Here is a 68482-nt window from a genome sequence, read left to right as displayed (position 1 = left end):
GGAGGACAAGTGAGCCAGATGTTCGGGAGGACCGGCAAACCATGTCCACATGTTCTGGGCATGTCCAAAACTCAGGGGGTACTGGCAGGGATTCGCGGACGTTATGTCCTGGGCACTGAAAACAAGGGTGGTGATGAGTCCAGAGGTGGCTATTTTTGGGGTTTCGGAGGACCCGGGAGTCCAGGAGGAGAGAGACGTTTTGACCTTTGCTTCCCTGGTAGCCCGGCGACGTATTCTGTTGGCATGGAGGGACTCAAAGCCCCCAATGTCGGAGGCCTGACTATCGGATATGGCGAGCTTCCTCGGTCTGGAGAAAGTTAAGTTTGCTTTTAGAGGGTCACTGTCGGAGTTCGCCTGGAGGTGGCAACCATTTATCGACTTCTTCGGGGTAAATTAATCGTCAGCGGGGGAGGGGGGGGGGGTGGCGGTAACGTAGATTAGGGGGGTAGTAGGCTGGTCCTTGTAGGAGAGGAGCTGGTTTTCTTGCGCTATGTTGATTGTTCTTTGCACACTGTTTTCTATTGTTGTTGTTTACTATGCCAAAATGTCTTCATAAAATTGTTTATCAAAAAAAAAAGTCTCCAAACACATCAATATTCTGTCGATCAAATCCTCTAATTTTTCGATAACATTACAAGGAATACAGTCCCATCGTATAAAATATGCAATCTTCTACTGAGGGGGGAAGCAAATATACAAATACAGTAATGTTTTTTTTAATATTCAAAGTTCAAACATTCATATAAAACATATAAGAAACATAAGATTATGAAGGGAATAGATAGGATAGATGCGGGCAGGTTGTTTCCACTGGCGGGTGAAAGCAGAACTAGGGGGCATAGCCTCAAAATAAGGGGAAGTAGATTTAGGACTGAGTTTAGGAGGAACTTGTTCACCCAAAGGGTTGTGAATCTATGGAATTCCTTGCCCAGTGAAGCAGTAGAGGCTCCTTCATTAAATGTTTTTAAGATAAAGATAGATAGTTTTTTGAAGAATAAAGGGATTAAGGGTTATGGTGTTCGGGCCGGAAAGTGGAGCTGAGTCCACAAAAGATCAGCCATGATCTCATTGAATGGTGGAGCAGGCTCGAGGGGCCAGATGGCCTACTCCTGCTCCTAGTTCTTATGTTCTTGATGCACTCCAGATTTGTTCACATCAACATTTCAAATATACACACGCAAATTAAGTGCACTTCATTTCATAAAATAAATAAATAAATAAATACTCTTCCTATTGTCACAAGTAGACTTACATTAACACTGCAATTAAGTTACTCTGAAAAGCCCCTAGTTGCCACAGGAACTGAACCCGCGCTGCTGGCTTTGTTCTGCATTACAAACCAGCTTTTTATTCCTGAATATGCACTAGGTTGGGTAATCTGGAATGTAGGTGCACAATCTCAGAATAAGGGGCCTATCATGAGAAGAAATGTCTTTATTCAAAGAGTTGTGAGTCCTTGGAATTCCACATCCCTGAGAGTGTGGATGCTCCATTGTTGAATATACTTAAGGCCATGACAGACAGATATTTGGTTTCTTAAGGAATTAAGAGATATGGGAGTTGAAGCTAAAGGTCAGGCATGATCATATTGAATGGCAGAGCAGGGTCAAGGACCTTATGGTCCAGCCCAGTCCAATTTATATGTTCTTAATTATGAGGGATCTAGATCAGCGGTTCCCAACCTTTTCCTTTCAGTGGGCCTTATTTGTCATCAAAAGCTTTTTCGGCTCACAACAACCGCAAGCCGATTTAAACATTAGTTTTTACATAGCCTATGGCTGACGAGTCAAACATACATGTCAAAAGATATTTAAAAAAACAGATAATTCTAATAGTTTATGAGGCACGCTCATAGATACATTGCAGATTATATTATGCAAGGATGTTTGTGAAGCAAATTACATTGTGAATAACGGTGCCGGACACCAATGGGACCAGGGGTGCGGAGGGTATGGTGCCGGCGGAACGGTCGTGGGTGGGTGTGGGGATGGAGGAGGAGAAAGGGGGAGGGGGACATGGAGGGCAGGCTCTGCAGTGTAGACTGGGGCCCACCATGCCAACATGTCTGCCTTTCACGTCCTGCAGACGATGGCTATCGGAATCCAACCAAGAATCCAACCTTCATCCAGGCTGCCGCAGGCCTGGGATGCACTGAAGTTGTACGAGCAGGAACTGCTCGAGGACGCCCCTCCAGTGATGGAGCCTGCCCCAGAGGAACATGAGGCAGCCGGAGAGGATAGAGAGCCAGCCACCCAACAGGCCGAGGAAGAGGTGGGAAGGAGGGCCCGCATCAGGCCTCATGTGTACTGGCAGCAAATGTAGTTCGAGGACCTACAGGACCGGGCATGCCGTCGAAGACTCCGGCTGAGCAGGCGGACAGTATTACAGACCCGCTCCTGGTGGCTGTCAAAGTGACTGTCGGGAAGAACATTTATGCCATGGGGTCCTTCCAGGCACCAAGTGGAGACCTGTCTGGGATCTCGCAGACCGTGGTGCACAGGTGCATCCGTGCCATCAAGGAGGCAGTATGTGCCCACTTGGCACAATACATCAAATTCAATGTGACCAAGCCCACTAGGATGCCCGGACAGTGGGGTTCATCATCATCGCCGAGATGCCCCAGGTCCAGGGGTGATTGACAGAATGCATGACCCCTTAGGAGCATCGACCAATTACGGGCAGGTTTTCACAAACCAAAAGGAGTTCCACTCGATGAATGTGAAACTGATGTGTGACCATGAGATGCACATCATTCACGCCTGAGTCCGATATCAGGGCAGTGTTCACAGCGCTTTCATCCTGGCTCACTCAACGATTCCTGACATCTTCGCGGCGCACCCCTGGTTGAGGGATTGGCTCCTGGGTGACAGGAGTTATCCGCTGGGGTTGTGGCCGCAGACTGACGCGGAGGTCCACTACAACGATGTCCATGCAGCGACAGGGGCCTTGATCGAGCGGTGCATTGGCACGCTGGAGATACAGTTCAGGTGTCTGGACTGCTCTGGAGCGGCCCCTCCAGTATAGCGCTGGGAGGGTCTCCCACACTGTGGTGGCCTGCTGCGTCCTCCACAATATCGCGCAGCAGAGGGATGACATACTGGAAGAGGAGGCATCGTCCGGCGAGGAGGACGCGGGGGAGGGCGAGGGTGGGCAGGACGTGGGGCCCTGGCAGACATTCGGGAACCTGCCCAGTGGCACAAAATTCCCATACCACCCCCCCAACCCCTCTGGCCAACTTTCCTCTCCCATGAAAACCCTCCCTGTGCTATCTACCCGCCCACCCACCCCCACCCTGCCTATTTGTAACCACCTCCGTGTTTCCTACCTGCCTCACTACGGGGTGCAGGCCCTGGGTTGGCAGTAACAGTGGTGTCATGATATTCAAACACACACATCATGATGGACACACTAACAGGCAAATCAGAGTACACAACACCACAACCAATCACAGACAAGAACACCAACCACATAAAAAGCACGAGCACGACACCTGGTGGTCAGTAGGTCTGGGGAGAAGGGAACAAGAAAGGGCTGTTAAAACACCACAAGCAGGGAGCCCCCCACGTGCAGAGTGCAAAGACCAAACTGTAAATAGTAAGTTTAAATAAAGAAGCGTTGTACCATATGCAACTGTGTTGGCTCATCTGTGTGTCAGAACACCCAACACCACATGGTACAGGAGTGGATCGATACCTGCCTACTAACCTGCCATTCTGGACATGGACCACACCGGCAAACCGCAGCCGATGCAAGTCACGGGGAACCTAGGCACCAACTGGAAGCTCTACAGGCAGCGATTTGACCTGTACATCCGTGCCACCGAAAAACAGAATGTCTCGGATGACTCGAAGATTGCAATGCTCCTCTTCTACGCAGGCCCGCACGCAACCGATGTCTTTAACTCACTGGTGTTCGAAGAAGGCGAAAACCAGGCCAAATATGACACGGTCATCCTCAAACTGGACCAGCACTTTCAAGTTGAAGTAAATGAAAGTTTTGAAAGATACATCTTTCAGCAACGCCTGCAAGGTAAGGAGGAGCTTTTTCAACCCTTTTTGACGCACCTCCGGATTCTAGCGCAGTCCTGCGGTTACGGCACCACTACAGAGTCCATGATCAGGGACCAGATTGTTTTTGGCGTTGCCTCTAGTGGCCTACGCCAGCAGCTTCTTAAAATGAAAACCCTCACCTTAGCGTCTGCTGTGGAAGCCTGTGTCCTCCATGAAAATGCTACCTGCCGTTTTGCCCGATTTCAGGCGTCCGAGTTGGCACGGAGGGGGTCCCCAGCCGTTGAATCGGCAAGCCAGGCTGCCCACGACGTCGAATGCATCCAGGCCGTCGATTACTTCCCGACCCACGGCCCGGACGACAGCGGCCGCTTCCCGCGCTTTTCGCGGTCTCCCGCGCAGGTGCGCGCCAAAAATAACGGCCACAACGAGGGACGCACTGCGCAGGCGCGCCCACCGCAAGATCGCACTGCGCATGCGCAGTGGCGCAACGAACGCCGTGACGTCATGACGTGCAGCAATTGTGGAGGTCTACACTTAAAAGGGCAATGTCCTGCAAAAAACCGACAGTGCCACAGATGTGCCACGATGGGCCACTACGCAGCCCGCTGTCGTGCGGCTCAACCCATGGATCCGGCGCATCCTCGACAACCTCGCAGACGAGTCAGGACCGTCCAGCCCACGCATCAAGACTTCCAGTTAAGTGATGCAGATGACCAGGATGCCTTCCGAGTTTCCGTCATTGATGTCAACAAGGTCAATGCCATCAATCCAGCCGATGAGTGGTGTGCCACCCTGACGGTCAACCGATCGCGCGTCGCCTTCCGTCTGGACACTGGCGCATCCGCCAACCTGATTGCTTACTCTGCAGTCCAGGCCATGAAGGTCAAACCACCCATCACACCATCCCGGCTTAAGATGGTTGACTATAACGGGAACGTCATCCCGTCCATAGGATCTTGCCAGCTACAGGTGACTCACAAGAGGTACACGGCCACACTCCCCTTCGAAGTTGTTGGCTCATCAAAAGACTCGTTACTGGGCGCACAGGCGTGTAAGGTCCTTCACCTGGTACAGCGCATTATGTCTCTCTCTCCAGATGAGATATCCGACTTCCCGGATGCTGAGTTCCACGCAAATCTCCATTCCCTCCTCGCTCACAACCAGGAGGTTTTTGAAGGCATGGGGACATTGCCACACACGTACAAGATTCGACTCAGACCGGACGCCATCCCTGTCGTTCACGCACCTCGCAGGGTTCCTGCGCCTCTCAAAGACCGCCTCAAGGCACAACTGCAGATTCTTCAGGACCAAGGGGTCCTATCCAAGGTCACGGAGCCCACGCCATGGGTCAGCTCCATGGTCTGTGTAAAGAAGCCCTCTGGCGAGCTCCGTATATGTATAGATCCAAAAGATCTGAATAACAACATCATGCGGGAACACTATCCCATCCCGAAACGAGAAGACCTCACCAGCGAGATGGCGCGAGCCAAGATATTCACTAAATTGGATGCGTCCAAAGGATTCTGGCAGATCCAACTGGACCCGGCCAGCCGAAGACTATGCACATTCAACACCCCTTTTGGCAGATTCTGCTACAACCGGATGCCATTCGGCATCATTTCGGCATCTGAGGTATTCCACCGCATTATGGAGCAGATGATGGAAGGCATCGAAGGGGTACGTGTATATGTGGACGATATCATCATTTGGTCCACCACTCCGCAGGAACACATGCATCGTCTACGACGTGTCTTTACCCGCATACGACAAAATGGCCTGCGTCTCAACCGTGCGAAGTGTGCCTTCGACCAGACGGAGCTGAAATTCCTCGGGGACCACATCTCAAGGTCCGGGGTCCGTCCCGATGCAGACAAGGTTAGCGCCATCACAGCCATGCCACGACCGGCTGACAAGAAGGCTGTCTTAAGATTCCTGGGCATGGTCAACTTCCTTGGGAAGTTCATTCCCAACCTGGCTTCTCATACAACAAATATGCGCCATCTCGTAAAAAAATCGACGGAATTCAACTGGCACCAATCGCATCAGCGGGAATGGGAGGAGCTCAAGCACAAACTGGTCACGGCACCAGTGCTGGCCTTCTTTGACACGACTCGCCCTACAAAGATCTCAACAGACGCCAGCCAATCTGGTATTGGAGCGGTACTCCTGCAAAAAGACAGCACGTCATCATGGGCCCCGGTTGCGTATGCCTCACGAGCCATGACCCCTACCGAACAGCGCTACGCGCAAATCGAAAAAGAATGCCTGGGCTTGTTAACTGGACTGGACAAGTTCCACGACTATGTGTATGGCCTGCCACGATTCACGGTCGAAACTGACCACCGCCCCCTGGTCAACATCATTAACAAAGACCTGAACGACATGACTCCTCGCCTCCAGCGCATCTTACTTAAACTCAGGAGGTACGATTTTGAACTGATCTACACCCCGGGGAAGGAACTCATCGTGGCGGACACTCTTTCCCGAGCAGTGAGCACACCACCAGATGCAGAGGGGTTCGTGCGCCAAATTGAGGCACACGTGACTCTGACAGCAGCAAATCTGCCAGCTGATGATCCTAGTCTGGCCCACATACGCGCAGAGACGGCGACTGACCCCCTTCTGCAGCGAGTGATGCGCCACATGACGGAAGGGTGGCTAAAAGGGCAGTGCCCCCAGTTTTATAATGTGCGAGATGATCTCACCAATATAGACGGGGTCCTTATGAAATCGCACAGGATCGTTATTCCGCACAGCGTGCGCCAGATGATTCTTCATCAACTACACGAAGGCCACTTGGGCGTCGAAAAATGCAGACGAAGGGCCCGGGAGGCGGTATATTGGCCGGGTATTAATGAAGACATAGCCAACATGGTGCTCAACTGCACAACCTGTCAGAGGTTTCAGCCGGCGCAACCTCCGGAAACACTTCTACCACACGAGATGGTGACGTCCCCCTGGGCGAAGGTGGGTGTTGACCTATTTCACGCGCTCGGCAGAGATTACATTGTTACTATAGACTACTTCTCAAACTACCCGGAAGTCATGCCTCTCCATGATCTGACGTCGTCCGCAGTCATTGGGGCCTGCAAGGAAACGTTTGCTCGCCATGGCATTCCAAGGACTGTCATGTCAGACAATGGACCTTGTTTTGCCAGCCGTGAATGGTCGTCCTTTGCCGCAGCATATGGTTTCACTCATGTGACATCCAGCCCTCTGCATCCACAATCGAACGGGAAGGCTGAAAAGGGTGTCCACATCGCCAAGCGGCTCCTGTGCAAGGCGGCTGATGCCGGATCGGACTTTAACCTTGCCTTGCTGGCCTATCGATCGGCCCCGTTATCCACGGGCCTCTCGCCAGCGCAGCTACTAATGGGTCGCTCCCTCAGGACGACGGTACCTTCCGTCCTGGCACCGACAACAGACCATGAGGCGGTTCTTCGGAACATGCAACTGCAGCGTGATCGCCAGAAAGGTCGGTACGACACACGAGCGACGGACCTGCCCCCCCTGTCCTCCGGAGACAAAGTACGCGTCCATCAACCGTATGGTGGCTGGTCAGCACCGGCCGAAGTCCTCCGACAAGTGGCTCCCCGCTCGTTCCTGGTTCGCATGCCGGATGGTTCCGTGCGTCGCCGCAATCGGCGCGCCCTTCGCCGACTTCCACGCTCACAGCCACACAGCACGCCAGATCCTCAACAGGCTTCCGAGGATGACTTTGTGGAGCTGCCGCACATCACGCCCTTTCCATCGCCACCCATGGCCATGCCTGCACAGCAGCCGGTGGTTCTTGATCCACCCTTGAGGCGGTCAACCCGAATTCGTCGCAAGCCCATTAGACTGGACTTATAATACAGTTCATATGTTTAACAAGTTGCACAATTTTACATGATAACCTGTTGTTGTTTATCGTTCCAGATGTCGTCTGACTGGACAACTGTTCAAGTTTTTTTCTTCTTCTCTCGTTCGCATTTCTGTTATGTTGTGGTACAACTTGATTCATGTGACGCACCCGACATCGCCCCATGTACATAGTTCCGTCATATGCACATGCTGCACACGGCACACACACACACACACACTCTTAGATGCACTCACGTCACGATCATATTTATTACCACGTAGGCACATATCTTTGTAAAAAGGGGGGATGTCATGATATTCAAACACACACATCATGATGGACACACTAACAGGCAAATCAGAGTACACAACACCACAACCAATCACAGACAAGAACACCAACCACATAAAAAGCACGAGCACGACACCTGGTGGTCAGTAGGTCTGGGGAGAAGGGAACAAGAAAGGGCTGTTAAAACACCACAAGCAGGGAGCCCCCCACGTGCAGAGTGCAAAGACCAAACTGTAAATAGTAAGTTTAAATAAAGAAGCGTTGTACCATATGCAACTGTGTTGGCTCATCTGTGTGTCAGAACACCCAACACCACAAGTGGGTCTGGTCAATGAGCTGGAGGAAGCTGACAACCCGCACTGCGATGAGCTCTGGTGCTCCGCACCATTTGATAATGTCTGACTCCTCCCCATGGTAGCACTTTCCAGTGTTCACCTGGGTGATTTCTGCATGCAAGCTGACCATTCTATCATGGTACCTCCGAACCCTTGGGGTGGCGAAGGTAGGGATAGTGGGGTGGAGGGGGGCGGGGGGGGGGGGGGGGGGGGGGGAGGTGCCGATGGGTATGGGGTAGAGAGGTATGGGGATGGGGCACCGATGCAGTGATCGTTGGCTGAACGGCTCCCAGGCCCAAACCCATCCCCAACGTCTGTCCATCTCCTTCCTGCCGCTCAGCGCGCCCTCTGCAGACAGCCCAGCCCAGACTATCCTTCGGACAGAGCACTGAGGTAGATTGAAACATTTTATTGATGTTATTTGGTGCTTATTGATAAACGGTGAACATATCTGGATAGGTTTGTGCCCTAGCCCCTAACATTATACTGTGTGCTGCACCTGTGCCAACTTAACTGTGTCTTCCTTTCTGACCTTACGGGCCTTAACACTCCCCAATCGATGGGACCACCCTTCCCAGAAGCCTGAAGCCCGTCCAGATGGCAGCTAGTCGTTGGGGTTGGGCCGCCCAAAGACCGTCCGCCCCCTCGGGGGCTCCTACCTCCATCTGCTTTACCGTGCATCAGATAGTGCCCGATGAGCCTCTTCACTAACATGCCCAACCGATGTGAGTGCCTCTGGGATGGTGGAGGGTGCTGGTGACAGCCGTGTCAGGAAGTCAGCGTTGCCGCCAGACTGGTTCTCCGGGGTGTCCTGTGTCCTGAGCTCTCGTGGCTCTCCGTTTCCTCTTCTCCTCTTCCTCGCTGCTATCTGCTCGGGGTTGGGGTCAGGGGCGGGGGACACCAGAAGGCCCACCTCGTTGCCAGGAAATCCTGCAATGCACGAGACATGGCACATGATTGGATTGCGGGTTGAAGTGGTAGGTGCGGGGGGGGGGGGTTGGTGGAGTGGGGTGTGGGTGTGGGGGAGGGAGAGTGTGGGGGGCTGGTGGTGGTGGTGGCGACACACGTGCCATGGCGCGGCGTCACTTGCTCTCCCGATGCCGTCCTCCGCTTTAGCAACTGCCCTCTCGCTGGGCCCACCAACCAGGCCCAGTACCCGCCACTCTGCTGTGTTGAGGGGCTGCAGGTCCAATGCCCGCTACTCTGCTGTGTTGAGGGGCTGCAGGTCCAATGCCCGCTACTCTGCTGTGTTGAGGGGCTGCAGGTCCAGCGCCCGCTACTCTGCTGCGGTGAGTGGCTGCAGGTCCAGCGATCCCCCTCTGGTCCTTTCCCTCTCCCGGCAGTTGTGAGCCTACTCCTTGGGGAGGGGAGGAGAATGAAAGCACACAGTGTTAGACAGTCGGATACATGCAGCACAGGGGTGGGTAGCTGGTGGCCGTCATGGCCAGGACACATGGCCATGGTTGCTGGTATGGGTGCTGGTATGTGGTGCAGGATGGGGTGCGCGGACACTGCGGCGGATGGGGTCCGGTCACTGTCAGGGTGGGGGGGCAGGGTTACGGGTGTGTGGAACGAGTTTTGATGCCAAGGGCACGCTGCCTACTCACCTTGGCTGTGCTGAGGAGGTTGTGCAGTTTTTTGTGGCACTGCTGGCCGGTACTGGTGGCAGAGCCCATGGCAGGGCCTTTGGCACCTGAACCCAGGCATGATGCACGGAGGAGGGTGGCAGCCTCCTTCCCACCCTGGGGTACATGGCAGCCCACCTCTCCTCCACGACGTCCAGCAGGATTTCGAGCCGGGGTACTTCTTTCGGTGCTGCCATCTTGTTGGCTGAGATGAGTGTGTGGGGGGAGCGGAGTGCTAATATGCGGCTGCTTCGTGTCAGCCTTTCGAATGTCATTCCCGACTCTGGCAAATCTGACACCGTTTCCCATTGCAATCGCTCGTGCTCTACATGGCTAGGCCATTAACGGTTGTTGAATTGCTCCGGGAGCAGCGCCAATATTGCCATTGATTCAGCTGCGCCGTCAGCAGCTTTGAAGAATCGTCCCTTTACTCTGAGACTGTGTCCCCTGTTTCTAGTTTTTCCTACAAGTGGAAACATCCTCTCCACGTCCACTCTATCCAGGCCTCGCAGTATCCTGTAAGTTTAAATAAGATCCCCCCTCATCCTTGTAAATTCCAACGAGTACAGACCCAGAGTCCTCAACTGTTCCTCATATGACAAGCTGTTCATTCCAGGGATCATTCTTGTGAACCTCCTCTGGACCCTCTCCAAGGCCAGCACATCCTTCCTTAGATACGGGGTCCAAAACTGCTCACAATACTCCAAATGGGGTCTGACCAGAGCCTTTTGCATCCTCAGAAGTAGATCCCTGGTCTTATATCCTAGCCCTCTTGACATGAATGCTAACATTGCATTTGCCTTGCTAGCTGCTGACTGAACCTGCACGTTAACCTTAAGAGAATCGTGAACAAGGACTCCCAAGGTTCCTCCAAAGGGCACAGGGGACACCCAAAGGAGACAGGCCCTCCCACCCCTATCACTAGTCCATGCCATAAAAGCTGCTGGGCTACCCGTTTAGTGTGGGCTTCCCTCTTCCATGGGTGCAATAACAGCAGAGGCAAAATGAAGTATGTAAATGGCCATTAATTAGCCACTTAAGACTCTCAAAATGTCCATGAGCGGGTGGGCTGCCTGACATTTTTCCCACCTACTGTAAAGTGGGAGACAGGTTGGGGATAGGTGAGTAGGCAGTAGAAGGCCACACACTGTATTTTAGGAGCCCCCCTCCACCATCAAATACACTGAGGGGGTGAGGGAACGAGGGAGGCATAAATTCAGCCCATTAACTTGGCTTCTCCGTCCAAATACGCTGCCTATCTGCCGAGTGCTTCCAGCATTTTCTGTTTTTATTTCCCTTTTCCAGCATCTGCAGTATTTTGCTTTTGTCAAGACAATATTGCTTTGTATTTCAATGACTCTTTCAAATGTCTCCATGTGGTTCACCATGAGTAAAGCAAACCTAGTTCAAGAAACTTAAAACATGACCACGATCAATCATAGCTACTTGAGCCAAGAAACAATGAACTCACTGGAGGCCCTTTCAAGGAAAACGTATGAGCCAACTTTCTGAACAGCTAAAGATATTCTCAGTATTGAATCTCTGCAAACAAAATGTCAAATGCTCCTTTTTTTAAACCCACACATGTGTGTAAAATTGTTACACTCAAGCGGAGCATGGGTTGTGACTGTGCATTTGGAAATAAACTAGTTTAGATAGAAGGCAAATGATGAACACCTGAAATAAAAGTTTTAAAATATCAGAAATAAATGAGACCTCAACAGTCTGGTAAAGGGTCTCTACCCAAAATATTCTTCTTCAGGTACTATGTCCTAAGAGGACATTGGCAACCATGGACTTACATTGGATTGGTCCATGATAATGGCTTGGCATACATAGGACCATAAGGCATAGGAGCAAAATTATGCCACTCTGCCCAACAAGTCTGCTCTGCCATTCAACCATGGCTGATATGTTTCCCCATTCTTCTGCCTTCTCCCCATAACTCCTGATCTCCTTATTAATCAAGAACCTATCTATCTCTGTCTTAGGGTTAGGGTTCCATAGATTGAAGAAGTTCCTCCTCATCTCTGTTTTAAAGTATTGTCCCTTCTGTCTGAGGCTGTGCCCTCGGGTTCTAATTTCTCTTACTCGTGGAAACATCCTCTCCATGTTCACTCTATCTAGGCTTCTCAATATTCTGTATGTTTCAGTGAGATCCCACCTCCTCCTTCTAAATTCCATCGAGTACCGACCCAGAGACCTCAACCGCTCGTCATGTGACAAGTCCGTCATTCCGGGGATCATTCTTGAGAACCTCCTCTGGACCCTCTCCAAGGCCTTAAATATGGGGTCCAAAACTGCTCACAATATTCCAAATAGTGTCTGACCATAGCCTTATACAGCCTCAACAGTACATCCCTGCTCTTGTATTCTACCCTCCGACATGAATGCTATAACATTGCCTTCCTAATTGTTAACTGAATCTGCATGTTAACATTAAGAGAATTGTGAACCAGGACACCTCAGTCCCTTTGTGCTTCTGATTTCCAAATTCTTTTCCCATTTAGACAATAGTCTATTTCTCCATTCTTCCTACCAAAGTGTGTATGCTCACACTTTTCCACATTGCAATCCATCTGCACTTCTTTGCCCACTCTCCTAGCCTGTCCAGGTCCTTCTGCAGCCTCCCTGCTTCTTTAATATAACCTGTCCCTTTACATCTCTTTGTATCAAAATAATACGGCAGTGGTTTACTTCTGCCTTCTGCAGTCTGGCTGACCAGGAAACTCAAGGATTTATAGGCTGATAATTAATCACATTCTGAACATATTTTTCATGACCATCCAGTCCTGAGTAGAGCTTAGCCCAGGGGTAGCGGCACTACCACTACACCACTAGCCCCACCTGAAATACCAGCCCATCATTTTTCTTTGTAGCTGCTCGCAAAACTGCACTGGGGCTTTTATTTAATTGAATGTGGTTTGCCCAGCTTTGAGTTGCATGGCTGGAAATGGTCACAGGGACATACGTGCTTGGAAATGACCCGTCCTTCAGCTGATTTCAATTATTGAAAAAAGTAGCTTCTAGTGGCATTATTTGGGACGATATCCAAAAATAGCGCTGATGAAACCACATCTCCAAACAAAAATTAGGACCCCTCCAAAGCAGACTGGGTTTGCAATTGGCATCTGATCTTAGCGCTTGCAGCTTTGGGGAGCGGGAAACATTACATTGCAGCAGATGTGTTTGAACTTCTAATGCCCCAAACAATTATTGCATTGTCTGAGTTGTGCAATGGCAGATCAGCTTCCAATCCTGTCTACAAGCCTCCCCTGAGAGACTTAACTAGAATAAGGGAGAAAAGTGATACTGAATTGTTACTTAGAAAGTCATGTCAATTTTAATTTAAAAAGCTGTTAATAATAATACATTTGATATTTCTTTGAAACCATTTGAAGTAATAATCATCTACATTACAATTGGTATGCTGCTACAGAGCAGCAACTGTAACCTCAGCAACCACAATGACCTCACAGCTATTCAACGGAGGGAAAGAATGTCTGGAGACCAGATGTTGGGACACTGTGTGATTTGCTGGAAACCACATATATATACCTACTTGTGACTGTTAACAGCAGTACCACTTACTAGAAGACACTTGAACCTTGAAGAACGTCTGCTGCTATGTTTCTGTCCTTCATTCTCCTGGCTGTACTGTGGCATGAGACAGAAACCTGGGGGCTGAAAAATGGAATACTGCACAACTCAATCTGGTTAGGTAAGACTGCAGTGTGCTATTATTCCTCTTTTGTTTCAGAAGGAGATTTGATTCTCAGTTTGTACTCGAAAACTACGTTTTAATGCTGACCAGGTTAGCATCAACTCCTCAGCTAGTTTGTCATCGGTATTTCAAGCTGTTCAGAATCTGCAGCAAATGTTCTAATGTTGTAAATTCTTATCATCCTCCAGAATGAAAGTTCCGCTTATTGGTGTGCAACCTATTACATTCCAGATAATCAGCCCTTTTCTGAATGACTCATTAATGGTACGAGGGTATATTTCATTTTTAAAGTTAAAGTAAGACATTAATATGCATTAGTTTATGTAAATAAATAGACCAGGAATTATACCTTACTGTAAAACACACTGTCATACCAGTGGGTAGAAGTAAAGGAATTGATCATAGAATAGGATCATAGAATTTACAGTGCAGAAGGAGGATACTCGGCCCATCAAGTCTTCACCTGCCCTTGTAAAGAGCATCTCAATATACTTTGGCTTAGGGAACTGTTTAATGAAACAGTGCAACTAGCCCTGATTTAAGAGGGAAGTAGATAAAGATACGAACAAGAAATACTGAAAGGGTTTGTTAATTGGTTGATACATTGGCAAATGGCCACCTTAAATGTTGTAAAATTCTGTATTCTCCAGAGAAGCCAGTTAGAAATTGTGCATTAGTGGTCACTGAGTAAGGACAGCATCCAGCACAGCTGAAATGTGCACCACCAGCAAATAACTGTCGCATTCACTCTTTAGGTTCATACAAAGAATAGTTTCTTAACTGAGGATTCTTCCAGCAATGATAGAATCCTGTCTTCGGGTCATAGAATAGTTACAGCACAGCCTGCTGTGCCCTTGCCAACTCTGTGCAAAAGCAGTTTCGCTGATCAAACTCCCTCGCCCTTTGAAATGAAAATGAAATTCCGGCGCCTGTTCGGGGAGGCTGGTACGGGAATTGAACCTTGCTGCTGGCCTGCCTTGGTCTGCTTTCAAAGCCAGTGATTTAGCCCTGTGCTTTCCCGGGTCACAAAGCCAACGCCATGGGTCAGCTCCATGGTGTGCGTAAAAAAGCCCTCCGGCGAGTTCCGGATCTGCATCGACCCGAAAGACCTGAACAACAACATCATGAGGGAACACTACCCCATACCCAAATGGTAAGAGACCACGAGCGAAATGGCCCGGGCTAAAATTTCCACCAAGCTTGATGCCTCAAAGGGTTTTTGGCAGATTCAACTGGATCAGTCCAGCAGGAAGCTGTACACTTTCAACAGTCCCTTTGGCAGATACTGCTACAATAGGATGCCGTTTGGCATCATCTCGGCATCTGAGGTGTTTCATCGCATCATGGAACAGATGATGGAGGGCATCGAAGGGGTACGAGTCTATGTTGATGACGTCATCATCTGGTCCACCACACCACAGGAGCACATCAGTCATCTCCAGCGTGTCTTTGCACGGATACGAGATCAGGGCCTGCGCCTCAACCGAGCCAAGTGCTCTTTTGGCCAAACTGAGCTAAAGTTACTGGGGGACCACATAACCCGGTCAGGAGTGCGGCCGGATGCCGACAAAGTGGCAGCCATCGCAGCCATGCCGCAGCCAGCAGACAAGAAGGCAGTGTTAGGCTTTCTTGGGATGGTCAACTTCCTGGGGAAGTTTATTCCCAACCTTGCCTCGCACACAACGGCTCTTCGCCACCTGGTCAAGAAGACAACGGAATTCCAGTGGCTGCCCGCACACCAGAAGGAATGGGAGGAGCTCAAGATCAAGCTCACCACCGCCCCGGTATTGGCATTCTTTGACACGACTCGGGACACAAAGATCTCGACTGATGCAAGCCAGTCCGGCATTGGGGCGGTACTCCTGCAACGGGATGACACTGCATCATGGGCCCCGGTCGTCTATGCCTCGCGGGCCATGACCCCCACAGAACAGCGCTATGCGCAGATTGAAAAGGAGTGCCTGGGTTTGTTGACTGGCATCAACAAATTCCACGATTATGTCTATGGTCTTCCGCAGTTCACTGTGGAAACCGACCATCGGCCCCTGGTCGGCATCATTCAGAAGGACCTCAACGATATGACCCCTCGCCTCCAGCGCATTCTGCTCAAGCTCCAGAGGTACGACTTCCAACTTGTCTACACCCCGGGAAAGGACCTCATCATCGCGGATGCCCTGTCCAGAGCAGTGAACACACCGCCCGAATCGGAGGGGTTTGTTTGTCAGGTCGACGCACAAGTAGCCTTCACATCGGCCAATCTGCCGGCTACTGATGCACGTCTGGCCCACATTCGCCGTGAGACTGCGGCTGACCCCCTTCTACAGCATGTGACGCGCCACATGACGGAAGGGTGGCTCAAGGGGCAGTGCCCACAATTCTACAATGTCCGGGACGACTTGGCCGTCATTGATGGTGTCCTCCTAAAGTTGGACCGAATTGTGATCCCACACAGCTTGTCCTCGAACAACTGCACGAAGGCCATCGCGGAGTTGAAAAGTGCAGGCGGAGGGCCCGAGAAGCTGTATACTGGCCGGGCATCAGCGACGACTTCGCCAACATGGTGCTCAACTGCCCCACCTGCCAAAGGTTTCAGCCGGCGCAGCCCCCGAGACGCTTCAGCCCCATGAGTTGGTCACGTCCCCCTTGGCAAAAGTGGGTGTGGACCTCTTTCATGCGCTCGGCAGGGACTACGTCATTATAATTGACTATTTTTCAAATTATCCCGAGTTCATACGCCTGCACGACTTGACATCATCAGCTGTCATCAGAGCATGCAAAGAAACCTTCGCTCGCTATGGGATTCTGCTCACGTCATGTCTGACAACGGGCCCTGTTTTGCGAGCCAAGAATGGTCTTTTGCCGCTTTATACGACTTCTCACACGTGACGTCCAGCCCTTTGCATCCCCAGTCCAATGGCAAGGCGGAAAAGGGCGTCCATATCGTGAAGTGGCTCCTCTGCAAGGCTGCTGATGCCGGATCTGACTTCTGTTTAGCCCTGCTGGACTATCGCTCGGCCCCACTGTCCACGGGCCTCTCGCCAGCCCAGCTGTTGATGGGTCGCACCCTCAGGACCACTGTGCCGTCCATTCATGTTCCTAAACCCGACCATGCTCCAGTACTGCAAAGGATGCGACAGCAGCGTTCTCAGCAGACGGCGGCACATGACGCTCGGGCAACTGATCTTCCTGCCCTGGCGCCTGGAGAAAACGTCCGCATACACCTACCGGTAGGTGGCTGGTCGGCAACCGCCGAGGTTCTCCGCCGCGTGGCTCCCCGCTCGTTCTTAGTTCGCCTGCCTGATGGCTCCATTCGCCGGCGCAATCGGCGGGCCCTTCGGCTGCTTCCACGATCGCTATGTGATCATGCACCGGTGCCACGTCCTCCAGTTGTCCCTGATGTTCACTTTGATGAGCTTCCTGCCACTCTGCCTATTCCTCTCTCGCCCGTGGCCAGGCCCATTCCTCAGCCGGTGGATCCTGACCCACCCTTGAGGCGGTCAACCCGAATTCGTCGCCCACCTAGTAGACTGGACTTATGAGCCTGTTTGCACATTGGACTCATTGAATTGTTTTGCAATACTGTTAACGTGTTTCTTTCTTGTCGTTCCAGAAGTTCTCTTTTGACATTGCTGTTTGCACTTGTTTTGTTCGTGGTACAACCTCGTTGCTCTGTTGCACCTGACACCTTCCTAGATATATAGTTTAGCCTCATGTACATGTTGTAAATATTGCACACACATACTCAGATGCACTCAGTACACACCAATATTTATTACCATGTAGGCACATATTCTTGCGAAAAGGGGGGATGTCATGATATCCACATTAACATATCATGGTGCAATCACACACACACTTATGGACAGGTAGTTGGACCAACCAATACACACACAACATCGCAGCCAATCACCAGTGAGAGCACACGCACTATAAAACAGGGAACACCACAGTTCCTGCTCATTCTACCAGAAGATAGCTCAGAGTACAGAGCTCACAGCGTGCCACTCAGACATACACCATGTGCTCAGTGCCTCACTAAGATAGTGCTGGGGCCAGGTCCACAGGTTAGCCGGTGAAGTACGAACCACAGCCAGAAGTTAATAGTTATTATTGTACAGAATAATAAAACAGAGTTGTACCATCTACAACCGTGTTGGTTCGTTTGTGTATCGGAACACCCAACCCGACACTAAATCTTTTCTAAACCATCTCATAACACTCACGTTCTTCCTGAAGCATGTGGACACAGTACTCCAGGTCTGGCTGAACCAATGTTTTATAAAAATTTATTATGAATTCTGTTTCATTTATACTCTGTGCCTGCAATTATAAAGCTCAGGAGCCCGGATGCCTTTTCAACAACTTTCCAAAGCTGCCCTTCAATGGTTTGTGCACATATATCCCCAGGTCTCTCTGTCCATGTGCCTCCTTTAGAACTGTACTCTCTATTTTAGGGGGCCAGTTAGCTCAGTTAGCTAAGAGCCAGGTTCAGGAAAACATCAGAAGCATGGATTAATTCCCCATACTGGCTAAGATAGTTCCTGGTGTCTACCTCATTACCTTACCCCTAAATTAATAGCATGAACCCTTTCACTATCTCTCATGAGTTAACAGTACCTTCAAGCTTTGAGTCATCGGTAAATCAGGGAGGAAAAAAACCCGGCACATTGGGATGATTGCTTTTCAATATCAAGTTAGCAAAGATATTCCTATCTAAACAATCAGTGCAGTTCTGAGGAGAAATTGAATAGGTACAAAGCTGTCGTGACACATTCACAGATTTTCACAATAGTATGCATTGGCTATTGTATTCCTCTCCCTTTCTTGTGTTGTGTTTATAATCCTATCCTTGGAATAGGGGTCCTGGAGGTGAGCTGGGGAAGGTGGAGGTCTGAGCAGCCTGCTCAGTCACTTTTAAGTCATTAGTTTGCAGTATTAATGCTATTGCAACATTGTAAGAAATAATATACTACAGCTTGTCTGTGAGTTTAAGTCTTTTAACTGGGTTTAAAGCATTGGATGGAATTTTCTCTTATATTTCAGAGTGCCAGTCTCTGACCGAGACTTGGAGTATAGCTCACCAGCTGTACAACCGAGTTTTTAGACCAGGTCTCGAGTTTCTTGGAAGCTTCAGTGGGCGTAGTTTATGCCATCACTGTGGCAGGGCGGGGCCTGATAGAGGTGGCAAGATTAGCTCCACAGAGAATGGGGCGCACTTTAAAAACAGCACCCTGATCAGCGCAAAAAGAAATCCCCCCCCCCCCACGGACATGGGGGACGCTGCCACAAGCATCGGGAGCTTTCCCCCCCCCCCTCCCACAGCACAAGCATCAGCATTGGGGGCTCCTCTCCTCCAACAAACATAATGCAAACCCTGCCCCCGATGGGGCTGCCCAGAGAGTCCACCCTTACATGGCTTCCGGCAGAGTTTGGCACTTCCAGATTGGCACTGTACCAGGGGGCAATGCGAGGGTGTGGTACGAGGGTACTGCCTGGGCATGTCCCTCTCCCCTCCACTGATTCAGGTTTTTCCAAACCTGTTGTAAACGTCGCCAATGTGACATCTCATCCGCACGGTATGAATATTCAGTGAGGGGGGTTCGTGCAGTGGGCAGCTACAGCTGGAGCAGCTAAGTATATTAAGATGTATTTAAATGAGGTTTCCACCATTTCTGGACATGAACCTTGTTAACTCATCAGTAAGAAATGTGGAAAATCGAAAAAACATGATCTCATCGGCGAGAATTGCGTTTTCCAATTCTCGTAGGATTTTCTAATTGCGTCACCGTTTTCGCTGATGGTTAATGCAGGCTGAAAGTCACCCCATTATCTTTGTTTTGCTTTTCTAAGTTTGTAACCAATATTACTCCATTAAACTGAGATTCCACCTTGTAGTATTACACTGTAAGATATTCCCAACATCTTTATTGTATGGGGACAAGAATAAAAGATAAACAAAAGGCGACTCAAGCTTTTTTGGACCATTTCCTTTACAAATAAAACATTTGGCACCTGTTCTCCTAAAGAAAACCAGGTAGGTCAACTCGAATCTTGAGGCACGTTAATTTGAATTTAAACAGAAGCTTGGCAGTTAACTGTTCCCTGGTGCATTCTCCATGGCAATGCCTCTACCAAAGAGAGTCCATTCATAAACTAATCAAGACTCTCTTCTCCTGCCATATAAACTGTTGTTCCCTTTACAATTAGTATTCTTGCAAACTGTCCTGATGAGTGAAAGATGATAAACCTTGACAGCATGCCTCTTTTCTCATCAATACTCAAGTTCCATACTACCAAATGGCTATTTGTATTTAAAAGCATTCTAAAAATGTAATTGAGTGTCTTATGAAGTAAGTACATCCACAGCCAAATGCTTTTGTCTATTTTAACTGTTTTAATAGTCACATCCTCCCATGTGGTAACTAATTTAATATATAAGTAGCTCCACAGTTTTTAGTTTTAATTTGTCCTCTATTTCTGAAGTTTTTTTAATATTTCAATCTGTATATTTTGTGAAAGTGTCTGCTGATTCACGTCCACAGCACTAATAATGTGACAAAGGTTGGAGACAGAAAACATCTTGGTCTTTATTCATAGATTAACTAAAAGTTAAGCTGAAGGACTGTATTAGTTGTGCAAAATTGACATGTCTTGTCATGCAATTACAGAACAAGCAGCTGGCGTTTATCACAGAGAGTCACGCAAAGGAAAATACCAGCTCACCTTGAAAGAAGCTAAAGTGCTGTGCGATTATGAGGGAGGACACCTTGCAAAGTACAAACAGTTAGAGTCAGCTCAGCGAATAGGTAGGAAAGAGTCTGTGCATTTACCATATCAAATGGAATGCGTTTGGCACATGCAGTGCTAATTCAAACCTAAATGAGCCACTTTGTTTTTTATTGATTGCACAGTAAGCAGTGATATTTCTAGACGTACGGTTACATTATTTTTCTTTATGAGACTTATTACTTGGTACTTGGCAAGGCTTCCCTCTGTAGTTTTCCACCAGGCAATTTTCACAGGCAGTGCACAATGAGTGCAGTCGATAGACACGTTCATTAGAAATGTTCAACTGATTTTCCTTGAATAAATCTCAGGGGGCATGGACAGTGCAGAACTAAAGGAGTTCAACTGCGGAGGCAATACCGAATTCCTGTGGTATTATTAATGGTGCATTTGTAAAGGCATGTGTCATGAACATGAATTAGTTTTCCAGCAAGATCTTCATATATTTCATAGAAATCTTGCCCATTACTGTCTCGGGGAAAATAGAGGAACAGCTTTCTACAGTTGTAACTCTGTATATAGGCTGTGAAGTTGGCAGGAATTTCATTGTCACCAAATAAATAATTTTTATATTGAAACCATTTGAGCTGAAACAATATTTGATATTACAGTTAAGAACTTTTCCAAAGTCAAGAGAAACTCTATTGTTCTAAATTACCTTGATAATGCCAAACAATACACCCCAACCAATCTATTAAACAAACTGCTTTAAACAACTTACTTTTATTTCTTTTATTTCCCTTTCTTTTTCCTCATTCTGTTTTCTAATTATCATCCTGCTTCTAATTGATAAAATAGTAATGGCACTAGATTAGTAGTCCAGATGACTAGGCTAATGCTCTGGGAACATGGATTAAAATCACTCAAAGGGCAGCTGGTGGAATTTAAGTTCAAGAAATAATTCTGGAATTAAGAACTAGTCTCGGTCACAGCAACTATGAAACCATTGTTGCTTGTCAGAAAAAAAAATCTGGTTTGCCAATGTACTCTGAGGAAGGTAACCTGTCGTCCTCACCTGGTCTATGTGTGACTCCAGACCCACAGCAACGTAGTTGACTTTTAAATGCCCTCTGAAATGGCCCAACAAGACACTTGGTTGTGTTACGTTGCTACAAAGTCAGAAAGGAATGAAACTGGATGAAATGACAATGACTTAATGGAGAAAAGCCAGCGAATTCAAAGGCAAGTTTGAAAGTAGAGAAAGCAACCATCTGTTTTGGTGTCTGAACTGATGGTCTGCAGTATATAGTCAGGGCGAAGGTCCAATTATGGAGGGAAGGTGCGGTTATTTTCCATACGTCTTGTAGATCCTGGGATGGATTCTCCATTGGCTGATGCCGGAATCGGGAAATGCGATTAGACGGAGAATCTGCTACGACGCTAAAATCGTGGCGAGCGCTGATTTCACGCCAAATCGCAATACTCCATCGCCTTGACAGTGGCGTCAATGTGTTCCAGAATGCACATACAGTAAGCGCTATTGACATATCATTAACAGGCCTGACCTGATATGCTTCAGGGCCTCCGCGATTCTCCTCCTCCAATGGGCCAAGTTCCCAATGGCGAGGTTCACTGCTTTTAAAAATCATTAAACAGGCGCAGTGCCTGTTGAGGGTCAGAGAGGGGGCATGCAAAGTGTCCAACATCGCCATAGTTTTCTGATAGTCGTGCCGCTGGCCGGTGGGGGGGGGGGGGGGGGGGGTTCTGCCAGGGCCAGGGGGAGTACCGGGGGGTGGCCAGGAGATGGGCTGTGAGGTAGGGGTGGACTGGCACGGAACACCATTGCCACAGCCTTCAAGGCAGCCGTGCAGCTGCGTGTGCCATCTTGTTGGCTGGGATGAGTGAGTGTGGGAAGTGAAGTGTGTATATGGGCTGCAGCTTGTCAGTCACCCAAGTGTCAATCACGGACCCGATGAATCCCGCACCGTTTCTCATTGGAATCGATCATGTTCCACGGGGCACCGGTGCTAGCCCTTCAACGGTTGCTGAATCTGTCCAGGTGCGCGCCAGTTTTGCTGTTGTGGAAGTCCATGAATCCTGCCCCGTCGTCAACACTTAGTCTCAGGAACAGAGAATTCCACCACACAACTTTAATAGTTCATTTTATATAATGTGGAGGAACTGAGTCACAGGATTGCTAATTAGTTTTAACAACAATGACACGTAGATTGACGGTGTTACTGATAGTGCTGAGGATTGTCAGAGGATACAACAGGATATAGATAGACTGAAGACTTGGGCACAGAAATGGCAGATCTGGACAAATGCGAGGTGATGCATTGTGGGGGATCAAATCTAACCATGAATTATACTGAAAATGGCAAAACCCTTAGGAACATTTACATACAAAGGGATCTGGGCGTGGAGGTCCACAGTTCCCTAACAGTGGCAACACAGGGGGCCAAGGTGATTAAGAAGGCATATGGCATGCTTGTCTTCATCAGCCGGGGCATTAAATACAGGAGTTGAGAAATTATATTGCAGCTGTATAAAATCTTGGTTCAGCTGCATTTGAAGTATTGCGTGCAGTTCTGGTCACTTCATTATCAGAAGGATGTAGAAGCTTTGGAGAGAGTGCAAAGAAGGTTCACCAGGATATTGCCTGGCCTCGAAGGTGTTGGCTATGAGGAGAGGTTGAATAAACTAGGATTGTTTTCACTGGAAAGACCAAGGCTGAGGGGAGACCTGATAGAGGTCTACAAAATTATGAGAGGCCTAGACAGGGTGGACAGTCAGAGGCTTTTTCCAAGGGTGGAAGTGTCAATTACAAGGGGGCACACGTTCATGGTGAGAGGGGGAAACTTTAAGGGAGATGTGCGGGGTAAGTTTTTCAGAAAGAGAGTGGTGGGAGCCTGGAAAGCGCTGCCAGAAGACATAATGGAAGCAGGCACAATAGCAATATTTAAGAGGCACCTGGATGGATACATGAATAGGGAGGAAATAGAGGGATATGGACTGAGTAAGGGCAAAAGGTTTTTATTTAGTTCGGCCAGCATGATCGGCACAGGCTTGGAGGGCAGAAGGATTTGTTCCTGTGCTGTACTTTTCTTTGTTCTTTGTAATGAGAAATAAACATTTATTAAATATAAAAAGTTGGATTATTATACAATGCTCCTTATTCCCGTATTAGCTTAACAAATATACACAGAATTAAAGATTAACATGGATTACAAAGTACATCTTAAACTACAATTGTCTCATTAACACAAAAAAGTCCCTTTTAAGCACCCCATTAGGTTCCTGTCGAGAACTACTAGATGTGAGGCTATCCACTTTGGCGGCAAAAACAGGAAGGCAGACTATTATCTGAATGGTGGCAGTTTGGGAAAAGGGGAAGTGCAGTGAGATCTGGGTGTCATGGTGGAACAGTCACTGAAGGTTGCCATGCAGGTACAGCAGGCGGTGAGGAAAGCTAATGGCTTGCTGGCCTTCATAGCGAGAGGATTTGAGTATAGGAGTAGGGATGTCTTGCTGCTTTTACACAGGGCCTTGGTGAGGCCACACCTTGAGTATTGCTTGCAGTTTTGGTCTCCTAGTTTGAGGAAGGACATTCGTGTTATTGAGGGTGTCCAGCGAAGGTTCACCAGACTAATTTCCGGGATGGCAGGACTGACATATGAAGAAAGACTGGATCGACTGGGCTGGTACTCACTGGAGTTTAGAAGAATGAGGGGATCTCATAGAAACATATAAAATCCTGATGGGACTGGGCAGGCTAGATGCGGGGGGAATGTCGGGGGCGTCCAGAACTAGGGGTCACAGCCTAAGAATAAGGGGTAAACCATTCAGGACTGGGATGAGGAAGAACTTCTTCTCTCAGAGAGTTGTAAACTTGTGGAATTCTCTTCCACAGAAAGCTGTTGGGGCCGGTTTGTTGGATATATTCAAGAGGGAGCTGGACGTGGCCCTTACGGCTAAAGGGATCAAGGGGTATGGAGAGAAAGTGGGAGTGGGATACTGAATTTGCATGACCAGCCAGAATCATATTGAATGATGGTGCAGGCTCGAAGGGCCGAATGGCCTACTCCTGCTCCTATTTTCTATATTTCTATGTTACTTTCTTCCCCAACCTGCTCTGGTGCCTCTGCTTTAACTTCCAACATTTTATGTTGAAACTCTCTCTCTTTCGCCTTTCCCCTTACTTTCATTGCTAACTTCTCTTCGCCAATGCTCTTCTCCAATTCCCTTCGAAAAGCTCTGTCGCTTTCCCCTCTTTCCCTTCCTTTTTTCTTTTCCTGCATCAAGTTTTTTCCATTTCTATTTCCTTTTGCAATTGAATTTTAGCCAATTCAAATGCCTCACTCTTTTGGAGAACTTGGTCTATCGGACAACTCTTGTACATTTAAACATTTCGCTATTCTTTCAATTACCTCAGTTTTCTTAACCCCTGCAGGTAATCCCAACTCCAATATATCTGCCAATTCAGTCAACTGACCCTCAGTTACTTTCTGTGAACCAGTCAAATTACATCTTCCATGTTTAGGAAATTCTTCTCAATTTGCAATGCCATTTTGGATTCTAATCTGTACAATGTACAAAGACCAAAGAACAATACAGCACAGGAACAGGCCCTTTGGCCCTCCAAGCCTGCGCCGACCATGATACCTGCCTAAACTAAAACCATATGCACTTACGGTGTCCGTATACATCCATTCCCACCTTATTCATATATTTGTCTAGATGCCCCTTAAATGCTGCGATCGTACCTGCTCCCACCACCTCCCCAGGAAGCGCGTACCATGGGAGGGATTCTCCAATAATGGGGCTATGTCCCCACGCCGACGTGAAAACCAGCGTCAACCACTCCGGTGTCAACGGCCCCCGAAAGTGAGGAATTCTCCAATTTCTAGGGGGCTAGGTTGAAGCCGGAGTGGTTCCCGCAGCTCCAGCCGGCGCCGAAGGGCCGGCACGAGTTCACGCATGCGCGGAACAGGTGGTGTATTTCCAGGTATGCGCGGAAGGGGCGGCATATTTCCACGCATGCGCGGGGGTTCCCTTCTCCTCATGGCCCCCGGGCAATATGGCGGAACCCTGCAGGGGCCCGGCGCGGAGGAAAGAAGGCTCCCACGGAACCAGCCTGCCCGCCGATCGGTAGGCCCCCCTGGGATCGGATACCCCGCCCCTTCCAGGACAGCCTCCTCACACATACCTGCCAGGTCCCGCCATGTGTGAGGTGAGTAATTCACGTCGGTGGGACTGGGCAAACTTGTTGGCCACTCGGCCCATCGGGGCCCAGACAATCGCTGGGGGGGAAGGGGCGCTGCCAACGGCCCCCGACTGGCGTGGCAGGAATCCCACCGCCGCCCAAAAAACGGCAACGGAGAATAGGGAAGCCGGCGTCGGGCGGCGTGGCGGGATTCTTGCCTCCCCCCAGGGATTATCCGACCCGGCGCAGGGTCGCAGAATCCCGGCCCATAATTTTACCACGCTCTGTGTAAAAAGCTTGCCTCGCACATCTAGTTCTAAACTTTTCCCCACTGACTTTAAACCTATGTCCCCTAGTACTTGATTCCCCCTCCATAGGAAAGAGCACCTGACTATCCACTCTGTCCATGCCACTCATAATCTTGTAGATCTCTATCAGGTCGCCTCTCAACCTCCGTTGTTCCAGTGAGAACAGACCAAGTTTAACTAACCTTTCCTCATAGCTAATGCCCTCCATACCAGGCAACATCCTATTAAACCTCTTCTGTATCCTCTTCAAAGCATCCACATCCGTACAGGTCCTGTACAGTTGCAGCATGACTTGCTAATTTTTATATTCAATGCCCCGACTGATGAAGATCAGCATGCCGTATGCCTTCTTGACCACGTTATCCACATGCGTTACCACTTTCAGTGATCGGTGGACATGCACGTCCAGGTCTCTCTGCCTGTCAATACTCGTAAGGGTTCTAACATTTATTGTGTAACTCCTACATGCATTGGACTTTCCAACGTGCATTACCTCACACTTGTCCGGATTAAACTCCATCTACCAATGTTTGTGTTGTCTGCGAACTTACTAGTCAGACCAGCTACATTTTCTTCCAAATCATTTATATACACCATGAACAACAAAGAATCCAGAACGGATCCCTGTTGAACGCCACTAGTCACAGCCTTCCATTCAGAAAATCACCCTTCTACTGCTACCTTCTGTCTTCTGTGCCCAGCCAGTTCTGTATCCAACTTGACAGCTCTCAAAGGTTTTACTGAAGTCCATGTATACAACATCTACTGCCTTTATCGATCAAATTAGTGAGGCAAGGACTCCCCTTCACAAAACCACGCTGTCCATCACTAATAAGTCCATTTGTTTCCAAATGTGAGTAAATCCTATCTCTAAGAACCTTTTCCAATAATTTCCCTGCCACTGACATAAGGCTCACAGACCTATAATTTCCTGGATTATCCTTGCTGCCCTTCTTAAACAATGGAACAACATTGGCCACTCTCCAATCCTCTGGAACTTCGCCTGTAGCCAATGAGGATAAAAAGATTACTGTCAAGGTCCCAGCTATTTCCTCCCTTGCCTCCCTCGGTATTCTGGGGTAGATCCCATCAGGCCCTGGGGACTTATCTACTTTAATGCTTTTGAAGATGCTCAACATCTCCTCCTTATTAATATTGTTATGGGCCAGGGTTTAGAGAACCACAAAGTGTACCATGGAGTTCACCTGGCCCACAACTTTTAATAGATTGTGGTATGGGGAGCACACGGCCCACTCTACAGGTGTGGTACAGCAGAAATGGAAAAGTATTTTTTAAAGCAAAACAATGTTTATTCTATGAACTCAAGTTAACCTTTTTAAAACATACAGTGAACATCTTAGCAACCATCAATTCAAATACAACCGCCAAAGAATACAACACAAAGTAATCCTTGAGCTTTCCTTTTAACATCCATAAGACTTAAAACAAAACCTTTTAACAGAAACACCTCAGGTTTAAATTCACTACTGAGAACATTTACCACATTGGAATCAGCAAATGGACATTCATAAGCTTGCAGGAATTCACACACATCCTGCTGTGATTGCAGCGTCTCCAAAACTAAAATGAAACCAAACCCACTCTGCAGCAAAAAGTCTAAAGCGAAAGTAAAAAGCTGACAGACAACCCAGCTCCACCCACTCTCTGACATCACTGCAGTAGTAAACACCCATTTCTTAAAGGTACTCTCACTACAAATATTTATATACATACCCATTTATGAACACCCATTTCTTAAAGGTACTCTCACATGACACCTCCCCTCAAGAAAAATAAATAAACTATCAACTTCAAGATGGTTTCATTTTTCACCTTTTCACTATCCTTTAAGAAATGCACACAGTAAATATACTTTTTCATTTAAAAAAAACAACACACGCAAACAGGTACAATAATATAGTCCATTTTTTTTTTCTTCCTCCAACTGGAATCCTTCTTGATTGACAGTCTTTTTGAACAAGAAGGTCTTTGCACGATCCATCCATTTCTCTACACCTCGGCATTACTTTTTAAAGTCAGATACTTCAGTTCAATCGGATCACAGACTCCCTTGTAATTCTCCAACACAGGAGCATTGGTTATCACAGCTTTCAGGCAGTCAAATGCCTGTTCAAAGTCCGCTGTCCACTGAAATTTTCGACGTTTCTTCAGCAAGTCTATCAGTGGAGCGACCACGCCACAAAAACTTTTCACAAATGTTCGATCAAATCCACTCATGTCAAGAAATCGCATTATTTCCCTTCGTCTTGAGGGTATTGAAAACTCCTCAATAACTGTTGGTTTCACATCCCGTGTGACCATTTGACCCTGTCCGATTGTATGGCCAAGGAATGTGACTTGGGCTTTTCCAAATACACTTTTGGCTAGGTTTATCACCAAACCCGCCTCCTGAGACGATCGAATAACTCCATCAGATGGTTTAAATGTTCTTTCCATGTCTGGCTGAAAATTACCAAATCGTCGATGTAGACCACACAATTGGGTAATCCTGAAACAACTTTGTTAGTTAACCGTTGAAATGTGGCTGGGCCGTTTTTCATGCCAAATGGCATAACTTTGAATTGGTATACACCATCTGGAGTCACAAAAGCTGAAATCACCTTTGCCCTTTCAGAAAAAGGCACCTGCCAGTAACCTTTAAGTAAATCCAGTTTGGAAATAAAAGCTGATTGTCCCACTTTCTCAATGCAATCCTCCAAACGTGGGATAGGATAAGAGTGCGGTCTTGCAACTGCATTAACTTTTCTATAGTCTACATACAACCGTTGGGTACAGTCTGGTTTAGGTAGCATCACTATGAGTGAGCTCCATTGGCTGCAACCCACTTCAATTATGCCATTTTTAAGCATACTCTCAATCTCTTTGTTAACCTGTGCCAATTTTAAAGGGTTCAGTCTATATGGATGTTGTTTGATTGGAACAGCATTTCCCACATCTACATCATGTATCGCCATTTTAGTACTTCCCAATTTATCTCCACAAACTTGCCCATGTGATATCAATAACTCTTTCAGGTCAGTTCGTTTTTCCTCTGGAAGGTAACTCAACAATTTATCCCAATTTTTAAGAACACCCTCGTTTTCCAATTTAATTTGAGGTATGTCAAATTCACAGTCATCTGGATCTGGTTCGTCACTTTGAGTTAGAACAATTAAAACCTACTCCTTTTTCTCTCCTTCCCTTTCAAAGTACCTTTTAAACATATTCACATGACACACTCGGTGAGTTTTCCTTCTATCTGGTGTCTTTACCATATAATTCACCTCACTTAATTTCCTTTGAATCTGATAAGGTCCACAAAACCTAGCTTTTAAAGGTTCACCTACCACTGGTAACAATGCTAAAACAATATCTCCACTGGCAAAGCTACGAACTTTGGATTCTTATCCGCGACCCGTTTCATCACATTTTGTGCAACTTTTAAATGTTGTTTAGCCAATTCACCTGCTCTATTTAATCATTCCCTAAAATTTGATGCGTGATCCAATAAGGTAATTTCCGATTTCTCACTCACCAATTTTTCCTTAATCAATTTAAGTGGTCCTCTTACCTCATGACCAAAAATTATTTCAAAAGGACTGAATTTGGTTGACTCATTAGGTGCATCCCTAATTGCAAACAGTACGAATGGAATTCCTTTATCCCAATCCTCTGGATATTCTTGACAATAAGCCCTCAACATTGTCTTTAATGTCTGATCCCACCTTTCTAATGCTCCCTGCGATTCTGGATGGTACGCAGTTGATTTAAATTGTTTTATTCCTAAGCTATCCATAACTTCTTTGAATAAACTTGAGGTAAAATTTGATCCTTGATCCGATTGTATTTCTGTGGGTAGTCTATATCTAGTAAAGAATTTCAGTAACTCCTCCACAATCCTTTTAGCTGGAATATTACGTACTGGAATGGCCTCTGGAAACCTAGTAGACACATCCATTATAGTCAAAAGATATTGATTCCCACTTTTCGTTTTAGGAAGTGATCCTACGCAATCAATTAGGACCCTTGTAAAAGATTCCTCAAATGCTGGAATGGGTGTTAAGGGTGCTGGTTTTATCACTGCTTGAGGTTTCCCTATCACTTGACATGTGTGATATGATTGACAAAATCTAATTACATCTTAATGTAGTCGATGCCAATAAAAATGTTTTTGTATTTTAGCTTGAGTTTTCCTTATTCCCAAATGACCACCCACTGGTACCTCATGTGCAATTCGCAACACCTCCTTTCAATACCCTACCGGCAATACTACTTGATGAACTTCTGCCCACTTTTCATCCACCTGCATATGTAAAGGTCTCCATTTTCTCATTAAGACATACTTTTAAGGTAATAACACTCTGGTATACACTCAGATTCCTCTTCCGTATATGCCTTCTGATACATCCGTTTTATTTCTACATTTTTCTGTTGTAACTCTGTCAATTTTCCTGAACTAAAAATATCCGCCTCATCCTCCACCTGTTCTTGTTCTTTTTCAACCAATAATCAAAAATCGTTTCGGATAATTGCACTTCAGCTTCATCTTCACTCTTTGATTTCTCCTCTTGTCTTAACCTGTGACTTTGCGACACAATCCGTAAAGATCCCAGGGTATTTGTCCGTCAACACTTCAGTTGTCTGATTTTCCACTGGCTTATCAACCACAGTAGGCATCACTCCCACCTGCGATCCAGCTATAACATTACCCTAGATAAACTGTATTCCTGGACAAGATAGTTTCCCTATTACTCTTACTACCACTTCACCACTCTTCACTGGACTTTCCAACCTTACCTTATATCATGGAACACTAATCCTCTCACCCTGAATTCCACATATTACCACCTTTTCTGGCAATATTCTTCCCAAACTACATAACTCCTCAGCTCTTACCATTAAAGATTGACTAGCTCCCGTATCTCTTAAAATTGAGACTTCTTTACCTGCGCCTCCTGATACACATGAGTAAACTTTACCCACATGAGTAAATTCTTTAAAAAGATCTGGCATCTTCTTATCAATCACCTCTTGATCAGGCTGTACAATCTTTTGCACCTCCTTCGCTTCACTTGGGATTTCCTTTCCAACTTTAACAAACCCCACTGTCTTATCCTGTTTTACCACATCAGCCTTCTCAGTGCTTGTCTTCAACCACCAACACTGTGACTTGACATGGCCTAGTTTATTACAGTGAAAACATTTGAAACTTTTCATGTCTCTTCCACCCTCCTGGATTTCTTTTTTAATCTGAGATACATTCTCCTTATTATCTCCTATCAGATCACCTTTACCTTTACCACTTGAGTATTTCTCATGTCCCCAGTTTCTATCCCTCACAAGCTGAAACTGATGTCGGAAACCAAGCTTTGATTTATAAACTAATTCATAATCATCTGCCATTTCTGCTGCTAATCTCACAGTTTTAACCCTCTGCTCTTCCACATGAGTTCTCACTACATCAGGAAATGAATTTTTAAAATCCTCCAAAAGTATAATTTCTCTGTGAGCTTCATACGTTTGGTCTATTTTCAAAGCCCTTATCCACCTATCAAAATTACTCTGTTTGAGTCTTTCAAACTCCCTGTATGTTTGACCAAATTCTTTCCTTACATTTCTAAACCTTTGTCTGTAGGCTTCAGGCACTAGTTCATATGCACCTAAGATGGATTTTTTCACCTCCTCATACGTCCCAGATTCCTCCTCCTGTAGTGATGCAAACACTTCACTAGCTGTACCTATCAGTTTTGTTTGAATCAGTAATACCCACATGTCCTGTGGCCATTTCATTTGTTTAGCTACCTTCTGAAATGAAATGAAAAAGGCTTCTACCCCCTTCTCATCAAACCTTGGCATGATTTATTGGCCAGGCCGCGCCAGAATCAGGGCGATCGGAGGCCCCAGGTGATTGGTATCTGGGCAAGGTGGCAGACTAGCACTGCTGATGCCACCTGGGCACTGCCAGCTGGGCACCCTAGCAGTACCATCGTATGAGGTGGGGTGCGGGGACTCAAGGGTCGCATTGGTTGGGGGGGTTCAAGAGATTGGGGTGGCAGCAACCGGAGCTCCTCAGTACAGGAAATGTGACTGAGTGCGGCCTCGGTGGGACATTCCCTGCTGAGGCCCGAAAAAAAGAGTGCTTTTAGATAGTGGGCGACACGTGCTGGGAATGACCCCTCTAATCCTGTCCAGAATTGACTTTTTTTTGTTGTCAGATCTCTAGTCTCAGGAGAACATCCCTGTTTCTTCACATAACTTGCTTTAGAAAAACAGGCGCAAGAACCTTTTCAATTAAACAATGATAACGTACTCAGATGGATTAGTTGGCAAAAGTAATTGGAGTTGAACTCTGCAATCCAGGCAGCTCCAAGCTCCATTCCTGGTCTGTCCTGCATTAGTTAAACACTGGTGGACTGTCAGAGCCTCTGGGTGAGGATGGGGATAATCAATGAGCCAGGGTTCTCACTGATGGTCACAATACAATGATGCTTGCTGATAAGTGTGTGCATATGGGTATTTAGGGCAAAAGCCGTGGATCATCTGTGACGATTACACAACTCTTCGATCAAATAGAGTGTGGCATGTTTCCTAATCTGCTGAGATCATTAAAATACCACTGTCATTTACAGCGTAGAAGGAAGCAATTCAACTCATCATGACTCAACTGACATCAAATCGAAGTGCTGTGGATGAAATAATAACAGAAAGTGCTGGAAAAACCCATTCGGCAGCATCGTTGGGGAGAGAGCGAGAGAGAGAGACAGAGTTAACATTTCCAGTCCAATATGACTCTTCTTTGGAATTGAAGAAAGGTAGAAATATCAGAGCTGGATTCTCCGTTGGCGGGATCCCCCGCTTCGCCGGCAGCGCAATCATGCCCGCGGATTTCCCGACGACGTGGGGGTGCAGACCAATGGGAAATCCCATTGGCCGGCTGCCGGGACTTAGGATCCCGCTGCCGGCAGGGGAGCATCGCAGCAGAAAACGGGTGCGGTGGGACGGAGAATCCCGGCCAATGGGTTTTATGCTGTTGAAAAGCGGAGAGGGTCAGGCAGAACCTTTGCCTTTCTCTCTTTTACAGTCAACCTCTTTGTTGGCCGAATCTCCCTCTTTTTTTTGCCATAAGCAAATTCTGAGCTTTTTTCCCTCTATACCCAAGTCCAGATAATATAAACTGCAAATAAAATCCAGCACTTTCCAGCACTCATTGCTGGGGCAAAACGCTCCAACCTCCTGCAGTCTGAGCAAACTTATCTCTTTGTTTCCCATGTATCAACTCTATTCGTACTGCTTTACCTCCTCTTATACACCTAAATTGACCTGATGAAGGAGCTGCGCTTCGAAAGCTTGTGTTCGAAACAAACTTGGTGGACTTTAACCTGGTGTTGTAAGACTTCTTACTGTACGTAAATTCTTGTCAGATACCTCAATTTCACTATCCATTCAGGCACTCAGTTCTTCAAACAAAGATGTAACTTATCAAACATAACTTGCCTTTAACAAATCTGTACCAACTATCCTTGATAAACTAACACATTTCTAAATCCTTCCTAATATAACCTTGAATTATGATGAGACTCCCAGCCTTGGCTGGCAGCTACAGAATGGCTATTTAGCCAAGTGGCCACTTGGTACCGAATGACGTTGGTCAGCTGTAAAATCATACAGCATGAGTGAGAGCTTTCAGAGAGGGCCAAGAAACAATAATACTCCAAAAAACACTGAATGAGCTCTAGTTTTCGCAAGGAAGACATAAGAGCCAAACTCAATATGATTGGTAGAAAAATTGACATGGAACTTTCTACATAGGGGAATTGCCATTGCCAACCCATGTGCTCTCAATAAAAAAATAATGTAATATTCCCAGGGAGTTTGTTAGATGAATTTCAATTGTGCATGTTCTGGACCATGTTCAACTGGCTGATTGGGATCATGCCAACGATATCTGAAAGAGACTTCTCAGTAACAGTATAAGGGAGCAGAGAATAATAGAAGTCATTGATTCTACGAACCTTGTGGGGTAAGTACAATCTTATTCAAACTGAGCTCAAATGCTGGCAACTGATTTCCGAACGAAAAGTTCCTTATGTTTCTTCTTCTCTACCCCTGAAAAGCTGAATGTAGAAAAAACCCGCAATATTTGTCTGATCTTATTTTCAACATTATTCATCCTTAACTATTTACTTTTTGCCTGGCATTTCCACAGTCCTCGCACATGTACTATGGGTGGCACATGTCATGGCCATGTGGCACAGTAGCACAGTGGTTAGCACTGTTGCTTCACAGCGCCAGGGTCCCAATTCGATTCCCGGCTTGTGTCACTGTCTGTGTGGAGTCTGCACGTTCTCCCCGTGTCTGCGTGGGTTTCCTCCGGGTGCTCCGGTTTCCTCCCACAAGTCCCCAGAGATGTGCTTGTTAGGTGAATTGGACGTTCTGAATTCTCTCTCTGTGTACCCGAAAAGGCGCCGGAGTGTGGCGACTGGGGGATTTTCACAGTAACTTTATTGCAATGTTAATGCAAGCCTACTTGTGACAATGATAAAGATTATTATTGTTATTACTCGTAATTCTACAGATAACCAGGTTATTGAAGCCCTCTTGATTTGTGCTGCTTCCCACGGTGAACAGCTCATCTAGACCAGATCTTCCAAGTTAACATGGTCTAGGGGTCATCATTTGTCCCTTGATTAGAGGATCACTATCTACTCAGGATGGCACATTTCTGCATGAGTCTTCTTGTGCCTGGACAGACCAATTCCTGACCCACAGATCTTTGGGTGTATGGAGAAAGACATCCCATGAGGTAGTGTGATCCAGCATGTAGGAGTTGCTTTCTCTCCTTCTCTGGATAAGGTATGGGTAGGGATAGGGATACAAGAATGAAGGGATCTTGGAGTACAAATACATCAATCACTAAAGGTTGAAAGGCCATAAAAAAACAAACCAAATACTTGGCTTTATTTCTAGAGGAATAGAATTGAAAAGTAGGGAAGTATGTTTAATCTGGCTCAACGTTTGGTTAGATCTTACTGTGTGTAGCTCTACTGGCCATATTATGAATAGGATACAGAGGCACTGGAGAGGGTGCAGAAAAGAATTATACTAGAAATTATACTGGAAAAACATATCAGGAAAAAATATGACAGGTTGTGTCTTTGTTCCCTTGAAAAAAAGGTTGAAGGATGACCTAACAGAACTCTTTAAAACTCTGGTAAGTTTTGAAAGAGTCGATACAGACAGAGAGATGGATTTTGTCATCCCAACGCTGAGCAAATCCACATCAAGTGGAGGAAAATGGAGGTGGGGGGTGTAATGATACGTATAAATAAATATTCTGGCCGCGAGGTTTGCTGGTGTCACATGGGTGGGTTTAAACCAGTATGGCAGGGGGGTGGGTACCGGAGCAACAGGTCAGAAGGTGAAATAATTGAGGGAGAACTAGAGAATAGGGCCAGTATGGCTCTGAGGAAGAGCAGACAGGGAGATGTTGCTGAAAATAGCAGGACTGGTGGCCTGAAGTGCATATGTTTTAATGCAAGAAGTATAACAGGTAAGGCATATGAAGTTAGAGCTTGGATTAATACTTGGAACATGATGTTGTTGCCATTACAGAGACCAGGGGCGAGATTCTCCGAACCCCCCGGCGGGTCGGAGAATCGCCGGGGGCTGGCGTGAATCCCGCCCCCGCCGGTTGCCGAAATCTCCGGCACTGGGGATTCGGCGGGGGCACCCACCCCGCAATTCTCCGGCCCGAATGGGCCGAAGTCCCGCTGCTAGGATGCCTGTCCCGCTGGCGTGGATTAAACCACCTCTCTTACCGGCGGGACAAGGCAGCGCGGGCGGGCTCCGGGGTCCTGGGGGGGGCGCAGAGCGATCTGGTGGCGGGGGTGCCCCCACGGTGGCCTGGCCCGCGATCGGGGCCCACGATCCGCGGGCGGGCCTGTGCCATGGGGGCACTCTTTTCCTTCCGCCTTCGCCACGGTCTCCACCATGGTGGAGGCGGAAGAGACTCCCTCCACAGTGCATGCGCGGGGATGCCGTGAGCAGCCGCTAACGCTCCCGCGCATGCGCCACCCGGAGATGTCATTTCCGCGCCAGCTGGCGGGGCACAAAACGCCTTATCCGCCAGCTGGCGGGTCGGAAATTAGTCCGGCGCGGGCCTAGCCCCCCAAGGTTGGGGCTCGGCCCCCCAAGATGCGGAGGATTCCGCACCTTTGGGGCGGCGCGATGCCCGACTGATTTGTGCCGTTTTTGGCGCCGGTCGGCGGACATCGCGCCGATACCGGAGAATTTCGCCCCAGGTTGAGGGAAGGAATGAAATGAAATGAAAATCACATATTGTCACAAGTAGGCTTCAAATGAAGTTACTGTGAAAATCCCCTAGTCGCCACATTCCGGTGCCTGTTTGGGGAGGCTGATATGGGACAGGATTGGCAGTTAAACATTCCAGGATTTAGGTGTTTCAGGCGGGATAGAAGGGGATGTAAAAGGGGTGGAAGAGTTGCGCTACTGGTTAGGGAGAATATCACAGCTGTACTGTGGGAGGACTCCTCAAAGGGCAGAGGGGCTATATACGTAGAAATCAGGAATAAGAAGGGTGCAGTCACAATGTTGGGGGTTTACTACAGGCCACCCAACAGCCAGCGGGCGGTAGAGAAGCAGATAGGTGGACAGATTTTGGAAAGGAGTAAAAGCAAGAGGGTTTTGTGATGGGAGACTTCAACTTCCCCAATATTGACTGGGACTGGGTCACATTGAGATCCAAAAAGACGAGGTATTGGGCGCCTTGAAAAATATTAAGGTAGATAAGTCCCCAGGACCTGATGGGATCTACCCCAGAACACTGAAGGAGGTAAGAGAGAAAATTGCTGAGGCCTTGACCGAAATCTTTGGATCCTCACTGTCTTCAGGTGATGTCCCGGAGGACTGGAGAATAGCCAATGTTGTTCCTTTGTTTAAGAAGGGTAGCAAGGATAATCCAGGGGACTGCAGGCCGGTGAGCCTTACGTCAGTGATAGCGAAATAACTGGAGAGAATTCTTCGAGACAGGATCTGCTCCCATTTGGAAGCAAGTGGACGTATTAGCGAGAGGCAACACGGTTTTGTGAAGGGGAGGTCGTGTCTCACTAACTTGATTTTTGAGGAGGTCACAAAAATGATTGATGCAGGTAGGGCAGTGAGTATTGTCTATGTGGACTTCAATAAGGCCTTTGACAAGGTCCCTCATGGCAGACTGGTACAAAAGGTGAAGTCACACGGGATCAGAGGTGAGCTGGCAAGATGGATACAGAACTGGATAGGTCATAGAAGGCAGAGAGTAGCAATAGAAGGGTGCTTTTCTGATTGAAGGGCTGTGACTAGTGGTGTTCCGCAGGGATCAGTGCTGGGACCTTTGCTGTTCGTAGTATATATAAATGATTTGGAGGAAAATGTAACTGGTCTGATTGGTAAGTTTGCGGACGACACAAATGTTGGTGGAATTGCAGATAGCGATGAGGACTGTTAGAGGATACAGCAGGATTTAGATCATTTGGAGACTTGGGCGGAGAGATGGCAGTTGGAGTTTAATCCGGACAAATGTGAGGTAATGCATTTTGGAAGGTCCAATACAGGTAGGGAATATACAGTGAATGGTAGAATCCTCAAGAGTATTGAGTCAGAGAGATCTAGGTGTACAGGTCCACAGGTCACTGAAAGGGGCAACACAGGTGGAGAAGGTAGTCAAGAAGGTATACGGCAATTGACAAGTCATGTTGCAGCAGTATAGAAACTTAGTTAGGCCACACTTGGAGTATAGTGTTCAATTCCGGTCGCCCCACTACCAGAAGGATGTGGAGGCTTTAGAGAGGGTGCAGAAGAGATTTACCAGGATGTTGCCTGGTATGGAGGGCATTAGCTATGAGGAGTAGTTGAATAAACACGGTTTGTTCTGACTGGAACAACGGAGGTTGAGGGGAGATCTGATAGAGGTCTACAAAATTATGAGGGGCATAGACAGGGTGGATAGTCAGAGACTTTTTCCCAGGGTAGAGGGGTCAATTACTAGGGGACATAGGTTTAAAGTGCGAGGGGCAACGTTTAGATGAGCTGTACGAGGCAAGTTTTTTACACAGAGGGTAGTGGGTGCCTGGAACTCGCTGCCGGAGGAGGTGGTGGAAGCAGGGACGATAGTGACGTTTAAGGGGCATCTTGACAAATACATGAATAGGATGGGAATAGAGGGATACGGAGCCCGGAAGTGTAGAAGATTTTAGTTTAGACGGGCAGCATGGTCGGCGCAGGTTTGGTGGGCCGAAGGGCCTGTTCCTGTGCTGTATTCTTCTTTGTTCTCTTTGTATAATCTAAGGAGAGTTAAGGGTTAACAAGATGATGTTCATGTATATGAACACTAGATGGCATCACCGAGTAGTCTTATAAAAGGCTGTGTCTCTAAGCATTCTGGGAGAAGCTGATGGGGAAGTATAGTGTGAGGTTGAGTTAAAGTGTTGGTTGTATTAGAGAGAGAAAATTAATTACTGTAACATAGATTCAATACGATTATTTTGTTAGCTGTTAATCAGGAGAGTGTGTGAACCATTTCAAATAGACATTGGACCACTGGAAAATGTGGCAGGAGAAGTAATAATAGGAAACAAAGAATGGCAGACGAACACAGCTGCCGGAGAAGCGGCTTTCAGATTTTCGGCGGGAGCAGGGGCCAGGGGTCTGTCAGCAAGGTAAGTTTACCTCTTTAAAAACTTACCTTGAAGGAGAAGCGCCCTTCAGATTTTCGGTGGGGTCAGTGGCCAGGGGTCTGTCGGGAAGGTAAGTTTACCTCTTCAAAAACTTTCAAAACTTAAAAAAGTTACCTTGAAGAGTGACATCACAGCAAAGCAGTGAGCTGATTGGCTGGTAAGGAAAGTGCTCCAATTAGCAATAGCTGGGAGAAATTTAACTCTTCGTGTGTTGGTAAGTATTGTGATTGGTAAGTAAAATCTTTATTCCTTTCACTTATTCATTATTTGATATATTTGTAATCAGTTAAGGTAAAGTGTAAAAATGGCAGGAGATCCCAGACCCGTGTTATGCTCCTCGTGCTCAATGTGGGAGTTCAGGGACGCGGCCGATGCCCCGACTCCTTCATGTGTGGGAAGAGTGTCCAGCTGCAGCTCCTGTTACACCGCATGACGGCTCTGGAGCTGCGGATGGACTCACTTTGGAGCATCCGCGATGCTGAGGAGGTCGTGGATAGCACGTTCAGTGAGTTGGTCACACCGCAGATTAGGATTGGTGAGGGAGACAGGGAATGGGTGACCAAAAGGCAGAGAAAGAGCAGGAAGGCAGTGCAGGTGTACCCTGTGGCCATCTCCCTCCAAAACAGGTATACCGTTTTGGATACTGTTGGGGGAGATGACTCACCAGGGGAAGGCAGTAGTAGCCAGGCTCATGGCACTGTGACTGGCTCTGCTGCACAGAAGGGCGGGAAAATGACTGGCAGGGCGATAGTCATAGGGGATTCAATCGTAAGGGGTGTAGACAGGCGTTTCTGTGGTCGAAAACGAGACTCCCGAATGGTATGTTGCCTCCCGGAAGCATGGGTCACGGATTGCTCAGATCGGCTGTAGGACATACTGAAGGGGGAGGGTGAACAGCCAGTTGTCGTGGTGCATATAGGCACCAACGATATAGGTAAAAAACGGGATGAGGTCCTACAATCAGAATTTAGGGAGTTAGGAGATAAGTTAAAAAGTAGGACCTCAAAGGTCGTAATCTCAGGATTGCTACCAGTGCCACGAAACAGTCAGAGTAGAAATTCAAGAATAGTCAGAATGAATATGTGGCTTGAGAGATGGTGCAGGAGGGAGGGGTTTAGATTTTTGGGACATTGGAACCAGTTCTGGGGGCGGTGGGACCATTACAAATCGGATCGTCTACACCTGGGCAGGACTGGAACCAATATCCTAGGGGGTGCTTTTGCTAACACTGTTGGGGAGATTTTAAACTAATGTGGCAGGGGGATGGGAACCAGATTAGGAAGTTAGAGGTCAGTAAAGAGGCAGCAACTAAAGCCAGTTAGGTACTAGATAATAAACTCAATGTGACTAAGGAGAAGAGTAGACAGGGAAGAGATGATGAACGCAAAGGGACAGGTGGTCTGAGGTGCATTTGTTTTAATGCGAGAAGTGTAGCAGGTAAGACAGATGAATTTAGGGCTTGGATTAGTACCTGGGAATATGATGTTATTGGTGTTACTGAGACTTGGTTGAGGGAAGGGCAAGATTGGCAACTAAATATCCCAGGGCATAGATGCTTCAGGAGGGATAGAGAGGAAGGTAAAAGGGGTGGAGGAGTTGCATTACTGGTCAGAGATGATATCACAGCTGTGATTAAGGAGGGCACGATGGAGGATTCGAGCACTGAGGCAATATGGGTAGAGCTAAGAAATAGGAAGGGTGCAGTAACATTGTTGGGACTTTACTACAGGCCTCCCAAAAGCGAGCGTGAAGTAGAGGTACAAATATGTAGACAGATTATAGAAAAATGTAGTAGCAATAGGGTGGTCATAATGGGAGATTTTAACTTCCCCAACATTGGATGGGACTCATGTAGTGTCGGAGGCGTAGATAGAGCAGAATTTGTAAGGAGCATCCAGGAGAGTTTTTTTAGAGCAGTATGTAAATAGTCCAACTCAGGAAGGGGCCATACTGGACCTGGCATTGGGGAATGATCCCGGCCAGGTTGTTGAAGTTTCAGTCGGTGATTACTTTGGGAATAGCGATCACAATTCCGTAAGTTTTAGAATACTCATGGGCAAAGACGAGAGTGGTCCTAAAGGAAGAGGGCTAAATTGGGGAAAGGCCAAATATAACAGAATTCGGCAGAAGCTGGGGAATGTGGATTGGGAGCAGCTGTTTAAGGGTAAATCTACATTTGAAATGTGGGAGTCTTTAAGGAAAGGTTGATTAAAGTGCAGGACAGACATGTCCCTGTGAAAATGAGGGATAGAAATGGCAAGATTAGGGAACCATGGATGACGGGTGGAATTGTGAGACTAGCTAAGATGAAAAAGGAAGCATACATAAGATCGAGGCGACTTAAAACTGATGAAGCTTTGGAGGAATATCAGGAAAGTAGGACAAATCTCAAATAAGCAATAAAGAGGGCTAAAAGGGGTCATGAAATATCTTTGGCTAACAGGGTTAAGGAAAATCCCAAAGCCTTTTATTCGTATATAAGAAGCAAGAGGGTAACTAGAGAAAGGATTGGCCCACTCAAAGACAAAAGAGGGAATTTATGCATGGAGTCAGAGGAAATGGGTGAGATTCTTAATGAGTACTTTGCATCGGTATTCACCAAGAAAAGGGACATGACAGATGTTGAGGCTAGGGATGGATGTTTAAATACTCTAGGTCAGGTCGGCATAAGGAAGGGGGAGGTTTTGGGTATTCTAAAAGGCAATAAGGTGGACAAGTCCCCAGGTCCGGATGGGATCTATCCCAGGTCACTGAGGGAAGCGAGGGATGAAATAGCTGGGGCCTTAACAGATATCTTTGCAGATCTTTGAGCACGGGTGAGGTCCAGGAGGACTGGAGAATTGCTAATGTTGTCCCTTTGTTTAAGAAAAGTAGCAGGGATAATCCAGGGAATTATAGACCTGTGAACTTGACGTCAGTGGTAGGCAAACTGTTGGAGAAGTTACTGAGGGATAGGATCTATTCACATTTGGAAGAAAATAGACTTATCAGTGATAGACAGCATGGTTTTGTGCAGGGAAGGTCATGTCTTACAAACCTAATAGAATTCTTTGAGGAAGTGACAAAGTTAATTGATGAGGGAAGGGCTGTAGATGTCATATACATGGACTTCAGTAAGGCGTTTGATAAAGTTTCCCATGGCAGGTTGATGGAAAAAGTGAAGTCGTATGGGGTTCAGGGTGTACTAGCTAGATGGATAAAGAACTGGCTGGGCAACAGGAGACAGAGAGTAGTGGTGGAAGGGAGTGTCTCAAAATGTAGAAAGGTGACTTGTGGTGTTCCACAGGGATCCGTGCTCGGACCACTGTTGTTTGTGTTATACATAAATTATCTGGACGAATGTATAGGTGGTCTGATTAGCAAGTTTCCAGATGATACTAAGATTGGTTGCAGATAGCGAGGAGGACAGTCGGAGAATACAGCAAAATATAGATAGATTGGAGAGTTGGGCAGAGAAATGGCAGATGGAGTTCAATCCAGGCAAATGCGAGGTGATGCATTTTGGAAGATCTAATTCAAGAGCGGACTATACGGTCAATGGAAGAGTCCTGGGGAATATTGATGTACAGAGAGATCTGGGAGTTCAGGTCCATTGTACCCTGGAGGTGGTAACGCAGGTCGATAGAGTGGTCAAGAAGGCATACGGCATGCTTGCCTTCATCGGACGGGGTATTGAGTACAAGAGTCGGCAGGTCATGTTACATTTGTATAGGACTTTGGTTAGGCCACATTTGGAATACTGCGTGCAGTTCTGGTCGCCACATTACCAGAAGGATGTGGATGCTTTAGAGAGGGTGCAGAGGAGGTTCACCAGGATGTTGCCTGGTATGGAGGGTGCTAGCTTTGAAGAAAGGTTGAGTAGATTAGGATTGTTTTCATTGGAAAGACGGAGGTTGAGGGGGGACCTGATTGTGGTCTACAAAATTGAGAGCTATGGACAGGGTGGATAGCAACAAGCTTTTTCCAAGAGTGGGGGTGTCAATTACAACGGGTCATGATTTGAAGGTGAGAGGGGGAAAGTTTAAGGGAGATGTACGTGGAAAGTGTTTTACGCAGAGGGTGGTGGGTGCCTGGAACGCTTTGCCAGAGGAGGTGGTAGAGGCGGGCACGATAGCATCATTTAAGATGCATCTAGACAGATATATGAACAGGCGGGGAACAGAGGGAAGTAGATCTTTGGAAAATAGGCAACAGGTTTAGATAAAGGATCTGGGTCGGCGCAGGCTGGGAGGGCCGAAGGGCCTGTTCCTGTGATGTAATTTTCTTTGTTCTTTGTTCTTTGAACTGAATAATTGCTTTGCATCTGTCTTCACGGTGGAAGACACCAGAGGGATGCCAGAGCTCCAGGAGGAACAAACATGCTAAGGGGAGGATGAGGCATCCATGGCTGACGAGGGAAGTCAAGGACAGCATAAAAGCAAAAGAAAAAGCATACAAAGTGGCGAGTATTAGTGGGAAGCCTTTAAAAACGAGCAGAGGACAACTAAAAAAGCAATAAGGGGGGAGAAGATGAAATTTGAGTGCAAGCAAAGTTGTAATATCAAGCGAGATAGGAAGAGTTTTTGTCAATATATAAAAGATACGAGAGAGGCAAAAATAGACATTGGACCACTGGAAAACGTGGCTGGAGAAGTAATAATAGGAAACAAAGAAACGGCAGACGATCTGAATAGTTACTTTGCATTAGTCTTCACAGTGGAAGACACCAGTGAGATGTCAGAGCTCCAGAAGAACCAGAGGGCAGAGGTGAGTTCAGTGACCATTACTGAGGAGAAGGTTCTGGGGAAACCGAAAGATCTGAAGGTGGATAAATCACCTGGACCACATGGACTGCACCCCAGGGTCCTAAAAGATATAGCTCAGGAGATTGTGGAGGCATTGGTGATGATCTTTCAGGAATCACTGGAGGTAGGAAGGGTCCCAGAGGACTGGAAAGTGGCTAATGTAACACCACTGTTTAAGAAGGGAGGGATGCAGAAGATGGGAAATTATAGGCCGGTTCGCCTGACTTCAGTCGTTGGTAAGATTTTAGAGTCCATTATTAAAGAAGAGATCGCGGAGTACTCGGAGGCGCATGATAAATTAGGACTGAGTCAACATGGCTTTGTCAAGGGGAGGTCATATCTGACAAATCTGTCAACTGTTAGCTGTCACTCAGGAGAGTGTGTGACCCAAGGAAAAGTACAGCACAGGAACAGGCCCTTCGGCCCACCATGCCTGCGCCAACCATGCTGCCCGTCTAAACTAAAATCTTCTACACTTCCGGGCTCCGTATCCCTCTATTTCCAACCTATTCATGTATTTGTCAAGACGCCCCTTAAATGTCACTATCGTCTCTGCTTCCACCACCCCCTCCGGCAGCGAGTTCCAGGCACCCACTACCCTCTGTGTAAAAAAACTTACCTCATACATCTCCTCTAAACATTTCCCCTCGCACCTTAAACCTAAGCCCCCTAGTAACTGACCCCTCAACCCTGGAAAAAAGTCTCTGGCTATCCACTCTGTCTATGCCCTTCATAATTTTGTAGACCTCTATCAGGTCGCCCCTCAACCTCCTTCGTTCCAGTGAGAACAAACCAAATTTATTCAACCTCTCCCCATAGCTAATGCCCTCCATACCAGGCAGCATCCTGGTAAATCTCTTCTGCACCCTCTCTAAAGCCTCCACATCCTTCTGGTAGTGTGGCGACCAGAATTGAACACTATACTCCAAGTGTGGCCTCAGGTTCTATACAGCTGCAACATGACTTGCCAATTTTCATACTCAATGCCCGGGCCAATGAAGGCAAGCATGCCGTTTGCCTTCTTGACTACCTTCTCCACCTGTGTTGCCCCTTACAGTGACCTGTGGACCTGTACACCAAGATCTCTCTGACTGTCAATACTCTTGAGTGTTCAGAGCCCATGGTGTTCAGGGTAAGATCCTGGCATGGATAGAGGATTGGCTGACTGGCATAAGGCAGAGAGTTGGGATAAAGGGATCTTTTTCAGGACGGCAGCCGGTGACTAGTGGTGTACCTCAGGGGTCGGTACTGGGACCACAACTTTTCACAATATACATTAATGATCTGGAGGAACGAACCGAAGGCACGGTTGCTAAGTTTGCAGATGATACAAAGATAGGGGGCGGGATTCTCCACTCCCACGCCGAAGTGGCTGCGCCGTCATGAACGCCGTCAAGGTTCACGACGGCGCGGAACGGCCTCGGTCCCGACCGATTCAGGCCCTGACAATGGGCCAGTATCGGGGCCGCGTCATCTACACGCGCCAGGCCTTGTTGCCCGCGTAAAAGCGGCCCCGCATAGATGACGTGGCCGGCGCCGCATAATGGACATCATCCGCGCATGCGCGGGTTGGCCGGTGCCAACGCGTGCATGCGTGGTTGCCGTCCTCTCTAAGTCCGCCCCGCAAGAAGATGGGGGACGGATCTTGCAGGGCCGCGGAAGGAAGGAGGTCCTCCTTCAGAGAGGATGGCCCGACGATCGGTGGGCACCGATCACGGGCCACCTCACATTCCGGGTGAAGCCCGGTGCAGGATCCCCCCTCGCCCCCCCACAGGCTGCCCCCCCCCCCAGCGTTCACGCACCGCCCACGACTGCAGCGACCTCGGGCGTCATTCTCAACCGGCGGGAGTCTCCGTTTTGCCGGCGCCCGGGGGTTTCCCGACGGCGTGGGGCTGCCCCACAATGGGAAACCCCATTGACCGGCCGGTGTTACGGAGACTCCCGCCGACCGGTCGGGGCAGAAATGTGGCGGGGCGGGTAGGAGAATTTCGCCCCAGGTGTGGACGGCGCCGGGGGGAACCCGCTGTTTTGGCCTGGCCGCTCGGCCCATCCGGTCCTCAGAATAGCGGAGAATTGCCATTTTCGGTGTCTCCGGCGATTTTCCGGCCTGCGGCCCGCGAAACCCGACTGGGCCGTTCCCGCCGCTTGGGAGAATCGCGGGAGGGTGTCGGACCGGCGTCCCCGGAAATTTTGGCGGCCCAGGCGATTCTCCCAACCGGCGTGGGAGTGGAGAATCGCGCCCCTGTAGAGGGGCAGGAAGTATTGAGGAAGCAGGCGGGCTTTCAGAAGGACCTGTACCGGCTAGTAGATTGAATATGGGCAGATGGAATACAATGTGGAAAAATGTGAGGTTATGCACTTTGGAAGGAGAAATGCAGGAATAGATTATTTTCTGGATGGGAAGATGCTTATGAAATCAGAAGCACAAAGAGACTTGGGAGTCCTCGTTGACGATTCTCTTAAGGTGCAGGTTCAGCCGGCAGTTAAGAAGGTAAATGCAATGTTAGCATTCATGTCGAGAGGGCTAGAATACAAGACCAAGGATGTTCTTCTGAGGCTATATAAGGCTCTGGTAAGACCCCATTTGGAGTATTGTGAGCAGTTTTGAGCCCCGTATCTAAGGAAGGATGTGCTGGTCTTGGAAAGGGTCCAGAGGAGGTTCACAAGAATAATCCCTGGAACAAAGAGCTTATCGCATGAGGAACGGTTGAGGACTCTGGATCTGTACTCGTTGGAGTTTAGAAGGATGAGGGGGATCTTATTGAAACTTACAGGATACTGCGTGGCCTGGATAGAGTGGATGTGGAGAGAATGTTTCCACTTGTAGGAAAACCTAGAGCCTAAAGGGACGATCCTTTAAAACAGAGATGAGGAGGAATTTCTTCAGCCAGAGGGTGGTGAATCTGAAGAACTCTTTGCAGCAGAAGACTGTGGGGGCCAAATCACTGAGTGTCTTTAAAACAGTTATAAATAGGTTTTTGATCAGTAAGGGAATCAGGGGTTATGGGGAGAAGGCATGAGAATGGGGATGAGAAAAATATCAGCCATGATTGAATGGCGGAGCAGACCTAGGTCGAGTGGCCTAATTCTGCACCTATATCGTATGGTCGATTAAATAAACTAGCTTTGGTTTAAATATACAGCATAATGTTCTTTGTAAACACTACGGGCGGGATTCTCCGACCCCCGCCGGGCCGGAGAATCGCCGGGGGCAGCGTGAATCCTGCCCCGTCGCCTCAACGCCAGCTGCCAAATTCTCCAGCGCCGTTTTTTTGGCGGAGGCGGGAATCGCGTCATGCCGGTCGGGGGCCGTTGGCAGTGCCCCCCCCCCCGGCGATTCTCCGCTCCCCGATGGGCCGAGCAGCCACCTGTTTCCGGCCTGTCCCGCCGGCGTAAATTACACAAGGCGTGTGCCGGCAGGACCTGGCTCTGTGGGCGGCCTGCGGAGTCCTCGGGGGGGCGCGGGGGGATCTGGCCCCGGAGGGTGGGGTGGGGGGGGCGTGCCATGGTGGCCTGGTCCGCTATCGGGGCCATCGATCTGCGGGTGGGCCTGTGCTGTGGGGGACTCTTTCCCTCCGCGCCAGCCGCTGTAAAGCTCTGCCATGGCCGGCGTGGAGAAATAACCCACTGCGCATGCTCAGGAATCACGGCAGCGGTTCTGGGAACACGCTGGCGCTCCTGCGCATGCATCAACTCGCGCGGCCCTGCGAAGGCCGTTCAGCGCCGGTTTGGTGCAGCGCCAATCACTCCAGCGCCGGCCTAGTCCCCGAAGGTGCGGAGGATTCAGCACCTTCCGGGCGGCCCGATGCCGGAGTGGTTCACACCACTCTTTGGCGCCAGTACGGCCCGCCCGCCGCATACCGGAGAATCCCGCCCTATGACTTTTGGCTATCTTGGACAACAATACAAGGAACATTATAGGGGAGGGACCTTAAATTCAAATTTCCCACCTGAACCCTGCTGCCCACCATCTTGGTCAGAATGGGAATCATCATAGATGGCATGGTGACCCAATGCTCACTCAAAGTGGCATTGGGATGAGCCTTTTCAATACCCATCTCATTTATGAGTTTCCTCAAATTGTCTATTTTCAGCGAGGTGAGTCATTTCATGAGGACTGTGTGAAACATGTCAGGTCAGTCATTTTGTTTACCCTGTGGATGCCCGTGGTGTGGTTGGGAACCATTAAAAGTTATTATCAACTTCAAATGTCATAATGCAATTGTGTACAATAATTTAAGTATATTTTTACTGCGGTGATTGATCATAGGGCTCTGTCCTTAGAATTTAAGTGACCATTAAATTGACCATTAAGTGTTCATATGCATCAGAGTACTTTCTCCAGTGGATACAGTACTCTAAACTTTGTGAACACTTACACAATGCTGGTCAATAAAGTGGATGAAATACTCTTCAACGTTCAACAGTATTGAGAAGCTGATCTTAAGGTGTAATCCGGCTCCAGTACTTTTATTTTTACAACGCTTTAAAGTCAGACACTGTTGAATCTTTGCAATAGCTGCCGGACATCTTTGATTAAAAATCTATCTGTTGAAGCTTTGAAATAAATGACTTCAAAATCTCTTATTGAGATCAGAATGATCTGTTTATTTAGTTGTGTAATGGAATTTCATTATGAATGAAGCAGTTTTGAAATACTGTTTATTTATTTTGACAGATTAATGTTTTTCAAGGGATGTTTCAATTGCTGGGTGTTTGATGGCAGTTTTATTAGCTTTCAAGGGAAGCAATTTAATTGAATGGATTTTTAAAAAATTCACAAGCATTTCAAAGAATCGAGAAGATTACAGAACTCATGAATTCTGCCCAAAAGTGAGTAGACTTCAACGGGGAAATCAGAGGTATTAAGGGGCATGAGATATATGAGGGGGCATTGTGGGATCATGGATGAGTGAGCTGGATGAGGGGTGGTGGCCAGGAGGCCTAAAAGTCATCAACAGAACTGGATCAATGTCCAAGTGAATGAGGCGAGCATTCTAACCTGCCAGTCTTGGTATCAACCCACTTAAGGCTTACATTAGGAGTCCTGATTCGGGAAGGAGGACATTCGACCCATCGCGTCTGCACCAGCCCTTGGAAAGAGAACTCTACCCAAGCCCACACCTCCACCCTATCCTTGTAACCCAGTAACCCCCACCAATCTTTTTGGACACTAGGGCAATTTAGCATGGCCAATCCACCTAACCTGCACATCTTTGGATGTGGGAGGAAACCAGACCACCCGGAGGAAACTCGCGCAGACACGGGGAGAACATGCAGACTCCGCACTCGAAGTGCAAGCACGTTCACCCAGAACTTGGGAACATGGCATCGGGAAATGGTCCGGCGAGCGATTCTCAAGCTATTGATGAAAATCTAGCCCGGAATATTTTCTCTTATAGATTTCATAGAATTTACGGTGCAGGAGGAGGCCATTTGGCCCATCGAGTCTGCACCGGCTCTTGGAAACAGCACCCTACCCAAGGTCAACTCCTCCACCCTACCCCCAGTAACCCCACCCAACACTAAGGACTATTTTGGACACTAAGGGCAATTTATCATGGCCAATCCACCTAACCTGCACATCTTTGGACTGTGGGAGGAAACCGGAGCACCCGGAGGAAACCCACGCACACACAGAGAGGATGTGCAGACTCCGCACAGACAGTGACCCAAGCCGGAATCGAACCTGGGACCCTGGAGCTGTGAAGCAATTGTGCTATCCACAATGCTACCGTGCTGCCCCTTGCGGGGAAGAGCATAGGTAGAGGCCAAAAATATAAGACAGTCACCAAGAAATCCAATAAGGAATTCAAAAGAAACCTCTTTACTCAGAGTGGTGAGAATGTGGAACTTGTAACCACAGGTAGTGTTTGGTGTAAATAGTATGGATACATTTTAGGGGAAGCAAGATAAACATTTGAGGGAGAAGAGAATAGATGGTTACAATGATAGATTTACATGAGAGCTAATAGGAGGAGGCTTGATTGGAGCTTAAACACCAGCATGGACTAGTTAGGCTGTCTGGCCTGTGTTAACCTAGGTAAATTTCCTTATAGAATCATACAGCACATAGAATCATACATACAAATGGAGGCCATTTGACTAATCATACCTGTGCCAGCTTCTTGGAAAGACCTTTTTGTTGATGGAAGTTGAAAGCAACGATATTCTTTCAAAGCTAACGTGAGCAGAAGGGCACATTACTTGAAATGAGTTCTGACCACAACCTATACATCAACTAAACAAAGCGTTAAAGAATGTTTTTTTTACAAAACTGTAAACTTTTCACTTTCTTCCCATTTTTGAGTGTGTTGAAGTAATGAATTTAAACATAAACTTATCATAAATATCATTGGACTGCACAGACACAAAGTTACAAAATCGCATTACACTTATTGAGTTTCTGCTCAGAAGAACCAGCAATTCTTGGTCTTTGGAAATTATATTTTGGGAAAGAGGACTTAATTTTGTTGACTCCCTGCCGCCTTTAATTACTATGAGTACGCTTTTTACAAACTTTAAAGTTGAACCCTCCTCAAAAAGATTTTATTTAAATCTTCTATTAGCTGCTGTGAACAATGCTGTATTTTATGTTTTAAACAACAGAGCTTTATCAAGAATGGATTGAAGTTGGCATTTTTATCCATTTTTATGTTACAATGGAATGATTCCATATTCCAAGTTCCCATCATATTTCTGACAGAAACAGGCATTCTACTCCCAGAGGTAGATTATTCGAGGCTTTGCTTTTAAACATGGAAGACAGGATGAGGAATGAAAAACAGGTAAACAATAAACCTGAAAACAGAAAATGGGTGACCATGTATCAAAACGCTGCCACTGGAGTATTTCCAAATAACCAACTGTAGATTATTACTCAATAACTGGCATAGATGGCATATAACTTCCCAATCCTTCGGTGCGGAATTTATATCAAAATTAATTCTTGATATTAATTGCTGGTGCTCTACAGAGTTTATAAATGGTAACCACGCTGACATTCACAGCTAACATTGTAGAATCTCAATCGTTGTAGAATCCAATTAGTCCCACTCCCTTCTTCTTTCCGCATGTCCTTGGAATAGTTTTCTCCTTCGACTAATTACCTGATTTCATTTTGAACGCTAAGATTTAATCTGTACCCATAATCTCAAACAAGAGAGAATATCCATCGCCACTTGTCATTCAAGGCATTACCATTACTGAATCCCCCGCTATCAACTGCCTGAGGTTACCACTGGCCAGCTGGACTACCATGGCGGTAATAGCAGCGAGTAACATACCTCCTGACTGTCCAAGCACTGTCCACCATCTACAAGACATAAGTTAGGAATGGAATGGAATGCTCTCCACTAGCCCGGATGCTCCAATAAAACTCAAGAAGCCGTCCAGGTCAAAGCAATCCTCGTGGTGACACGGAACGGTATGGTGGCACAGTGGTTAGCACTGCTGTCTCACAGTGCCATGGACCGGCTTCAATTCGCGCCTCGGGTGACTGTCGCTTCTCCCTAGGTCTGAGTGGGTTTCCTCCGGGTGCTCCGCTTTCCTCCCACAGTCCAAAGATGTGCAGGTTAGTTTGATTGGCCATACTAGAATTACCCATTAATTTCCAAAGATATGCAGCTTTGGTGGGGTTATGGGGATAGGGCAGGGGAGTCCAAAGATGTTCAGGTTAGGTGGATTGGCCATGTTGAATTGCCATTTGTGTTGGTTAGGTTAGGAGGTTTCTGGGGTGGGCTGGGGGAGTCGGCTTGGTTGGGGTGCTCATTCAAGGTGGTCAGTTCAGAATTGATGGGCCAAATGACCTCTTCTATACTGTGGGGATTCTATGATTTTATGATTCCATGATTCTCTGAGTGGGCCAAGGTAGGGTATCCTTTCAGAGGGTCGGTGCGGATACGATGGGCTGAATGGCCTCCTTCAGCATCGTAGGGATTCTATGACACTCCATCCACCACCTTAAATGTTCACTTCCTTCCCATTGGCAAACAGTGGCAGCACTGTGTACCATCTTCAAGTTCAGTGCAGCAACTTGCCAAAGCTCCTTTAACAGCAGCTTACAAATCTGCAAGCTCTATCATTTAGAAGAACAAGGCACCAGACATGTGGAAACACTATCGCCTGCAAATTTCCCCAAGCCACATACCATCCTGATTTGAAACTATATCACCATTCCTTCACTGTCACTGGGTAAAAACATGAAACCCCTTTTCGAATAGCGCTGTGAATGTACCGAAGACTGAAAGTGACAGGCAGCAATTAGAGAAAGGGAAGATGAAGAGGCTAGAGCAAGAAGGCAAGAGGTTAACAGAGAGTGACAGAATGCAACATTCATTCCCAGGAATAAATAAGAAAAACCCTATCAGGTGGTGCATTGCAAATCCTGATCACTCTTGTCTTTCTTCATTTCTTCTGGTTCTATTGTTAATCACTTTAAATCTGTGCCCTTTGGCTATTGACCCTTCAGCCAGGCTATCAAAAGCATTCATGATTTTAAACATGCCTAGCAAATTTGCTTTCAATTTTAACGCAAAAGCGAAAGACTACGGATGGTGGAATTCTTCCTATATATATTTATAGATAGGGGCTGGTGTAGCACAGGGCTAAATCGCTGGCTTTGAAAGCAGATCAAGGCAGGCCAGCAGCACGGTTCAATTCCCGTACCAGCCTTCCCGAACAGGCGCTGGAATGTGGCAACTAGGGGCTTTTCACAGTAACTTCATTTGAAGCCTACTTGTGACAAGAAACGATTTTCATCATTTCATAAAGCAAAATGCCTTGTTGTCTGTCTTTTTGTATGTTGGCAAACACCTCTGAGGTCTTTGAGCCAATCTCTTAAACTTGGTGGGATGATACCTTGAACCAAGGGACACGTTACCGAGAAGTCAAAAACTAACCACCCTCACATGGTGGATGGGAGGGGTGCTACAGCTCCTATCCTCTTTTATGCTGTTTCCCTTTGGGCAACGTAACACAGACGTGTTTTAACCAACCGTAACCACACATTCCAAGAAAGAATGTGGCAAATTTACGTCATAAATCCCTGACCTGCTTTTATATTTCACACGTTTTTTTTCTCATATCAGTTATGTTCTGAGACACAATGCATTATTGCCTGGTAATGGAAAGAGACGGGTGGCATGTAGAGCCAGGGAACATAAATGAAATGAAATGAAAATCACTTATCGTCAGAGGATAGAGCCAAAAGACAAGACAGAAAGTGACAGGCAGCAATTAGAGAAAGGGAAGATGAAGAGGCTAGAGAAAGAAGGCAAGAGGTTAACAGAGAGTGACAGAATGCAAGAAGAAGCAGTATTGTAAATAAGAGGCCGGAACTCTTCAAAGAAGCATTAATCTATGATTCTCATCATAATTATGAGTCAGATTCAGGATATAATATAAACGGTAGATCAGAGCTTTGTGAATATTGCGGTACAAAAACCTGGGGTTGGGGGGGGGAACGTATTGTGCAAATGGTAAAGCGAGATTGCCAAACTTAAGTGAGTCACCTGACTCATTCTTCTTCTGGGAACAGCAACAAAATCAAAATGCTGCTTGAGGAAATACCAGGAAATAGAACAGATGGGCTTGATTGATTGCCAAGAAGTATCTTTGTTTTGGCTCAAGAACATTAACGGTGACCCTGATAATGTAGAATTCAGTACCACAGAATTTGCGTTTGACACTGATGTTGAAAAATTTGGAGTATTGACAAATATTGATGAAGTGGGTGTAGATGTAGATTTTGATCCTGAGGATTTGGAGAGTGGTGCTGAGGATGTAGAGAACGATTCATAGAAATCATAGAGTTGAAACTATAAATTTAATTAAACTCGGGTCAAGCCAAGCAAAGCAAAGTAAAGCAAATTTAAGTAAATTAATTGTGAGAAAAAGGTATTTCTTGTCAAATAATGTTGTTGAGACAAATCATTTTGTGAGATTTTAGGGATCTGTGATTCATATTTGTGGGATTAAAATTGTTAACTAAAATAATTGTGTGAAAGAAGGTAGTGAAGTGAAATTTTGAATGACTTTAACTGAATATTCAATCCTTTTCCCCTTGGGTCAATATCTTAGTTTATTACATTATAAAAACACTTTCTTCATTGTATTTTTAAAAACATATTTTTAATTCTCATCCCTTTATTGCCTCAACGTAGATGAGTAGCCCAGCTTGTCTGAACTTAAATCAAAATGCTGGAAATACTCAGCCAATTAAAGCAGCGACTGCGGCGAGATTAAATGGTTAACATTTCAGGTCAATGATCTTTCATCGTGGTGTTCCAGCATTTTCTGGTTTTACTCATCTTAGTCTTCTCTGCTCTTTGAGGACAACATCAGCTTTTGCCATCTATCATATAACTGCAATCCCTCATCTCTCAAACCATTCTAGTAAATCTCCTCAGACCGCTTTCCGAAGTCTTCATGACTTTCCGATAGTGCCCAAAAGTGCTCTGGTTGGGGTGAACTATTTTTTACATAGGTTAAGCAAAATTTCCTGCATTTTATACTGCACACATCTTGTTATAAAGCCCAGGTTCCATATACATTATAATCTGCCTTGTTAGTATGTACTGCACCATTCAAGGATTTGTCCAAAAATACTTCAGGTCCCTTTGCTCCTGCATGCCTTCAAAACTGTACCATTTAGCGTGCATCATCTCTCCTCTTTCTTTCTGCCAAAATGTATCATTTCACTCTTCTCTGTGTTGAATTCCACCCGCAATATGCCCACCAATTCCACCAACCTTTTTGAAGTCTATTACTGGACACCATTTAACCGGAACCAAATCTATATCCGGTTTTGGGGCGTTTAGTGTGGTGTTTCACAGCAGCAGCGCTGAGAAACAACTCACTATTTAAAGGCACTTTGTCTTTTTTTTGGCCTTAGGGAGTTTCTCACTGCCGTGACCGCTCATTTTTGGCTGACAACCTTCAGCTCACTAGCAGGAAAGGCTCCTCGCAGATTGGGGCACCATTTTGTCTGGCTACCACGATCTTTCACCCCCCCCCTCCCTTTCAAATCCCTCCCCCCATTCTTTATGAACCCCCTCTCCCACCCCAAACATCGGGGAGGCCCCCAGAACGCCCCCTTAACCACCCCTCCACCTGGTAAGGCCCCCCAGGCCTGATCCCTGGCAGTGACAACCTGGCGCCCAGACATCCTGGCAGTGCCCCACCAGCCTGGTAGTGCTAGGCTGGCAGTTTTATGGTGCCAGGGTGCCACCCTGCCCTGTCCCCAACCACCCAGGGATCTCCAATGACCTGAGAGACCCTCTCAGGTGCCATTACGCTTAGTCCACGTTTGTGGAAACCAGCGCCCTGGCGTGGACTCCGAGGCATGGCCGAGCGCCAGGAGAATTCCACAAATGCATATTTAAATTAGCCTAATGGCTCATTGAAATATACTGATCTGGATCACGGCCAGTGAAGGTGAGATCCCGATCGCGACGTCTCACAGGATGCAATTAAATCTGACAAGACTTTTCAAGCATCACAAATCTCGCGAGAGGCCTCTCATGAGATTCAACGGCCTCGTCCTGACACAAAATTTGGTGCGACAAGGCCTTTAAATCACGCCCACTCGCTCTGTCACTGTTTACTACACTTGAAGGTTTTGTGCTATCTGCTAATTTTGAAATTATACCCCAGCAGTCCAAGTTATTAAACGCATCAAAAAGAGTAATGGTCCTCATATTTATTTCAATGTCTCAGGGGTACTTGCTTACAACTGATAACTAATCCTAAACAAAAGTTGAAAATATTTAAAATACTCAGAAGGACTGGCAGCATCTGTGGAGAACATTTCTGAAATCTACTTTAAATAGATTTGCAAGTATCCCACATCAATGAAGTTAAGTCTGCCATTCATTATTTTGCAGGATTTCACGTGTGTGCAGCCGGGTGGCTTGCTGGAGGAAAGGTTGGATATCCAATAGTAAAACCTGGAGCCAACTGTGGACATGGAAAAACTGGTGTCATTGACTATGGATATCGAGTTAATAAATCGGAACTATGGGATGCTTACTGCTACAATCCACACGGTTTGTTCAATACATCTTTCATTTTCTCAATTTTAGTGTTTTTTACATTACAATAATTACAAATGCGGCCAAACACAAGTGCTGGACGTGTAACTTAAACTGTGACTGCACAACTACATCAACTATATTGAGATGAGTCATAGGGCGGACTTCTCCCAATCCGCTAGTGGTGGGTTTGGTGGTGGACGGGCGGGCACAGAGAATCTGGTGGGAGCCAAAACATCAGGGGCGTGATTCTCCGATCCCCCGCTGGGTCAGAGAATCCCCGGGGGGCGGAGTGAATCCCGCCCCGCTGCTCTGACGCCGGCTGCCGGTTTTCGGGCGGGGGCGGCCATCACGCCACGCCGGTCAGGGGCCGTTGGCAGCGGCCCCTCCGGCAATTCTCCGTGCCCCGATGGGCTGAACGGCCGTCCGTTTCTGGCCAGTCCCGCCGGCGTGGATTGGACATGGTCCCACACGGCGGGACCTGGCTGGTAGGCCGGCTGATGAAAAATGAAAATGAAATGAAAATCGCTTATTGTCACAAGTAAGCTTCAATGAAGTTACTGTGAAAAGCCCCTAGTCGCCACATTCCGGTGCCTGTTGGGGGAGGCTGGTACGGGAATTGAACCGTGCTGCTGACCTGCCTTGGTCTGCTTTAATGCCAGCAATTTAGGTCAGTGAGCTAAACCAGCCCATGGCCTGTGCCGTGGGGGTAATCCTTCCTTCTGCGCCGGCCTCTGTAGGGCTCCGTCATGGCTGGCGCAGAAAAGACATCCCCTGCGCATGCACTAGAATACGGCGGCCGGTCTGCGCATGCTCAGAACATGCCGGCGGTTCTGCGCATGCGCTACCTTGCGCCGGTCCTTCAGCGCTGGTTGGGGCGGCGCCAACTCCTCCACCGCCGGCCTAGCCCCCGGAAGTGTGGAGGATTTAGCAACTTCCGGTCGGCCCGATGCAGGAGTTGTCCGCGCCGCTTTTTAGGCCGACATCGGGCCATCGTGCGGATTCGGGAGTATCCCGCTTCGGAAACCCGTCGGCATTAAATTATGTTGTGTTGCTCCCACTGGTGTTATGGGCGAGGCATTTTCAGAACCCCAAAATGTATCATGGAGTTCAACCAAACTCTCCCTTTAATGGATTTGTTGCTTTTCCGAGCACGCGGCTTTTCCCCTAGGTGTGGGATTACAATTATGGACACGTGGGTTTTTAAACACAAAACACTGTTTATTCCATGAACTCAACTTAACATCTTAAATAAACATTGGATCTCTTAACACCCCTTACTTCAAAGATGACTCAGAAAATATTGCAACAGTAAATAACTCCTTAAAATGGTCCTTCAAACTTCCAAGAGACTTAACACCTTTAAACAGTATCACATCAGGTTAAAGGATATATATTTTTTCTGTAGAATGGCAGAGATATATTAGCTTGGGTGACTTCAGCTCCAGCACCTTGCTTTCTTCCTGCAAACTGCAAAACTAAACTGCAAAACAAAACTGCAAAATGGCTGACCTGAGCAGAGCTCCACCCACTCTATGACATCATTGTTTTCTTAAAGGTACATTGCTTAAACATCCAGTTCTTAAAGGCACTCTCGCATGACAATGGTGTGTTAATGGCCGGTCAGTAAATGCCCAACGCTTGTGTGGGGTGGGGAGTGGGGTCAGTAAATTTCTGAACATGTTTAATACAGAAAACTTTATTAACAACAAAAAAAAATGTCTAACTTATATTTGATGTGAGTGTTGTGTTTAGTCGACTAGTTCCAATGCTATAACGCGACAGGACCATTCTCAGTTGAACAGTCAGTGCCTAATGGCAGTGAGATCGAGCTTCCCTTATAGCCACATTTGAAATGAAATGAAATTAAAATCGCTTATTGTCACAAGTAGGCTTCAAATGAAGTTACTGTGAAAATCCCCTAGTCACCACATTCCAGCGCCTGTTCGGGGAGGCTGTTACGGGAATTGAACCGTGCTGCTGGCCTGCCTTGGTCTGCTTTCAAAGCCAGTGATTTAGCCCTGTGCTGAACAGCCCCTTTGTGCAAATCACAGCTGAACCATCAGCTGAATTTGTGCAATCTCAGCTGAACCATCAAATGACGTGAGGAAATAGTTTATTTCACTTTCTTTGTTGTCTCACATGAGGGTAGAGGGAGGTTGGAGGTCCCTTGCTTAGACGTCCGAAGTATTAGGGATAGGTTGAAACAGCTGAATGCTTCTTCTCAACTAAGAAACACAGCCTAGATAAGGCCAGGATTTGCGCATTGACGTTCAGTGAGACCGGACGATCCCGATGGTGCAGCCAGGACTGGAAATTCCCAACCCAATGAGACAATTGTAAACTCTCAATTAAAAAAGCACATGGTTTGATGTAAAAATGCTGCTCTGCAGTGAGAGTTGTGATTTTGATAGACATCTTCAGTGTGACCTCCCCCCCCCCCCCACCCCCCCAACACCACGCACCCCCACAGGTATAACTATCATGGGGAAGCTTAATTTCCAAGTTTATTACAAAGTATAATTCTTTTGTTTGTATTTTCTGCTCCTCAGCAAAACAATGCGGTGGTGTTCTGACAGATCCAGAGCGGATTATCAAGTCCCCAAATTACCCAGATGAGTACGAGCATCAACAGATCTGTTACTGGCACATTCGCTTAAAATACAAGCAGCGCATCCATTTACGGTTTCTGGAATTTGATGTAGAAGATGACCCATCCTGCTTGTCTGACTACCTTGAGGTGTATGACAGTTATGATGACATGCTCGGTTTTGTTGGCAGGTAAATGTTCATTGGTAATAATGTGATAGGACTGTATTATGGTAATACAGTGATGTAGGGCAAACCCCAATTTCACATAGATTTCAGATTTTCTTCCGTACCACCTACTGGAGGGGGGCAATCTGCGATGCGGTTGACTCTTAAGTGCCACTCACTGAAATGGCCCAGAAAGCCGTTCAGTTTGAGAGCAGTTAGGGATGGTCAACAAAGGCTGGCCCAGCATGCGGAGCCCACATTCCAAGAAAGAACACGTAAAATATAAAATGGCGACGCAGGCCCAAAATGCCGCGAGAGCCAGGGAACGAGATTCTTGCCGGCGGGAATTCATTTCCCGAGTTTCCAAGACACTGCCCAGAAAGGGTGGAAGCCTCATTTTAATAAATCTACTCTTTATAGGGCTTCCCCACAATATGTTTTCCTCTGAATATTCGTACTTTGTTGGTGTGACCTCATGCCAACGAGGTTTACAACATCTATTTACCCCTGGCAGTGCCAACCTGACAGTGGAATGGCAGGCCCTCTGGTGAACCCCATTGGGAGGGGTCCCCCTTATGTGTGCTGAGCGGAGGACCTCCCCAATGCTTATGGCGTTGGAGGACCTAGATGCTTGTGGGGGTGGGACTGATGCTTCTGGGGGAGCCTGATTCTTGTGGCAAGGGATGAACCCAGGGGCTGGTTTCTCCCCTACCCGGCGGGGCGGGGGGTCCTGGCGGGATGGAGTGGCGTGCACCACTCCGGCATCGGGCCGCCCCAAAGGTGTGGATTTCTCCGCACCTTTATGGGCCAAGCCCTCACCTTAAGGGGCTAGGCCCGCGCCGGAGAAGGCATTGGCGCCACGCCAGCCAGGGCCGAAGGGACTCCGCCGACCGACGGAAGTCCGCGTGTGCGCGGGAGCATCAGTGGTTGCTGACGACATCCCCGCGCATGCGCAGGGGGGCCACCTCCGTGTCAGCCATCACGGAGACCTACACGGCCGACGCGTAGTAAAAGAGTACCCCCCACGGCACAGGCCCGCCCGCGGATCGGTGGGCCCCGATCCCGGGACAGGCCATCGTGGCACCCCCCAGGGCCAGATTGCCCCGCGCCCCCGCCAGAACCCCGGAGCCCGCTCACGGCGCCTGGTCCCGCCGGTAAGGGAGGTGGCTTAATTCACGGCGGCGGGACTGGCATTACAGCAGCAACACTTCGGACCATCGCGGTCCGGAGAATCGCCGGGGGGGGCCCGCCAACCGTCGCGGCGCGATTCCTGCCGCCGCCGAATCTCCGGTGCCGGAGAATTCGGCAGCCAGCGGGGGCGGAATTCACGCCGCCCACCCCCCCTGTGATTCTCCGACCCGGCGGGGGGTCAGAGAATCCTGCCCCTGATGTTTGTGGTTAAAGGGGCACGCCCCAGTGCTTTTCTGATGGGGGATGCGCCTCGATCCTTGTGTGGTGCAGGTGGGGGTTTACCCCAATGTCTCTATGGTGGTGGGGTCGCCCCGATTCTTGGGGTTTGGGGGAGAGTGGGAGAGAGCTTAGCTTTGTCGCAGATAATACCTACATTTTTTTAAATATTCATTTACGGGATGTGGGCGTTGCTGGTTAGGCCAGCATTTATTGCCCATCCCCAGTTGCCCTTGAGAAGATGGTGGTAAGTTGCCTTCTTGAATCGCTGCAGTCCTTGAGGTGTAGGTACACCTGCTGTGCCTTTAAGGAGAGAGTTATAAGATGCTGCCCCAGCGACAGTGAAGGAATGGTGTTATATTTCCAAGTCAGGGTGGTGAGTAACCTGCAGGGGCACCTGCAGGTGGTGAGGTTCTCAGGTATCTGCTGCTCTTGTCCTTCTAGATGGTAGTGGTCGTGGGTTTGGAAGGTGCTGTCAGAGGAACCTTGGTGAGTTACTGCAGTGCACCTTGTAGATGGTACACAAGGCTGCCACTGGTTATCAGTGGTGGAGGAGTTGAATGTTTGTGGAAGGGGGAGCAATCAAGCAGACTGCTTTGTTCTGAATGGTGTCGATCTTCTTGAGTGTTGTTGGGGCTGCACGCATCCAGGCAAGTAGAGAGTATTCCATTACACACCTGACATGTGCCTTGTAGATGTGGCTTTGGGGGACCTAGATGCTTGTGGGGGCGGTACTGATGCTTCTGCGGGAGCCTGATTCTTGTGGGAATAACTTTGGGGATTCAGGAGGTGAGTTACAAGATTCCTAGCCTTTTACCTGCCCTGCTAGCCACAGTATTAATATGGCTAGTCCAATTCAATTTCTGATCAATAGTAACACCCAAGATATTGATTACGGGTGATTGGAACTCTTTGGACCAATTGTTTCAAAGGGGCCAGAGGATGGTCCAGCCTGCTTATCTGATTGTCCTGCAGAGGAAGGGGGGTGGTGTCCGCACATCACAGGGGCTAAATGATGCCAGATCTTTACTTACGTGAGGTTTGAAGAATGACTGTGTGCCCTGAGAGTTCTTGTTTTGCTCGCAGCCCCCACTTCGTCCTCCGCACAGGTGCAGTCTTGCTCCTCCCCGGCACTGCCTTGCTCCGCCACGCCCAGCTCAAGGGCTCTTTCCTCAAATGAGGCATTGGAGTTTGCGCATCACTCTGGGTGACCATGTTCATTCTCACCTGTTATGCTCAAGTTTTTCCTGTGGAGAGATAGATGGGGAGATTGTAGGTGGGACTCCTGCCAGTTCAGGTGCTTGAGGAGTGGCATGCGTGGGACTGGAGTGGGAGCGGGGATGTGCGGAGCAGAGTAGATACTGGAAGGCATTATGAGGACTGGGGGTTATAAAGTTATAAAGTGCATTGTTGATTATACTTTTGTACTTAGCTTGAAGGTTTTTACCTCACACACTCTGATGCTGAAAAAAAACTTACTCACCAGATATTTTGTGCCGATTTATATGATTTCCTCTTGGTTTTCTGATTGGTTTCTGTGAAGCATGTGATGGTTAGCCAATCAGATCCCAGAATTACAAGAACATTTGTAAGCAGTCTATTCATGTCAGCAGTGTCATGGAAGATACAGTACCAAATATCGAGTAACTTTATTGGTGTAATAATTAGCCCTGAGTTAGCGTAGTTTTGTCAGCCTTGAAGTAAAGCTTTTTCAGCAAGATCTTTCTCAAATTGTTATTTTCTTTCCATTAGAAATGTTAACCATAGTGTCCCACCAATCTGGCTTTTTATTTAAAACAATAAAATGGATTTACTTTAATTATTTTTTCTCCCACAACATGAGATTGTCATTTAATTTTCTTCTTTCTCAACTGCAGAGTTTATATTGTAATCCTTCCATCTTTCCTTGTTCAAAATTGGAGGAATGTGAAACGGGAAGCCGATTCACTTGGGACCCAAAAGCAAAGTGTGGTTAATTTCTACTTAAGAATATACAAATAAGGAGCAGGAGTAGGCCACTCGTCCGCACCCCCCCCCCCCCCCACCCCGAAGTTGCTCCGCCATTCGATAAGATCATGGCTGATCTGACTTTTACAAGAGGATTGTTGGTTGTGGAATGCACTACCTACCTGAGTTAATGACTCAAACAGCATTTAAACAAAGGCTATCATAATAATCTTTATAATAATAATCTTAATTGTCACAAGTCGGCTTACATTAACACCACAATGAAAAGCCCCTAGTCGCCACATTCTGGCGCTTGTTCAGGTACACAGAGGGAGAATACAGACTGTTCAAATCACCTAACATAACCTTTCGGGTCTTGTGGGAGGAAACCGGGGCACCCAGAAGAAACTCACACAGACACAGAGAGAATGTGCAGACTCCGCACAGACAGTGACCCAATCGGGGCTTCTAGATAGGTGATTTAAAGAAAGGGGAATAAAGGGATATGGAAGCAGGGTGGACACATGGAATTAGGATCACTGCTCATGTGGAAGCTAACCCAGTCAAGGACTGGTTGGGCTGGACATCTGTTTCTGTATTGTAATTTATCTACTTTCCGTACATACTTCGCTGTCATGAAAACTTAGTTCAATATTCTGGTATTGCCTTGGGCACTTTATCGAGTGGGTGGCCTGTTCTGAAAAGTCAACAGGCTGGGAGACTATATCAACAGCAAGTTGCTAAATGCTGATTGAAGAAGTTGGCAAAGGAGCTGGTAAAAGGACAACGCACGTGGCACATGCTCCAGTCCAATTAAAGTGTCAATCATCTAAACCTTTTGAAGTATCAATTATTCCCCTTTCTTTCAATCACCTATCTAGATTCCCCGATTGGGTCACTGTCTGTGCGGAGTCTGCACATTCTCGCTGTGTCTGTGTGAGTTTCTTCTGGGTGCTCCGGTTTCCTCCCACTAGATCCAAAAGTATCAATAGCTGAAACAACAAGCATTTGAAATCTCTTTTATCTTGTGCAAACAAATATTGTGCAATTGAAAGAGGAGATCAAAGAGCCAGAGCTGTCAATTAAGCAATTTTTTCCCTGGGACGACTCAGGTGTTTCAGTACTCTAATGGATGACTGGGCTTTTGGTTAAAAATGCATAATGAGGACACCTTGGAGGCGTTGTGAACCTTGACTCTTTGAAATGTTATCCCGACTCTATGGAAATTACGGAAGACCGGGACATGCCTATCCCTGGTGTTGTCCAGGTCAGGAAGTTATGGGCCAAAGCCTTTAGGCTTGCTTTTTTGCCATTTTTAATCATCCTAACTTTTCTTTGTCCTGTGGCCCTATCTGCCTCTTGTCCTTGATTACCCTGTCTACTGTTTTTGCATTTTACTGTTCTTCCTTTTATTACTTTCCATGTTCCTCTTTCCCTTGTCACCCTGCTTCGGTCCCCATCTCTCTGCCATTCTAGTTTACACCCTCTCCACCCACGCTAGCAAATACTCACTCGAGTGTGCAAATGTTTATTTCTATCTGAGTCATGAATATTGAGTAGCTACCTTGTTCTCTTATTCCTTCATAGTTACTGTGTCCATATCTAATGTTACAGGTGCCCACTTTATTGGGTTTTTGTGTGTATGTCTGGGAATCACATATTGGCGAAGAGATATATTCCGTAACACCATCAAAAATGATTTATTCACAGAACAGCACACAAGACTGTTATTCTTGGAGGTTCATTCTTCCATCATTTGTTTTAAAGTATATTTTTGGAACAGTACAAAGAGGGACCTCCATGCCTAGGCTGGGAATGCAAAAAAAGTGTTCAGGATTGCCACCGCATTGGCTCATAAATAACATTTCCTGCTATTTCTGAAAATAGCCCTCAGGTTCATTTCCGTCACTGTAATGTAATGGCTGTGCTCCACACTGGCAAATATGGTCGAAATGTGTCTCTGATTATTTTGCAGACCTCACATCCAATGTTCAGTTTCAAACTTAAATCTTTGCTAGTGAATTTTCCATGTTTAATGTACAACCTCAAACATCTTATTTTGTATGTTTTCAGATTTTGTGGGAACAAATTACCAAGTGACATCATTAGCACAGGTAAACATTCAAATGTATACAAATCCTTGTAGACCAATATGTTGAACAAGAAATGTGGCAACATTTTCTGAGATCAACTCATTTTAAGAAATCCTGAAAATAATTTTCAAACTTTTGCATATTATGTAAATGCTTAAGTTATTTGTGAGTTAATACCTGATTAAAACGTTCATTACTACGAGTAATTTACTTTCATTAAGAACTAATGGAGCATTAATTACTAATGGTCATTCCAGTCCAATTCAACTGCAGCAGAATTTTTACTTTAAACTTAACTCAAATGGATTGCTGCTCTGGTGCATGGGATAGCCTCCATGCCTAAACAAGTTCAAACCAATAATTCAGATGCAATGAAGAAAATAATTGATGATAAGACCATAATTAAAACTAATCTTTTGGATTTTTGAATTACAATAGGTAGTGATGCAAAGGAGAAATTAAAATGACATGAGGGGCGAAATTCTCCGACCCCCTGCCGGGTCGGAGAATCGCCGGGGGCTGGCGTGAATCCCGCCCCCGCCGGTTGCCGAATTCTCCGGCACCGGATATTCAGCGGGGTCGGGAATCGCGCCACGCCGGTTGGCGGGCCCCCCCCCCCCCCCCGCGATTCTCCGGCCCAGATGGGCCGAAGTCCCGCAGCTAAAATGTCTGTCCCGCCGTCCTAGATTAAACCACCTATCTTACCGGCGGGACAAGGCGGCGCGGGCGGGCTCCGGGGTCCTGGGGGACACACGGGGCAATCTGGCCCCGGGGGTGCCCCCACGGTGGGCTGGCCCGCGATCAGGGCCCACCGATCCGCGGGCGGGCCTGTGCCGTGGGGGCACTCTTTTCCTTCCGCCTTCGCCACAGTCTCCACCATGGCGGAGGCGGAAGAGACTCCCTCCACTGCGTATGTGCGGGAATGCCGTCAGCGGCCGCAAACGCTCCTGCGCATGTACCGCCCGGAGATGTCATTTCCGCGCCAGCTGGCGGGGCACCAAAGGCCTTTTCCGCCAGCTGGCGGGGCAGAAATCAGTCTGGCGCGGGCCTAGCCCCTTAAGGTTGGGGCTCGGCCCCCAAGATGCGGAGCATTCCGCACCTTTGGGGCGGCGTGATGCCCGACTGATTTGCGCCGTTTTGGCCAAGGTCTTATAAATGTACACAGGTCACAATCAGAGGTCACTCCAACTTGGATTTAATGTAAAAGTTGGGTCAGAGGCTTCTCTAACTGTCATGTGCAAATAAATATACCATAACATCACAGAAATTGCACCACATTTTGGGCAAAACGTCTGCGCTGGTGATTACTCACTGAATGGAACAATCAGGGCCAAAGATCTACAATCTCATTTGCATGCTAGTAACACTGCTCAAGTGGCATTCTATAGCACTCAACCAATTGCATTAGTATTACCACGAACAGGCATTCAGTGTGTGTGCTACATTGGCACGGTTGGGAGTGCCTGCTTGAAGGGAAGGGTAGGAATAGTACGGTTGACCAGGATTGGAGAAAAACCAGTCTGGCAGAATACAAAACTAGTTGCTGTTGGAAGCCCAACCTTTAGCACTGTTGTGGTCCCACTTGCACAGGCGGAGCTCAGAGCCCATCAAATTTCCACATGTTGCAATCAGAATTCAGTCCAACCTGGATGTAATGGATAAAGGTTGGAACATGGCTTATCTGTTGCATCAACCATGCATTGATGGCATTAGCTTCAAAGGAGCTTCACTCTCAGCCATCTGCTTCCCCATCATAACCTCCCAGCAGACAAACAGGGTTACGGTTAAACAAAGTTCTGCCCCAATTTCTGCCCCTGTTAGCCTCATCGGCCCTAATAATGTCCCCAGCAATGCTAGAGTCAGGAGGAAGGAGAAGGGGTAGGGAGATGGTGGCATAGTGGTAATATCACTGGACTAATTATCCAGAGGCCCAGGCTAATACTCTCTGGACACGGGTCTGGCTTACATGTGATCCAGGCCCACAGAAATGTGGTTGACACTTAACTGCCTTCTGAAATAGTCCTAGGAACCAACTCAGTTCAAAGGCAATTAGGGATTAGCAACAAATGTTGGCCTTGCCTGTGATGCTCACATGCCATGGAAGAATAGGTTAAAAGGAATTAGGGCCATCTAATCTTATTTCCCTCACCTTTCCCTGAATCCTTTTACGTTCTCCCTTTTATACTCCCTTGTATTTGATTATATTTTAAACACTGTTATTGTCTTTATCAAAATAAAATCCAAAAAAGTTACCCATTTGTATATCACAAGCTCCTCACTCCTTTGTCAGATACCTGCATTGAAGCCTTAGGTTTCTCCAGTTGTATGGAATACTATCCACAAGAAGATAAATCCTTCTGTGGATGTTCAACATTTCTGAATCACTTGTGCCAGTTTCGTTTGACTTTTGATTCTGAACAAAAATAAAACATAATGAAAAGTTGTTGCCGAGTGACTTAATGATAGGTCTTAATTTATTGACATTGAGGACGGCAAGTTAAATAAAACTCACCAATTGTATTTTCTTTCTAATCTAGGCAATGTTATGACTCTGAAGTTCTTGTCAGATTCGTCAGTTACAGCAAAAGGTTTTCAACTTCTTTACAAGGTCATCATCATTCCAAGTGCTCCAGACTCAACCGAAAAGATCGAAGACACCACTCGTCAGTGAAATCACACAGCTCCCAAGGCATCCAAATCAATCTCACTGTTCAACAAGTTCAGTTGATTGTATCGTAAATGATCGCAGATAGGTTTGGAATCTCTTATATCCGACAACTATGCTCTTACTTAGGATTTTGAAATTCATGCATCAAACACAAAATTGATTTAGATTTGACTTTTCTGAATAGTAGAATTCCTTTTATTTCCTACATGTTCTCTATACTCAAATTGCAACATAATCCACAAGACTAGCTATCGACATAAAATGTGAGCACAACCTGTTATCTGGTTTGAGGACACATATTTTGGCCCAGGTCGTCTGCCCTCTGGATGGTCGTACCTCTGAGGTACCCCGGATTATGCCCTGGGTGGTCCCTCGGATATTTTCATGCAAGGACTCCGTGGGAATTGTCCAGGAAGCTTCAACTTCCATTGGGCAATTGCCGAGTCTGGAACCCTCTAAAACTCTCAATTAGAGTTGGAAACTTTTGATGGTTCTGACTTACTTAGCAGAGTAATTACCCAAGAAATGTTAGAAGGATTAAAACCAGTTCTAATCTCCTGGGTAATAACACTCCTGCCTTCCCAACCCCCCACTAGAGCCCTGGACTAACAATCCTCTCATCTCAACTATCCTTCCGACCTGTCAAAAACCCCTACCCCTACTCCCCAACGCAACCTACCCCTCACCCACTTAACTGCCAGCCAACCCGCCACCCACTCACCTGCCCCCTTCGCCCTTACCTACCCACCTGCCAACTACCCCCTCTCCTATTTACCTGTCATCCACCTGTCACCCAACCTCAGCCACCTGCCACATTATCCCCTCACCCACTTGCCTGATACCCTACTCACCTCACCACTGCAACTGCCATCCTTACCCCTTACCCACTCACCTTCTATCCTAGCCCCTCACCCACTTACCTGCTATCCTAGCCCCTTGCCCACCCACCTGCCATCCTCCCCCTCACCCAATTACTTGCTACCCTAGCCCCTCACCCACCCACATACCTTACAATGTCACCTTCTCTCCGTAGCTTTTCAAAGTGGCATTGGAATATTTAAACCTACGGTAGCTAGTGCCATAAAAAGGTGGCATGGCTTGGCTTCCTTGATGCTCCTGCACTATGAAGGGAGGACTCCAGGAGCAGGTATGCTCCAGATTTCACAAGAGGCCTGATTTGGAAGTTTAGTGGTGAAATGCTCCAATGCAAGGAGAGTAAATAGGGGTGGAGTGGCAATCCAATGGTTATTGCTTCTCCTTGAAAGATTTGGCCCATAGTTTAGAATTGTTCATTATCTTATTTAAAAAGGCAGCCTCTCTGATGCAATAGCTATCAATAAACAAGCACTGTCATTCCCAAAATACCATTTCACACCTGAATGCTAGAAAATCAGAAATAAGGAGCATTATTTTAATGCATACTTGCTTTTCCTAAATGTTGCTGGAAATGCTACTTGACGATATTGAGTACTTCAATCAGCCAATAATTAACTTGCTATTATGTTTAGCTACAAGTGAGCCTTAAAATTGTGCTCATTACAAAAAGATGTTTCATGTATATTTATCCATGTTTTGCTTTTGAGAGATGCTGTCAATGTTGTTTTTCATGTAAAAACCTAACTCAGTTACAAATGTACATTCAAGATCCCAATAAAATGCTCAAATAACTATTTTCTGCTCTTACTGCAACATTATTGAGTAAACAATTAAATCAAGTCTGACAAAATTGAATCTAACAAACAGAAAATCTCAACTGTAACATAAAGCAACAGTGTATTAATTGTCCGCCTACATATAAACTGCCTGATAATTTGAGTGTCAAGTGTCAGAGTTTTGACAAAAATCAGCATTGCATCCTATTAGGTTCAGTTACGAAAACGCAAAAGAAATAATCAAAGTTGGAAATTGTTATGGGCCTGGGTTTAGAGAACCCCAAAGTGTATCATGGAGTTCACCTGACCCACAACTTTTAATAGATTGTGGTATGGGGA

General features: G+C 47.1%; 1 protein-coding gene across 1 annotated transcript; it reads left to right on the top strand.

Moving 5' to 3' along the window:
- The first annotated feature begins 13514 nt into the window (after nt 1-13514).
- tnfaip6 (tumor necrosis factor, alpha-induced protein 6) lies at nt 13515-68161 on the top strand. Its single transcript, XM_072471017.1, has 6 exons — nt 13515-13826; nt 20498-20635; nt 55473-55634; nt 58172-58400; nt 63804-63844; nt 66361-68161. Exons 1-6 carry the CDS (start codon nt 13733-13735, stop codon nt 66492-66494), a joined length of 798 nt encoding a protein of 265 aa, XP_072327118.1. The 5' UTR covers nt 13515-13732; the 3' UTR covers nt 66495-68161.
- The last annotated feature ends 321 nt before the right edge of the window (nt 68162-68482 follow it).

The sequence above is a fragment of the Scyliorhinus torazame genome, chromosome 2 (assembly GCF_047496885.1).
Source record: "Scyliorhinus torazame isolate Kashiwa2021f chromosome 2, sScyTor2.1, whole genome shotgun sequence".
Classification (NCBI taxonomy): Eukaryota; Metazoa; Chordata; class Chondrichthyes; order Carcharhiniformes; family Scyliorhinidae; genus Scyliorhinus; species Scyliorhinus torazame.
The sequence above is the reverse complement of the archived record's forward strand: the minus strand, read 5'-3'. Positions and strand labels throughout refer to the sequence as shown.

Coding starts and splice junctions, on each gene's coding strand:
- tnfaip6 (XM_072471017.1), top strand. CDS start 13,733: ATGTTTCTGTCCTTCATTCTCCTGGCTGTACTGTGGCATGAGACAGAA. Junction 20,636..55,472: donor AGAGTCAGCTCAGCGAATAG/GTAGGAAAGAGT, acceptor ATTATTTTGCAG/GATTTCACGTGTGTGCAGCC. Junction 55,635..58,171: donor TTACTGCTACAATCCACACG/GTTTGTTCAATA, acceptor TCTGCTCCTCAG/CAAAACAATGCGGTGGTGTT.